The 72,089-nt window shown below is 37.2% G+C and overlaps 3 protein-coding genes and 1 non-coding gene across 4 annotated transcripts; 2 read left to right on the forward strand and 2 right to left on the reverse strand.

Moving 5' to 3' along the window:
• Positions 1–14,605: 14,605 nt before the first annotated feature.
• On the reverse strand, positions 14,606–14,711 carry LOC125494138 (small nucleolar RNA R71). Its single transcript, XR_007270534.2, has one exon. It is a non-coding gene; the product is annotated as a small nucleolar RNA R71 (small nucleolar RNA).
• Positions 14,712–37,788: 23,077 nt separating this feature from the next.
• Positions 37,789–38,339, forward strand: LOC109135734 (uncharacterized). Its single transcript, XM_019251277.2, has 2 exons — positions 37,789–37,959; positions 38,109–38,339. The coding sequence occupies exons 1-2, from the start codon at positions 37,789–37,791 to the stop codon at positions 38,337–38,339; spliced, it is 402 nt and encodes a 133-aa protein (XP_019106822.2).
• A 7,249-nt stretch (positions 38,340–45,588) lies between these two features.
• On the forward strand, positions 45,589–46,197 carry LOC104901126 (uncharacterized). Its single transcript, XM_010688673.2, has one exon. It carries the CDS (start codon positions 45,589–45,591, stop codon positions 46,195–46,197), a length of 609 nt encoding a protein of 202 aa, XP_010686975.2.
• Positions 46,198–56,140: 9,943 nt separating this feature from the next.
• LOC104901087 (hypothetical protein) lies at positions 56,141–56,913 on the reverse strand. The gene has a single exon (XM_010688633.3). The coding sequence runs from the start codon at positions 56,796–56,798 to the stop codon at positions 56,331–56,333; it is 468 nt and encodes a 155-aa protein (XP_010686935.2). The 5' UTR covers positions 56,799–56,913; the 3' UTR covers positions 56,141–56,330.
• Between the last annotated feature and the right edge of the window lie 15,176 nt (positions 56,914–72,089).

Raw genomic sequence — 72,089 nt, forward strand, 5'->3', positions numbered from 1 at the left:
TATGATGAGTCTTTTTGCGATTCCTTCGGGTTTACTTGATGAAATTAATGCTATATGCGCTCAATTTTGGTGGGGGGCTAGAGGTACGGAACGTAAGATGCATTGGTTTAGTTGGAAGAAAATGTGTCTCCCTAAATCACGTAGAGGATTGGGCTTTTGAGATCCTAAGGTATTCAACCAAGCGTTGCTAGCGAAGCAAGGATGGCGCATACTCTGCAATCAAGATTTACTTGTTCTTCAAGTAATGAGCGCAAAGTATTATGCGAGGTCGTCTTTTTTGGAGGCTAGAAGGGGTTTTGATCGTAGCTTTGTCCGGAGAAGTATATGGGGGGAAAAAGCTCTTTTACTTGAAGGACTTAAATGGAGAGTGAGTGACGGGACAAAGATTAGTGTGTGGGAGGATGCTTGGATCCCGGAGGACTCGTGACCGTGGTTCCAACGCCAAACTTAGAAAGCTCGGCCAATCTTCGAGTTTCGGACTTATTGATGGAGGAAGGGGGGTGAAACGAAAATGCTCTCATGACTCACCTTACCGAGGATGATGCATGATTGGTGCGCGGAATCCATACTAGCTCGAGGCGTCCATATGATATATTGTATTGGTGGCTCAGTTCTAATGGGGTGTTCACCACTAAGTCCGGGTATTGGTTGGGCTGTCTCGGCCATGTTAGAGGATGGGCTGCCCGATTCGGTGGCGATAGGGATGACTTGTGGAAGACGGTGTGGAACCTGAGGGGGCCTCCGAAGCTCAATCATTTTATATGGAGGGTGGCAACGAGTTCCCTTGCTACGAAAGACCGCCTTCGAGAGCGACACATTGTGGAAGACAGGGGTTGTGAATGATGCCATTAGATCCAAGAGATAATCCTTCATTCACTCTTTCATTGTACTTTAGTTCTACCTATCTGGGAACATTCTCCTTTCTTTCAATACATAGCTGATGGTCCTAATTCTTCCTTTATGGAGATGTTGGTGTGGCTCAAGTCGACACTGGATAGGCAAGGTTTATTGGCATGCTTGACTCCATCATGGGTGGCATGGTCTTTTCGTAACTCGGTCATGCATGGCGACCCGTGGAATAATATCGAGGTTGGAGCTGCGGGGTTTTTAAAACTTATCCATGACTATACGGGTTATATCGCAAAGGTCCACGGCAGGGAGGCCCGGTATTATCGAGATCGAGCAAGGTGTGTATGGTACCAGGGAGCTTCAAGGTAAATTCTGATGCAACTATGTTAGGGGAGAATATGGTGGGGGTGAGGGTGGGGGCTGTCATTCGTGATTCACAAGGGAAGATGGTGCTCGCGGCGGTGCGTCGTTACGAGGCTCGTTGGTCCTCGGCTTTAGCTGAAGCTATGGTAGCAAGATTTGGTGTGGGGTTGGCATTGCAACATGGATATACTTGTGTAGAGCTTGAATGTGATGATTATAATCTGACAAAGGCTCTCTCTCTGAAGAAGGTGGGGCGCTCCCCTCTTGATTTGGTGCTAGAAGATATTAGTAGTTTGGGGATTGGTTTTTTTTTGATATTAATGTCTCTCATGTTAAGCGGGGAGGGAACACGATAGCTCATTTATTTGCTAGACAATATCCCTCCAATGGGGTAGAACAAGTGTATGTGGATGGTGTTCCGCAAGGTATTCTGACCTTGGCGGAGTTTGACGTTGCTTAAGAATATTAATTGCTACTTTTCCCCTAAAAAAAAAGATAAGTCTAAGAATATAAGGTATCTAATACTAGCAGAATTGTATTTAGAAAACGAGATATAATTTGACATGTATTATATTGTCTAATATATATAGAATAAAATATTAGTTTGGGGAGCGATTTTATAATCCTTGTCTTAGGTTACTCCTATGGACTAGAAACATAGGTCATGAAAAAGGACTAAGTGATTAAGGGTGCATTTTTGCATTTGGTTTCCATTTTGTTGACCTAAAATAGAACAAGATTAAAGATTATTTTGCAAGAAGTTCAAAAGAGAATTCAGATTAAAATTTTTATTTCGATCCTTAATTAAAATAGATGGATGTATTTCTTTGAGAGGAAAATGGTAATTAATATCAGAGAATTTGGAAGAGTATAAAAAACTAGTACAAAATATTGTTTATCTAGCACTTTATATGGTAAAATAAATTTTACAAAAAAAGAAAAACTAATGTCAAGTTTTTAGTAAAACCTAGAAACTTAACCCTTGAATCTCATAGTCTTAGATAGTTTGATATAGTGTTTGATTACCAAACTCATTCCAAGACTCTGTATCTTTCGTTTCAACCTTGCTGCAACTCAAAGTCTCTACTTAAGACTCACCTTGAGATTATTGATATTTACACACTAAGATGCTAATGTTAGGATTAGCATGAGTTAGGACTTGAGTCAAGAGTAGGGGTGCTTATCGAGCGAGCCGAGCCCGAATAGTACTGGGCTCGGCTCGAGCTCATTTAACTTTTCATGGGCTCGGCTCGGCTCGTGGGCTCGCGAGCTTGGGTGAGCCGAGCTCAGCTCGAGCTCGTGATTAGAATTTGCAGCTCGTGCTCGGCTCGTGAGCTCGTTTAGGCTCGGCTCGTGAGCTCGTTTAGGCTCGACTCGTGAGCTCGTTTAGGCTCGACTAGTTAGCTCGTTTAGGCTCGACTAGTGAGCTCAGCTCGGCTCGAAGCCTAACCGTGTAGGCCCACATCAATACTAAAGCAATACTTAAGTGGTAGGCCCAAATGAAGAGACTCTTTTGTAATTAAGTAACATCCAAGTTCTAGGGTTAACATTATCTACATCACCATTCTTCTCTTTATTATATAAAAAAATTAATTAAATAAAAATAAATTTACAACTTAAAAAGTTCCTCTTGATTCATGACTGGGTCGATCCTAACACTTCATCAGCAGCAATAATAGTAGCCTTATCGCCATGGCCTATTATTGGCAGCACTTTTGCTCTCTTGTCTGAAAAAGGTACCATGCTTCCTTAATGCATGGCCACATGAGGGCAACAGTTTTCCGCGACTCGTCAATCGTCACCCTTAATGCAGATCTAGCAATGGCCAGTGGTTAGTCAGAGAAAGATTTATCACAAATTATATTACATCGGGGCATAAGTTACTCTTTTGTATCATAAAGTATCCGTTTGTATAATCATATTGAAAGAACAAACTAACTTCAAGTATTAAATGATGACATAACAACGAAAAAGCTACCTTTTATAAAATGAATTTAAATCTAAACCATAGTAATAACTCTAAGGGCTTGTTTGGTTGCAATGTGAATTAAATTCCTAAAGAAATTTACAATTTTGTGGAAAATTAATTCCCTTATGAAATTCCTAGAAATTTACTAAAATTGGTTGACATTAGGAAATTTGAAATTCCTAGTAATTTTGATTGACCCAGAAATTTTGAATGGCCAATGGGAGAGTGGGTCAATAAATTCCCACGTTTCGTTAGAATTACAAATTTCCAGGAATTGTCGATTCCCCCATTTTTCTTACTGCATGCTAACTAAACAACAATTGATCAGTTTAAAAGTTCATGGGAATTTCTATTGCATGTGTTTCTTCCCGCATACTAAACTATCACTAAGTATTAGGTCTATATGAGATGTTGTAAAGATCCTTATGCCAAATATAAATTAGAACACATAAATACAAAGGTTGATGTGCTATAGTAGTGACATCAATGTTCATCTCATATCCTTGAGCTCAAAGGATCTAACATTTTGGTACTCATTTAAGAAATTCCCTTTATGCCCTTTCATCTTACATTAAAAAATTGCTAAATACACTTTCGATATCGTCTTTTTGTTTCTAGCTTATAAAAAAATTTAAAACTAAAATATGATTATTTTATTATAAAATTTTGTCGGTAATAACCTTATTTATTTTGTTTTTGATGTAAGTAGAAAATTTTGTCATTAAAAACCTTATTTGTTATAATTCTTTGCGAAAAAGCACATAATTGTGACACTTTTTTTTTATGAAGATACAAATCTTGTTATTGGATTTTGCCAAAAAGTCAACAGTCAAAAAGTTGAGTCACTAATCCTTCCTATATTTCGTCCTCTTTGTGCGTTGGATAACAACCACAAGACTTAGGTATATGTTCGTGACTTTCACACATAGAGGGAGGAAAAGAGAGGGTCAATGTGTAAGAACATAGATGCACTTAGCAACATTGCAAGAACCATATTTTTAGCAATTAGCATTTAACCAGGAGCAACATGCATATTGTGGGCGTGTTTTTGTTTTGCCTAGGCGGGATGAGCATGTATTTGACTATCTCATTGTAAAGGTTTTATTGAAAATTCTTTTGAATTTAATGAAGTCATCAACAAGTATTTAAAGGAAGACTAATAAACCTAAATAGATATTGGAAAATGATAGGGAGAAGTTCAGGACTTATCCAAAGTAAATTTCCCTGTCTTGACTCCATAAACAGTCAATGAACCATAGATTGAGTTTGGGGGTGATAGTATGAATAAGACTAGGAATCAAATTTTTCCATTGCTAGCCTTTACTAAATATCGATTCATGTCAAGTTATGTGTAAAAGAATAACCAGAAAATAATTCAAGCACCCTAAATATAGATTAGTCTAGATTGGTTCATGAAACACATAAAAGACTACTTTTTTAGTGATATGTTGGGGGTGACAGTATGAATAAGACCAGAAATCAAATTCGTCCATTGCTAGCCCTTACTAAATATTGATTCATGTCAAGTTATGTGTAAAATAATAACAGAAAATAATTCAAGCACCCTAAAAAATAGATTAGTCTAGATTGGTTCATGAAACACATAAAAAACTACTTTTTTAGTGATATGTTATTAAACAATCAAATAACCGGAACCTAACAGGTTGTTCAAATTATCTGATTAATATTAGAACAGTTCTTTAGGTCTTTGATTTGCAGAAGTAACATGTGTGGTGACGAAAACACGAACATGAAAATCATGAAACATACTTATGTATGAATATATAAAAGAAAAGAACGAAGGATTATAATGTACAAAACAACAATTTTTATATTAAAGATATGCATAATGAAATAAATAGTTAGTGACTATAAAAATAATAGATTTATTTAAGGACCCTCAAGACTGTACAGTAGCTTGGGTATGAGATGTTGACAACCTTAAGGACGAGCAATCGTGAAGCCTGAATATCGAAATATGAATAATGTGTGTGTGGTGTGGTGTGTGTGTGTGGTGTGTGTGTGTGTGTGTGTTGTGTGTGTGTGTGTGTGTGTGTGTGTGTGTGTGTGTGTGTGTGTGTGTGGTGTGTGTGTGTGTGTGTGTGTGTGTGTGTTGTGTGTGTGTGTTTGCGTGAATGTGTGTGTGTGTGTGTTTGTAAGAAAACTGCAACGTATTTATAGGAAAATACTAAAGATAGAAAAGTAGACCGCGCGTCACGCAGAGGAGTGTGCTAGCGCACGTCTCTGTTCGACACACGAAGCCATGTATCAGGCGTAAATTGGTGCACCTAACACGGCTCACCTTATGTGTTGGGTGCACGTGGTGCGCCAGACTCTTCGCGTTGTGCCTGACACACTTTGACAACATTTTTATAAAACACATTTTGAACGATTTTTTTTATTCTTTCAACTCGGAAATATGATTATACGGGATAAAATTCGATTTTAATTATCAAATATCTTTGAAAATATTTATTTATTAAAATAAATAATTAATTGTCATTGAATAAATAATTGGGGATTTTCAAAGTATTGCAATCAAAATATTGGGCTCAAAATGTAATTAATTATCAGGAATAATTAAGTTGGCTTTAAAATAGGATTTTGAATAACTAAAATAAACTTTCACTTTAAAATAGTTTTGAATTGGCTTTTCAGACTGCTCTCCCCTTGGACAAGAAAAATTATGACCGGTATATTTCATCATTAGGTCCTTGAATGGGGAAAGACGATTATGTAGTCTATAGAAGCCCCTACTTTTTTTTTGCTAATCAAGTAATTATATATTGGTTGTGGGTTGTTGGTTGTTGGTTGTAGAAGACCCTACTTAGACCGAGGTTCAGGAAACAAAAAGTTAAAGTATATATACGGTGTCGGGATGAATCGGATAATGATTCTAAACGCTCCGCAGGTTAGAACTGATCTATATATCACCAGTCTGTGCAAAACAAAGTTAGTATGCATGACAATAACTATAAGCAATCTGGTTACTTCAAAAGAAGATGTTAGCAGATAGGTGCAAACAACTCAGATAAGGCACATAATGATGCTAAGGATGCATGAGATGCTATGCAATGATTAAGGTTATGCAAAGCTAATGTAAGATGAAACGTCATACAAGGTCAGGGTTATACAAGACTAGGAAGATGGAATGTAATGCAAGGTCAGGGTTATGCAAGATTAAGGGGTATGAAATACAATGCAAGGTCAGGGTTTTGCGAGGCTAGGGATCTGGATAGGTAGAGAGATAGAATGATCATTAATAGATAAAATAATTTTTGAAAACTATTTTAGTAAGATTCGAAGATGACAAATTTTCGGGAGTTTGATTTTGAGGAAACACAACATATATAGGAAACCCTCACTTTGGGTTATTAAACTTGTCTTGAATTAGGTATTATGAGCCTTGATTGGAATGTACTTGATCTGTCTTGAGCATTCAGAGTTCTTCACTAGGGATTCTTCTTTGGGAGTTGATATAGGCAAAGTCAAATATTGCCAAAAAGCATGGAATTGTCAGAGAGCCCTTCAGAGAAAATGACATTTTGGGATTGAAAGATAAAAAGGTTTAGATTTTGTGACTTAAATGAATGTAGGTGAGGAAATGCTTTGACGCGGCTAGGTTCCGACTCGAATCTATGTCGGGATGTAGAAGAGTACGCTCTTGAATTCTATAAAGTCAGATCATTAGACCTTGATCAATTTATTTTACTAAAGTTGTTGGACCTCGAGATGAGGATTCTTACGTATCCTTGCGGAATCAGACTATTCGTAATTCTGAATCTGATTTTTTTTTTTGTGCCCTAACTTTTACCTAGGCCTCCCTTTCGGGTTTTCAACCTAACCGACTTGGACATACCTTCAAAAAAGATTTAGGGTTGATGAAAGGTTGCAAGGTTTAAGGCTTGAGCTTAAGGTAAAGATTATGTATTTGGATTTTGATGGATTGAAGGATTTGGGGTAGAACTTGTGAGCAAGCCCCCTAACTTGACTTTTATATTTCTTTTTCGCCTTTGGCTTTTACTGTTTTTTGCTTTATTTTTTATTTTTATCCAAATTATGTCCATTTTATTTTTTTGTATTTTTATTTATTAAGCGTTCTTTCTTTATTAATCAAAGACATTTATGTTATTTAAATTTCATCATCGAATTAGAAGCATAAATAAAATGACGGAAGACCAATGAAAATGAAAATACACCTTTATTAATTAGAAATAAAATTGAACAAGGCTTATTACAAACAAAGTCCTAAATGACATAGACTCGACAACAAAGAAAATAAAGAGACAGGGAGGGACTATTCGGCTCAACCTAGAAAACTGTTGCTAAATGACTAAACCCCCTGCACTGTTGAGACGATGTCCAAGGGGTTGCTATTGTTGTTGACATTTGTTGTACCGCCTATTTATCACCTTGACCTTTCATAAGTGGAGATAGAATAAAGCGCCCTTAATAAAAGACATTTACTATCTGTTCTTGATTCAACACACTTCCACTAAAGTGTCCAAGTAGATACTCTTATTTTCTCCCGAATCATAGTAATTTTTTTACAAAATTGATCATATCTTTGAATCATTTATTTCTCTTGAAACAGAATTGGAAGTGTACTATTATCAACCATATCATGTACAACATTCTTTAAGGCCTAACAATCAAATGTTGGATATCAATTCCCTTGGTGATATTTACAGTAAGAATTAGGATTCCACTTCTTCGGCCTATTCGCAAGTGCAGAATCTGGAGTGGAACCAATAGGCTGGATTGCTCCTTTTTTATGAAACCCATTGAAAGCTTCTTCTAAAGTCATGCCCAAGGGAGTGAAGGTTCTTTGAGGCTTTTGATAACCTCCTTTTTCAGGAGCTAGGGCATTAACAACATTATCTTTAGAGCTCGAATGGTTGTTGTTACTTTTTTCTGAAAGACTTGTTGTTATTGTAGCCCTTACTCTTTGAGGCTTGTACCTCTTCTTTGATCAGCAAACCCACCTTATAGAGTTTCATGAAAGACTCTAGGGGTTGTAATTTTATGTGATCTCCATACTTAAAATACAAGTTACGGATCAACAATTGGACTTGATGCTCTTCAGTTGGCCTGTTAATCATTTTTGCGGCCTTTTCCCTCCATCTGTTAGGGAAGGTGACAAAGTTTTTGTTGGAGTTGTGTTTGGTCAACTCCAACTCATAATGACTAATGGGAAGCCGATTATTATATATGTATTGCTTGCACAACTCCTATTTGATGTAGTATGAGTCATTCAACTTGGTCTTGTTTAGTGATCTGAACCACTTAGATGGATGTGCATCCAAGGTTAAGGGAAAGACATGACCAAACAAGTCCTTGCTCATGCCTTTGAGAGCCACATAAATGGAGAAAGCTCTCAAATGATTATTTGGGTCTTTGACCTCCTTGAATTTTAGGAGGTCACCTAATGCTACCTTTGTATGAAGCTTTTCCCTTTGACTGGGATCGATGATTTCATGGCCATGAGCCTGACTCTCGAGTGCAGGAATTTACTAGATTAATCGGTCGAGTTTTTCGAACCTCAAATTTGTCTTGGCTTAGATTGGAGGTCGCAGTGGTGCGCGGTGGTGAAGTGTCTTCCTTTTCTCCTTCCTCTATTGTTAGCTTTTCTCGCAACGTCTTGATCTCTTTGTCTTGTTCCTCACGACGAGAATTTATCAGTTGAAGCTGAGCCATGATGGCACTGAGTTGTTCATTAGTGTCTCCCATTTCAAATGACGACTAAGAAGTTCTAGAAGATTCGTCTGAAAAAGTAAGGATTCATTTTAACGAGTATGGAAGTAGGTTGACCTTGTTGCCTCTTTGTTCGACGTTCGCAAGTTATAATCTCACGGTTTTTCCTAAACAGAAGTTGAATGTAACTTGTAAATTTTCAGAAATGATTTTTCGAAATGAGAAACTGAGATGAAAGATGAAAATGGAATCAAGATGAGAAATGAAATTGGAATTGGGAAATGATTAGAAATGAGAATGATTATAAACGAGTATGGTTTTGGACTAGAATGGGGTTGACCATGATGGAAACATGGACCTAACTATATGCAAATGAAGATATGGATTGGACTTAATTGGACTATGCAAGTAGACTGGATTGAATGATTGGACTTTGCCGAGTACCAAACTTTTAACTTACATGTAGAATAAGCAAACTAGACTCAAAGCAGGCTAGACAATAAAGAAGGCCAGACTTCAAACTTATATTTGGAATAAGTAGGCTAGACTTAAGGGTATGAATTAAGCTTTTATATTCCGAAGACTTGACTAGGGTTTTTATGCAAACTAGACTTATGGTTGAACTTTTTTATTCCGAATATTTGACTAGGATTACATAGTGACGTAAACTAGACCTAGGGAATAAATTGATATTTTATAGTCCGAAGAATTAACTAGGGTTTACATAGAGATGGAAAAAAGACCTAGGGTTGAAATTTTATAGTACGGAGACTTGACTAGGGTAAACATAGAGATGCAAACTAGACTTAGGTTTGAACTTTTATAGTTCGAAGACTTGACTAGAATTTACATTGAGATGCAAACTAGACTTAGAGAATAATGAACTTTTATAGCCCGAAGACTTTACTGGGGTTTACAATAGACATGCAAACTAGACTGGTAGGCGTGTCGCGCACCTATCAAAAGTAATTACCTAACCAACTACCCAACTATGTAGCAGAGCAAGTCAGGGTCGAATCCACAGGGACAAACGTATCAAACACTAGCTATCTTGACTCAATTTAACTAAACGAGTGACAAACAATGATGAAAAGGGTGTTGACTAAGACTAACACTAAACTACATAATTACTAAGAACACACAAGATATAATCAATTAACTAAAACATCTAGAATTAAGCATCACCACTAGCATGACCAATACATGAATAATTCCATCCCAAATAACATAATCAAGAATCCAAGAGGAGTAATGCACCCTATAATTACCAAAGATCTCTCCCGAGTACCAATGGCTACTCTAAACAAGCAATCAAACCTATTCCCATAGAATCATGCAAGAAAGAGGCATTAAGCATAGCATCACAATTAAATTCCTAGCAATCCCATCTAACTATTCCCATAGAAGATATTCATACCATTGATTGGATCAACAAAACCATCTAGATTCAATTCCCATTGAAAATAAGATATACGGAGTCAAATCAAAATCACCTATCCCTAGTATGATAATGAGCATAAGAACAATCCAATCAAACAAGAACAATTGATCATATAAATTGGGATTAATGGAAGAATTCACATATTAAATCATTGCTAGGGTTTTACTTAACCCTAGATTAATGGACTACTCACACATAATTGAAATAGCAAAACAAATAATAACAAATTAAAAGACATATAATAATGAAAGGAAAGAAGAGATTAAGAAAACTTAGTCTTTACTTGAAGGAATCAAAGCGTAGTAATCAATGTTTAACAATGGAGTAAACTCAAAAGCTCTCTAAAAAGTAAAAAAATGTATTCTCTAGTAAAAAGGCGTAGTTTTTAACTCTAATAAAATAGTATTTATATGTCTTGCAAATCCGGCGCAACACGCGCTCAAAACAGCCAAAAGATCGTCCGCCCGACCGGTCGGCGGATTTCGCCCGGTCGGGCGGTGTCAGGTTATCTTTCCTTCGTCGCGCCTGGCCGGGCGCTTTCAACATTATAACTTCCTCGCCCGACCGCCCGGGCGGATTTCGCCCGGTCGGGCCCGCATGTAAATTGCCTGGCAGCTTTAATTCTCTAAAATTGGCTAAACATTCGCCCGACCCCGGGCGGATTTCGCCCGGTCGGGCGCGGGAGCAAATTTCCTTGAACTTCAGCGTTCGTTTCTGACTAAGTAAGACTCGCCCGACCACCGGGGCAGATTCGCCCTGGGCGGGTCATCAGGTTTTTGGCTCAATGTGAGATTTTGCACGTCCCGACTTCTTGTCTCATGTAGCGATTCAAGGATTAGGAAATGCACCAAAATATGCTTTCCTACTAAATAATCTGAAAACACAACACACTACAAGACACACATTAGTACTAAAAAGGGCTCCGAAGAGCGCAATTAATACCAATAATCCATGGGAAATGGGGGTAAAATTCTATATAAAATAGACATATCAAACTCCCCCAAGCTAGACTTTTGCTTGCCCCTAAGCAAAACCTGTCTGAAAATCAACAGTTCAAAGCATCAATAGTAGTTTCACCCCATCATAAAATTCTTGAAATGACAATAGATCGAATCCAAACACACCACAAGTCATAATCATAAGGTTCGACAAAAACAAATACCAATCAGGGATAAGAATCAATGAGAGGCCACTAAATATGCGCTGCAAATCAATGAGAAGGATCTCACAAGGGACTCACCACTCATTTGTAAAGCACTCTCCAAGCAGTTAAAATGACTGCTTCTTTCCATCCCCAGTACCCGTCCCTACTCTCACACTCGTGTGTTTGAAGGGTGATATATGGCGCTCAATTGCTCCACTTCACCAAGTTAGTCCATAGGCTTGTATCATCTCTCCACATCAGGTAGTTATACATGCAAACAAATCATATGACTCAATTAAGGTTGTAATGGGGCTTAAGGTGGTAGGTGTGGCAAATATTTGGGAATGTGGTGCTTAAGGTAGTGAAGTATTACTACAACTTTTGAACGAACATCCCACACATCAAATAAATTGCAACACAACTATGACCCATTTTTCTTTCATCTCACCTCCTTTTTCTTCATATAACCCAAGTAATGACTTCCAATATGACATAATTCAAATGAGATCTCCTCTTAGAATTTTTTTTTTTTTTTTTTTCAATTTGATTTTCATAATTGCTCTTGGAAATCTTACTTGTCATGTTTTTAGGAGTTCTCTACTTTAGCTACTAGCTAATGAGGATAGAGAAGAATTTCTTTTGCACATGTAATCAATCATATTTGTTCTCTTTCTTGCAATCTTTTCATTCATACCAACAACCAATTTCATAATCCACAAGTTAATCAACCAAAAATTCCTAAATACTTCACTACCAATGGTAAAGAGACGTATTTTTGGAAAAATGAGGAGCTCATAATGTAGTTGTCAAAAGAAACAGGCTCAGCTCAGAGTGGTTAACTAGGGGAAATGAATGCAGGGAAGGTATTTGGTCTTTTGGTGCAAATTCCTACGTGAGTCATAATCATTTTTGTTTAGACATTGTATAACTAATGCATCAATGGAGAGAAAACACAAGTTCTAGCATCCCTCATGAAGTGGGCATACACACAAGAAAAGCATGACGTTAAGGCACAGAAGCTCACAGTTAAGCCTAAACATGCTTGCAGGACATATAGAGTGCCACAATCTTGATTCTTATCATAGATCTAAGTACAGTTATGCCATGCCTTGGTGATCAATCATTGTTTCGTGTCCATCAACAATCCAAAGTCAAAACAGCATTATGATAGCATGGGGCACAGGGAAACAACTATTCAACCTTGACTTTGATTTTCTCTCTTTTTTTTTTTTTTTTTTTTTTTCAGCAGGCTTCACACATCATACATGGTGAAGACAAAACAAACCAAAAGAAAAAGAAAGAAAAGAAAGAAAAGAAAAAACACACAAAACACACCAAACACACAAAGAAAACTATGCTAAACTGAACTACAAAAGCTGTAAACTACCTAAGAAGTGATAGAAGATACCATATGTGCAGTGAAGATCCTCCCCCAAGCTGAACTTGGCAATGTCCGCATTGCAACAAGGAGAAGGCAAGGAACACGGCCCTCAGTCGGCCATAGAATCGGAATCAGAATCATCAGCAGCAGGATCCTGAGTACCGGTGCCTGTGCCCACTCCCTCCAGCTCCACCATAGGCGGGGTTCCAGGTGTACCAACTGGGTGGGGACCCGCCTGTGCGATCGTACCAAGCCTGCAATATCATCATACATAGGGAACATAGCAAGGCGCTGGTCATCGTAGATGGTGTCTACGCGGCGCTCTAGGCGCTCTAGGCTTGTGTTTGCAGTCATATTCAGTTCCATACGCTGCAACACACTCATCATCCCCTCAAAGTCAGCAGTAGGGGGAGGGGGTTGGGAAGAGGAGGAGGGCATGAAGGAAGAGGAGGGCATGAAGGAGGCGGCCTCTCGCCTACGGTAGACGTGTGGAGGCTCAGGTACGGGCCGGTCTCAGGTGGGTGGGCCGCATCTCCAACAGGAAGGAGATAGGTAGGTAGAGCGGCATTCCCTGTGTGGTCATCCTCTATAAGCGGCTGGGCTAAGGTGGGGTCTGGAAGAAGTATAGACTGGTTAGCGGCAATCATCCACCTATAGTTCCGACCACTAGGGACAATGTACCGGGCACATAAGAAGTGGTCAAGGTCAAGGTAAGAAGGCCCCGGAACAGCATTGCCCCGAATCTCAACATGGCCGAAATGACAGGCAATGTGGGTGACTAGTCCCCAATGACAATAGGTACGGAGGAACGGACACTGCCGTCCTCCTCAAAAGTGGGGTAAGTCGTAGAGATCTTATGCAGATGATGCATAAATGCATACGCAAGATCAAACTGCATAGGCATGGTGACGGGCCACAGATAAGTGCCAAGAGCACTTAGTTCCTCCGTCCTAGATGTGTTAGGTTCCCACCGCCCAAAGATAGTACTCCCCAAGAATTTTAACAGGAATCGAATGCTAGGATGATGGACCGACTTAATCTGTAAATGCTGACAGTTGGGTGGTCTAACACCAGTAAGGGCTTCCCAGAGTTGGCCTAGCAGAAATGTCTCTGGTTTCTTCCTTTCCCCCCTAACGGTCATACCAAATTTTGGCGCCGTTGCCGGGGACTAACGGTATTAGATTAGTTTATCTTTGATTTTATTTAGCTAAACTGTCTTTGTTCGATCATTGTCACTCTATTTGCTGTTTGATCTCTTTTCTTTCAGTCTTTTTGTTGCATGCGTACTCGTAGCAAGGGTCCACAAGATCTGATTACTCTTGATCGCGAGATCGAAGCTACAGCAAGGACTTAGGAGTAAGAAGACAACAACAACAAGAACCAACAATGGGAGACGAAGCACCACCAAAGTCTCTACGGGAATATGCTATGCCCGATGAGACCACCACCACCATAAACAGACCGACAACCGCTGCCAATCATTTTGAGCTCAAGCCACAATTCATCCAGTTTATCTCACAGGATTCCTATGCGGGAACACCTAAAGAGAGCCCTACTGATCATTTGGCTAATTTTTTAGAAAAATGCAATACTTTGAAATTAACTAATGTTTCTGACGATTTAATTCGGTATTGTGCTTTTCCTTTTTCTCTCAGGGATGAAGCGAAGGAATGGTTTAAGGAAGAAGAAGTGAGGAAGATTGCCACATGGCCAGAACTGAAGAAGGCCTTCCTTTACAAATTCTTCCCTCCTATGAGAACTTCCAAGTTCAGAAACGAGATATCTGGCTTTCAACAACATGAATTGGAGTTCTCTACGAAGCATGGCAGAGATACAAGGCTTTGCAAAGGCAGTGTCCACACCACGGCATTCCTGAGTGGTTGCTGATTCAGACATTCTACAATGGTCTGAAGCATGAAGTTCGAAGTTCTATTGATGCCGCATCTGGCGGTACTTTCATGGCAAAAACTCCAGAACGCCGAAGACATTGTTGGATGATATGGCTGCCAACAATTACCTGAATGACTGGAGTATATCTCGTGGAGCCCCTAAAAAGGGAGGTAAGTATGAGGTTGATGCTATTGCTACTTTAACTAACACTGTGCAAGTTTTGGCAGCTAAAGTTGATCAGTTGAGTAGCGGACCAGCAGCGCCTATTTGTGAGATTTGTGAAGTGCAAGGTCACTCCTTCACTGAGTGTCAATATAATAATCTGGGAGCGGAACTGAGCATGTCAATGCCCTCCTTAACACAAATACAAGGCCACAAAATAACCCATACTCAAACACATTTAACCCAGGTTGGAAGCATCACCCTAATTTCTCCTACAAAAATAACCAACCTCAACCTCCACACACCAACTACTCTCCGCCACCTGGTTTCCAGCAAAGACCACCATTCAACCCTTCATCATCATCCTCTCGACCCAACCTTGAGACTATCATGGAAAATTTAGCTTCCTCTCAGGCTAAGCAAGTTGAATACCAAGCCAAGCAGAATGATTTTTCAACAACTCTCTCCAACAAATCACTGCTCATAATAAATTGATGGAGAGTCAGATGACCCAACTAGCCCAACAAATAAGCCACCTCTCTAAACCTTCAGGCCAACTTCCTGGGCAAACTGAACCAAATCCAAGGGGCATATCAATGCCATTTCATTGAGGAGCGGTAAAGAATTGCAAGAGCCTACAAGGAGGGTAACTGAGCACACACACTGCAAAAGAGGTTATAGAGTTGAGTGAGGAAGTTCAAGAGAAGACGGTTTGGAAGATGAAGCTAAGAAGCCTGAGAAGAGGAACCCACTGTCATTCCTATTAAACCATACAAGCCACCTGTTCCGTTCCCTCAAAGATTGGCACAGGCAAAACTTGAAAAGAAATATGGGAAGTTCCTTGACATCCTGAAGAAGCTACACATCAACATACCCTTCTTGGATGCCATATCTGAGATGCCTTCTTACGCTAAGTTTTTGAAAGACATGCTCTCTAACAAACGAAAAATTGAAGAAAATGTCACTGTTTCACTAACTGCTGAGTGTAGTGCTATTTTGCAGAATAAGCTTCCAGAAAAGCTAGGAGATCCGGGCAGCTATTCCATTCCTGTCAAGCTTGGAGACATTGCTATCAAGAATGCTTTGTTGATCTTGGGGCTAGTGTTAGTCTCATGCCGTTATCTATCTGCAAGCAACTCAACATGGGCGAACTAAAACCCACACGCATCTCCTACAACTAGCTGACAGGACAGTGAAGTTTCCACTTGGTATACTTGAAGATGTTCCTCTTCGAGTGGGTAAATTCTTTATTCCTGTGATTTTGTCGTCATGGAGATGAAGGAAGATGCACAAGTTCCCATAATTCTTGGAAGACCCTTTTTGGCCACTGCTGGAGCCATTATTGACATGAAGAAGGGTAAAATCACTTTTGAAGTAGGTGATGAAAAGATGGAGTACACACTCACAAACTCCATGACTTCTCCTTCTATGGGAGAAACTGTTTATAGAGTGGATGCTCTGATGAGGTGATAGAAGCAGAGGCTTTCAATCTGCAACTGGATGATTCGCTACAAACGGTCTTGAGGGTAGTGCTGATGAGGAAGATTGGGAGACTAAGGAATACAAGAGACTTCTAGAGGAGACACGAGCCACTGAAGAAGCTGAAGAGCCTCTCCAGGAATTGCGCATTTCTGAGGAACTAAGGAGAGTACTACGCCTCCTAAGGTAGAACTAAAACCTCTCCCCTCTACTTTGAAATATGTGTTCATGGGTCCCAATGATACATACCCTTTATTGTTAATGCTGAGCTTGATGACATTCAAATTGAAAAATTGCTCGTTATTTTAAGGAAATATAAGAATGTCATTGGGTACACCATTGATGATATCAAGGGTATTAATCCCTCATTTTGCATGCACAAAATCATTCTTGAGGACGAACATGCTTCCTCTATAGAATCTCAACGAAGACTTAATCCAAATATGATGGAAGTAGTCAAGAAAGAGGTTCTTAAATTGCTTGATGCAGGTATAATCTACCCTATCTCAGATAGTAAGTGGGTTAGCCCTGTTCAAGTAGTCCCTAAGAAAGGAGGTATGACCGTTGTCAAGAATGATAAGGGTGAGCAAGTTCCCACTAGAACTGTGACAGGGTGGCGCATGTGTATTGATTATAGACGATTGAATAAGGCCACCCGCAAGGATCATTTTCCCCTCCCCTTCATTGATCTAGAAAGACTAGCAAAACATTCCTTTTTCTGTTGGTTGGATGGATACTCTGGTTTTTTCCAAATTCCTATTCATCCAAGTGACCAGGAAAAGACTACTTCACATGTCCTTATGGCACCTTTGCATATCGAAGGATGCCATTTGGACTGTGTTAATGCTCCTGCCACTTTTCAGCGTTGCATGATGGCAATTTTTTCCAGTCTTATTGAGAACTCTATGGAAGTATTTATGGATGACTTCTCCGTCTATGGAACATCTTTTGACGTTTGCTTGCTAATTTACAAAAGGTGCTCCAATATCAAGAAGTTAATTTGATTCTCAACTGGGAAAAATGTCATTTTATGGTGCAACAAGGAGTCGTTCTGGTCATATTGTTTCTCATCGGGGCATTGAAGTCGACAAAGCAAAAATAGAGGTCATTGAGCGTTTACCACCTCCTAACTCTGTCAAAGGAGTAAGGAGTTTTCTTGGTCATGCGGGATTCTACCGCCGCTTCATAAAAGATTTTTCCAAAATTGCTCGACCTCTAACTGAGCTTTTAGGCAAAGATGTCCCTTTGTGTTTACTGATGCTTGTACTGAGGCTTTTCACAGGTTAAAAGCGGCTCTTATTTCTGCTCCTATAATTCAATCGCCTGACTGGAATCTCCCTTTCGAGATTATGTGCGATGCTAGTGACTACGCAGTGGGAGCAGTATTGGGTCAGAGGGAGGATGGTAAACTGCATGCCATCTACTATACAAGCAAGACTCTTACTCCGGCCCAGATGAACTATGCCACAACTGAGAAGGAACTGTTAGCATGGTGTATGCGATGGAGAAATTTCGGTCCTATCTGGTGGGTCGAAGGTGATAATTCACACTGATCATGCGGCTCTTAAATATTTGATGAGCAAGAAGGATGCTAAGCCCCGTTTGATTCGGTGGATTTTGTTGTTACAAGAGTTTGACTTGGAGATTCGAGACAAGAAGGGTTGAGAAGTTGTTGCGATCACCTTTCTCGAATTGTTATGGATGCGTGAGTGATGAGGCTCTACCAATTGATGATACTTTTCCTGATGAGCAGCTTCTAGCTTTAGCCACTGCAGAGATCCCATGGTATGCTGATATAGCCAACTATTTGGCTAGTGACACTATTCCTCATGGATATTCATCTCAACAAAAGAAGAAATTCTTTAAGGATGTGCGGAGGTATTTTGGGATGAGCCCTTCCTTTACAAGTCTTGCGCAGATGGGGTGATTAGAAGGTGTATTCCTGGAAATGAGGTATCCTCTATTATATCTCATTGTCATGATTACCTTGTGGAGGCCATGCTAGTACTAAATAAAACTGCCGCGAAAATTCTTCAATGTGGTTTTTATTGGCCTACTTTGTTCAAGGATGTTCATCATTATGTGCATTCTTGTGATCGCTGTCAAAGAACGGGAAATCTTTCCCGTCGGAATGAGATGCCTCTTAACGCTATTCTTGAAGTGGAGATATTTGATGTGTGGGGTGTAGACTTCATGGGTCCGTTCCCTTCTTCTTATGGGAACAAGTATATTCTGGTTGCTGTGGACTATGTCTCCAAATGGGTGAGGCTCTTGCTTCTCCAACTAATGATGCTCGGTGGTTAGTAGATTTTTCAAGAAAACTATTTTTCCTCGCTTTGGCATTCCACGGGTTTTGATTAGTGAGGAGGTAAGCATTTTCTGGAGAATAAATTTGAAGCTATGCTTAAGAAGTATGGGGTGCATCATAGAGTGGGACTTTCATATCATCCCCAAACTAGTGGACAAGTGGAGGTTTCCAACCGTGAGATCAAAACTATCCTAGAGAAGACGGTTGCACGAACACGAAAAGATTGGGCTGCTAAACTTGATGATGCATTATGGGCTTACAGGACAGCATTCAAGACCCCATAGGTACCACACATATCGTCTTGTTTATGGGAAAGCATGTCATCTCCCTGTTGAGTTAGAGCATCGTGCATTTTGGGCTATTAAGAGCCTCAATTTCGACTCTCACACGGTGGGCGAGAAGAGACTCCTTCAACTTGCTGAGCTTGATGAGCTTCGTCTGGATGCTTATGAGAGTTCTAGATTGTACAAGGAGAAGACTAAGAGATGGCATGACAAGGGAATTGTGCGCCGCGAGTTCAAGGAAGGGGATTGGTTCTTCTTTTTAATTCTCGTCTGAAGCTATTTCCTGGTAAACTTCGTTCGCGGTGGTCCGGTCCATTCAAGGTCTACAGGTTTTTCCTTAGGTTCAGTGGAGCTTTGGAACCGGCAAGGAGACACTTTCAAAGTCAATGGCCACCGATTGAAGCATTACGAGCTGGAGATCCCATTGCTGAGCAAGTTGACATCATACTCTCCATCCCTTCACCTGAGTGATACTAGAGGAGGTCGAGCTAATGACCTTAAAAACTAGCGCTTATTGGGAGGCAACCCAATTTCCTACTTTTTCAATTCTTTTCTTTTGATTTGATTTTATTTTATTTTTCTCTTAATTTATTTTTTTTGGAGTGAAAAATTTGCATAAGTGTGGAACTCTACTGCAGGAACATGAGAAAAAAACGGACTAAAAGGAAAAAAATATGTGCACTGGGCACCGCCCGGGTGGTCGGGCGAAATCTGCCCGGGCGGGCGGTAGGCGTGTCGCGCACCCATCAAAAGTAATTACCTAACCAACTACCCAACTATGTAGCAGAGCAAGTCAGGGTCGAATCCACAGGGACAAACGTATCAAACACTAGCTATCTTGACTCAATTTAACTAAACGAGTGACAAACAATGATGAAAAGGTGTTGACTAAGACTAACACTAAACTACGATAATTACTAAGAACACACAAGATATAATCAATTAATAAAACATCTAGAATTAAGCATCACCACTAGCATGACCAATACATGAATAATTCCATCCCAAATAACATAATCAAGAATCCAAGAGGAGTAATGCACCCTATAATTACCAAAGATCTCTCCCGAGTACCAATGGCTACTCTAAACAAGCAATCAAACCTATTCCCATAGAATCATGCAAGAAAGAGGCATTAAGCATAGCATCACAATTAAATTCCTAGCAATCCCATCTAACTATTCCCATAGAAGATATTCTACCATTGATTGGATCAACAAAACCATCTAGATTCAATTCCCATTGAATAAAGATATACGGAGTCAAATCAAAATCACCTATCCCTAGTATGATAATGAGCATAAGAACAATCCAATCAAACAAGAACAATTGATCATATAAATTGGGATTAATGGAGGAATTCAATATTAAATCATTGCTAGGGTTTTACTTAACCCTAGATTAATGGACTACTCACACATAATTGAAATAGCAAAACAAATAATAACAAATTAAAGACATAATAATAATGAAAAGAAAGAAGAGATTAAGAAAACTTAGTCTTTACTTGAAGGAATCAAAGCGTAGTAATCAATGTTTAACAATGGAGTAAACTCAAAAGCTCTCTAAAAAGTAAAAAAAATGTATTCTCTAGTAAAAAGGCGTAGTTTTTAACTCTAATAAAATAGTATTTATATGTCTTGCAAATCCGGCGCAACACGCGCTCAAAACAGCCAAAAGATCGTCCCGCCCGACCGGTCGGGCGGATTTCGCCCGGTCGGGCGGTTGTCAGGTATCATTTTCCTTCGTCGCGCCTGGCCGGGCGCTTTTCAGCATTATAAGCCTTCGTCTCGCCCGACCGCCCGGGCGGATGTCGCCCGGTCGGGCCCGCATGTAGAATTCGCCTGGCAACTTTAATCTTCTAAAATTGGCTAAGTAACATTCGCCCGACCACCCGGGCGGATTTCGCCCGGTCGGGCGCGGGAGCAAATTTCCTTGCAACTTCAGCGTTTGATTTTTGACTAAGTAAGACTCGCCCGACAACCGGGGCAGATATCGCCCGGTCGGGCGGTCATCAGGTTTTTGGGCTCAATGTGAGATTTTTGCACGTCCCGACTTCTTGTCTCATGTAGCGATGTCAAGGATTAGGAAATGCACCAAAATATGCTATTTCCTACTAAAGTTAATCTGAAAACACAACCACACTACAAGACACACATTAGTACTAAAAAGGGCTCCGAAGAGCGCAATTAATACCAATAATCCATGGGAAATGGGGGTAAAATTCTATATAAAATAGACATATCATAGACCTAGAAAATAAACTTTTATAGTTGTAAGCCTTAACTTTTATAATCCGAAGACTCTGCTAGGGTTTACATATAGATGCAAACTAGACCTAGGGAATGGCTATTATAGTCATAAGCCTTAACTTTTATAGTCTGATGACTTGATAGGGTTTACATAGAGATGCAAACTGGACCTAAGTAAGAAATGAACTTTTATAGTCCTAAGACTTAACTTATATAGTCCGAAAACTTGACTAGGTGACAGGCTAAAGTCGTATCACCTAATCAAAATAAACTAAGGTCCACTAACTAGTTTCAGGGAAATCAGGATCGAATCCACAAGGAGATAGTTATACTCTTGTATCTGAAATCTAATATTATATTAACCAAATCAGATTAAAAGGGCCGGTTTACTGAACTAAGCAAATAATCAAATCACAAATATCAAAAAAGGGAAACACTAGGAAGTGATTAACCATATATGCAATTCAGGATATCAAGAATGATTGAAGAACTCAATGAAATAATCTAATTAGGGCTCATGTAATTTCTCTCGAACATTATATTACCTCCCTCGAAACTCACTAAGTCGCTCTCGCATAGTGAAAGATCGCTAAGCCTACTATTGAGAGCCTGTACAAAGTCCTACCTCTCGGTCTATAACTTTGTATTGCAATAATAATCAACACAGTTGGCCAAACTTGTAGATTAACATAAATAAATCAATAGCAAGGATCAAATAACTCAATGAATTAAACAATCATTCAATCAATTCCTCATATGCATACATAAATCTCCAATCCCTTGAAAATAAACTACTCACACATAATTGGAGAAAACATAATCACAAGTAAATAAGATAGCAACATGATGGGAATAACAAAGACAAATTGAAAATGGAATTGTAAGGGATGAGAAATAATACCAATTGAAGAATGAACCTTGAAAACAATTACTCTATTGAATCTTAAATGAATTTGTCAATTAGAATAAACTAGAATTCTTGAGTGCTTAGAAAAACTAATGACTGAAAATAATAATCACTAGTAGAATAAATGCTTAGAACTGCGATCATTAAGTGGCCTATTGCGGCGGTTTTGGCCGCGCAACAATTAAGGGTGCAAAAATAGGTAATTAACATACTGCTATGATTTTTGACCGCAGCAATAGGCCAAGGTAATTAACTTGACCTATTGCTGTGGTTGTTGCCCAAAACCGCAACAATAGGTTCTGGTACAAGTAACAGGACAAAATCGCAATCATAAGCAAATGTCATGTAACATGGATTCAAAAGTTTCAACCTTAAGTCTATTTCTATGTTTGAAACTATGGTCAGGTTTCGATTAAGTTTGTAAAGGGTCCATGACTAAGAGATTGATCTCATGTTTCGTACCCTTGCTTAAAAAGGTGGCCACATGTAAGACGCACTCCAGTTCTCATGTCATGAACAAGAGAACAATATCATGGTTGAATATGTTTGCTTATGAATAAGATCCAATACTATTGCTGAGGAATTTTTCGGAGGGACAAAGTGCAAAATCCCCCCGGGGGTTGCATCACGCGTAGTACATGCACTAACGAGCAAGGAAGATTGTCCTTATGGTGGCTTAAACAATAGCCATGCATATGCAAAACTGTATGTCATTCAAATGCATAAAAAGAGTATGAATCATAATTTTTGAGTTTCACCCACTCATTTAGAAACATTAATTTTTTTAAATCCTCTCTAGTGAAGTCGTCAAAATGTAGGCGTGTTTTTGATTCACCTACCCGAGATGAGCGTGTATTTGACTACCTCATTGTAAAGGTTTTATTGAAAATAGTTTTGAATTGAATATGTCGTCAATAAGTTTTTAAAGAAAGACTCATAAAACTAATTGATTATTAGAAAATCATAGGGACAAATTAGGGAGCTATCCAACGTAAAATTTTCCGTCTTGACTCTATAGATGGTCAGTGAACCATAGATTGAGTTCAGGGGTGAAGGTGCGAATAAGATTAGGAATCAATTTTACCCATTGCTAGCTTTTACTAAATACAGATTCATGTCAAATTTTATGCAAAATAATAACCAAAATAATTTCAAGGACCCTAAAAAAAGATTAGTCTAGATTGGTTCATGAAACACGTAAAAGACTACTTTTTTTAGTGATATTTTATTAAGCAATCAAATTATTGGGAAGCTCATAGGTTCTTCAAATTACCTGATTAATATTAGAACAGTCCTTTAGGTTCTTGATTAGCAAAAAAAACATGTGTGGTGATGAAAGCATGAACAGGACAAACGTGAAACATGCATATGTATGAATAGATAAAAGAAAAGAAAGAAAATCAGAGTGCACAAAAATCGATTTTTATATTAAAGATCTACGTTATGAAAGAAAAAGTTAGTAACTTCAATATAAAATTAATGGATTTATCCAAGGACCCTCAAGAGTATATTGTGACTTTGGTTTGAGAAATTGACAACCTTGAGGATGAACAATTGTACGTATTTGTAATTTTGTATGTATGTATTTGTTTGTCAATATGTTTGTGTGATTGTACATATGAAATTATGAGAGAGGTTTCGTAAGTATTCGAAGTGTAAAGTCGAAGTGTTGAACTGTTTTTTGATTCGAAAACCAGCGAGTTTATAGGAATATACTAAAAAGATAGAAAAGTAGATTATGCGTCATGCAGAGGAGTACCATAGGAGCAGGTTTCTGTGTGACGAGAGCCACGTGTCAGGCGCAGATTGGTGTGCCTGATGCCGGGTCAACCTGTGCACTGGGTGCACATTGTGTGCTAGACTCTCCGCGTTTTGCCTACCACGCTTTGACAACCTTTTTATAAAACACAGTTTGAACGATTATTTTTATCCTTTAAATTCGAAACTTTGATTTTATGGGATAAAATCCCATTTTAATTGTAAAAATATCTTTAAAAATATTTTTCTATTAAAATAAGATTATTAATTACAATTGAATAATTAATAAGGTTTTGTCAAAGGATTGGCCTCAAAATATTACCTATGAGCTTAAAATGCAATTAATTATCAGGAACAATTAATTGGGCTCTAAAATAGGATTTCGGATCATTAAAATAAACTTTAAAGCTTTAAAATATTTTTGGATTGGCTCTTCGTTTGATTCTCCCCTTGGATTGGACCAATCAAGACCGCAATATATTTTTTCAGTGGATCATTAAATTGGGTGACACGATTATATGACTACAGATATACTAATACAAATAGTAATAAGAATGAGAATTATACCTTTAATGCGTGATTCCTCTTGTAAATTTCTCCTTGCTTATGTGGAGAACATAGAATATCAAATGTGGTTCCTCTAATGTTGGTCCACAAGCACCAAATTAAAGGTTCACCAACGTATGCTCATAGAAAAGGACGAAGAATTTTCTCTCTTACCTTGTGTTGGTAAAACAAGTTATGGGAATCCATATAATAACAAATCAATCTAGCAATAATTATAAATGGTTACAAGTCATAAGAAATTTGTTCCTAACTTGAGTTGGCAACAAATTGAGAACAAAAAGTTATTGCTAAAAGCTTTTTCATTATATGATTATAGCTACTAAATTCAAAATAATTACGTTGTGATATTATATCTATTCAAATATTGTTTTCTTGTTACTTGGTGTGCTTGGCGCATTTGTTGCCAACTCTAGCAGCAAGTCATATATGATAGTTGCTACAAATGACAATAAATTATTAATATTTTGTTGCTAAAAATCAACTGCAATTTATTAACATTGGTTGCTAAAACTACAAATACGCATTTAATCTATTACATACATAAACTTTTACTAATACACTATTCTATACTCCCTCTATTCCTTTCTATTTTACTCACATTACTTTAGGTGAGAAACAAGAAGGAAGTCCAAATGTGTAAGAGAGATATTAAAAAGGTGGAGAGAGAAATTGACAAGTAATAAAGAGAAACTAAAAAGTGGGTTAATTAATACTACCTCCATTTCTTAATAAGTGCAACATTTTCCTTATTCGGAATACTCACAATAAGTGCAACCAAGCTCAAAATGGTAAAAAAAAGTTCAATATTATTACAAATATGCCACCAAAAAGCAAGAAGGGACCACAATTTTTTTGTTTCATCACTTGAATTAAACTTTCTCTCTCTACATTCATTGGTATTCCCCCACTTTCTCTATGTTGCACTTATTAAGAAACAGAGAAAGTATATTATAAAGTGGATGACATTAGTGAAAAAGGAGTATAAAGCAGATGTGACATGTTATCACGAATAGAAAAAAAACAATGTGTAGATTAAAGAGAAACAAACTAAAAAGGGAAGTGTGAGATTAATAAGAAATCGAGTGAGTATAACATATGTTAACCTTATGTTTTTGTAAACTTATTTGATAATATGAGAAATGTGTGTGGTAAAGCAATAAAGATGAGGAGACTTGATCCACTTACAAGTCCGAAAGATATTCCATACTAATAGCAGTTGATAATAGTATGACAAACTTCTTTAACTTATGAAGTGGTACTTTCACTCATTTTTCTCTAATATGAGACACATTTCAAAAATAAATCTAATGCTATTTCAACAACAAACAATAAAATATTTAGTCTTAAAAGGCAACAAATCATATACCTTTTTAATTTCCATTATTGGTTTCCAAATAGCAACAAATTGAAATCATGATGTCATCTATCAACAAATAGTAAAATTTATTGTTTCTAATGTCAACAAAAGAAATAATGACTGTCATATTTTGTTGCTAAATGACAAAAAATCGAAATGTGATGCCATCTAGCAACAAATAGTAAAATTAGTTGTTTCGTATGTTAATAAATTATATATTTGTTTTCATAGTTTGTTCCTAAATGACAACAAATTGCAAATATGATGTCATCTAACAGGAAATGGTAAAGTTACTTGTTTCTAATATAAACAAATCAAATATTTGTTGTCGTAGTTTGTTGATAAATGACAACAAATTGAGAATATCACATCATCTATAAACAAACAGTAAAACACCTAGTTTCCAATAGCAACATACAAAAATATGTTGCTTTCGTTTGTTGGAATATTAGAGTAAAAAACTTTAACCTTATAAATGGCAACAGAAAAATAATCTATGTTGCTAGTTATCAACAGCTAACAAATTTGTTTCTATAATACTCTCGTTTTTATAACCTCCCTTCAGTCGACCAACCTTTTCTCTTCTAGAGCAATTGGTGTACTTTAAACCTAAACCTAACCTCATAGGACCCGAACAATATTAGTAGTAGTTGAATCTTATTAGCCTACGTAACTGCTTATGAAAAAACATTACCTTCAGCTATAAAATAACCGAATATAATTATCACTGTAGATTGTCCTATATATATTTAGATGATTATTAGGACAAAACCTTCACAATGATCCACATATTGACCTTTTAGTTGAAACCCAACCAAATGGTGGATGTTTTGATAGAAGGCATTATAGAAATTATTTTTCATAAATTCGATACATTTTAATAAACAAAGCAATTTTTTAACAAAATGTCCAAAAAAATGTAACTAATTTTGAGTATATCATTCATCCCATATCATATGACCTTTAAAATCATATAAGAACAAAGTATGGAAGTTTAAATTATATAATCATGTCTCCCAATTTTAGTACCCAATGATGATACATACCATCGTCCTAATTAGTTCGATGGGAAGGAGAGCGATCGGAAGAGCTGAGCCAAAATCGTATTAAAAACACCTAGTCTATTTATTTATTTTAAGCCCAATTTCAAAAGTCTAGTAAATTATTCTTGATAATTAATTATTTCTTTGAAAACCTGATTAGTTGTTCTCGATAATTAATTATATTGTAAACATTTTTAGTAAATATTTTCTGGAATAAAAGATATTTCGACAATTAGATTTTATCGTCTTACGTAATTGATATTCGAATTTTAATCGATACTGACTCGAGATAAAAAACAATATCTACAAATTGGATATAAATTAATACCCGGCTAGATCAGCTTGTTGGGAGCACGTATTTGCGAGACAAAAATCAAAATCCAGAAACGTGCACAACAGGATCTGTCACCACACAACCACACGCGACACATCGTTGTTATGTGCTGCGCAAAGCTGCTACGTTCAACACATCAGGTTTACGTGCCGCACAACGTTGTATCGTAATTATCTAATTTTTCTATGTTCCCTATAAATAGGCAACGTTCCACACTATTTTTTCTATTTCTCCTATAAATAGGACGCACATCCCTTTAACAATCCGAAAGTCGTTCGCATTTGTTGGAATTCGTTTCGATGATTGTTGTAATTACGACAACTTACTTTACATTGCATATATAGGCTCACTTGATCTAAATTAAAAACTAAAAGTTGCTCTTAGTTTTATTATTATTGTTGTTTGAAAATTAGAATATACTATTCTACAAAACTGAAACATATATATATGATGGTGGACGACGAAGAATTGGCGATGAGGAGAGTAAATGTGGTGGCATGAGAGACAACGACGATGAGAAAAAATCTTCATTCGTTGACTGGCATTTGAGGATAGGAGAGATGAGAGATTGATTTAGCTGGTGGTGTTGTTTGAGCAGCAAAATGAAGCGGCGGAGGATAAAGTGATTTTGCTGACAGGTGTTCGTTGAAGGGGAGAGAAGAGAGATATGAGAGGAGATGAGAGAAGAGAAAATGATGAGAAGATGAGATGAACGACGAAACGGAGAGAGGAGATAAGAGGGGGGCTAGGGTTCAACAGATAAAACTAGAATTTTTTGCACGCGATGCGTGCTTGACTTTTTTTTTTCGAAACATAAACTCTATTTTTTTCGGCATAAAAGTCAAAATTTGAACATTAGACATACACAATATAATTGTTTTTAGTTGCAAAATTTGATTGGTTTAATTTCTGTCACTTAATTCTCTCGCCATTCTTTTTGTTTTTATTTTTTACTTTTCAAAGTTAAATTCTATTAATAAAATAGAAATTTTATTGAATTTATTTATGATTTCTAATATTATAATTTTTTAGTTGATTTTTGAATTAAGTACAGTACTTCATAAATTGTAAAGAAAGTGGACTCTTTGATTTCAAGTTAATTTTTTCGTAGGTTGTAGTTTGTGAGTGATTGTTATAATTATATTTTTGGTATTTTTGTTTGAAGCCCCATTTGATTTGTAGGTAAATCTGTAATTTAGAATGGGAAGGGGGTAACATAGTCTCTTCATTCGGGGACACCATATCTCCCCCCTTCCCTTATATAATAGAGATATGTTGTAGTTTAATTATTGAATGATATTTTACATAAACCTTTTTACCTTGATAATTAATCGCTATTATATAATAGAAAAAGATACGTCCAAATATATGTAAAAGTTTTATCATATATAGGATACACTATAAAAAAGTAATAGTTTTTTTCTTTGTCTAGCTAACTTCTAAATTCTGTTTTCACTACAAATACACCTCTATTTTTTATCATGGCCCACCATCAATTGTAAATGGTTCTTGAGAATAGTGATTTGTAAGTAAATTTTTGTAAATGTTTTTGTATGTATTCACGTTCTAGGTTATTAGTTTTAGTTTGTATGTTAATTTTAAGGTTTAATAAAGTTTCCTGATTATGTGAGTGATTTGCGTGATTTTTATAACGCGATTTTCTCAATTGTATGAGTGATTTGTAAAGTTTCTTCTTTTAAGTTATTTGTGAGTGAGTGTTGTAAATTATTTTTGGTAGTTTTCTTTGAGTGTCGATTTTGATTTTGACATTCCTTTTGTAATTTAGAAAGGGAAGGATGGTAAAATAGGCATTTCAAAAGAGGACACCATTGCTCTCCCCTTCCCTTATATAATAGAGACATGTTGTACTTTAATTATTGAATGATATTTTACATAAACCTTTTTACCTTGATAATTAATCGCTATTATATAATAGAAAAAGATACGTCCAAATATATGTAAAAGTTTTATCATATATAGGATTCACTATAAAAAAGTAATAGTTTTTTTCTTTGTCTAGCTAACTTCTAAATTCTGTTTTCACTACAAATACACCTCTATTTTTTATCATTGCCCACCATTAATTGTAAATGGCTCTTGAGAATAGTGATTTGTAAGTAAATTTTTGTAAATGTTTATGTATGTATTCACGTTCTAGGTTATTAGTTTTAGTTTGTATGTTAATTTTAAGGTTTAATAAAGTTTCCTGATTATGTGAGTGATTTGCGTGATTTTTATAACGCGATTTTCTCAATTGTATGAGTGATTTGTAAAGTTTCTTCTTTTAAGTGATTTGTGAGTGAAAGTTGTAAATTAATTTTCGGTAGTTTTCTTTGAGTGTCGATTTTGATTTTTACATTCCTTTTGTAATTTGGAAAGGGAAGGAGGGTAAAATAGGCATTTCAAAAGAGGACACCATTGCTCCCCCCTTCCCTTATATAATAAAGATGAGAAAAGAGAGGCGAGGGATATTAAATGGGCCAGCCCAACCAATCCGGACCAATAGCCCACTAGATCAGTTGAGGAATAATAGGGGATGCACATTAAACGGGCAAACCTAATTCGTAAAAACTGACCTAGTCAACGAATCTAGCCGAATCAATTTAGTTGTGTCTTTTGATGTTTTTTCCACTAGTGGACGGAATCCCAGTAGAACAATCATCAAAATAAGAAAAGGAGAAGATTTCAATACTCATATATCATTGAATAGCACTCTGGGAACAATGGGGGGAATCAAACATTCCGCATATTATACCCTCAGATGAACAAAGCCTAAACATTGCTGACGGATCAACTCCCTATCGTCTATAGCCTAGATCAGTGCCTCCACATCCATGATAGTAACATGTGGGTCCATACGAATTAGAGGAGGCGATCGAACGAACTAGCATACCACATTGTAATACCCCATAATTTTGCTCCTAGTTTTTCGCAAAAGTTTTCCGTAAAAATACTATTTTCTTCAAATTCATGATTTCGATTTATATAAATTATTAGGAGCAGAAATATTTTTCTTATTTGATGTGCTTATTATGTGAAATATATTTATATATATAATATAATTTGTTAATATTTTTTTTTTATTAATTATTTTAAAGTTTAGGCACAATTTAGTAATTTATTGATTTTATCGCGTAACAAAACTTTTGTCACTTGGGTTGTTGATGAAACAAGGGACCAAATTTTTGTTCTGGGCTTGGGCTTATGGAAGCCGAAAATTTGGAGTGCAGTGGGAGAGTTTATCTTTCTTTGTTTTGTTGTCTTTTCACATTTCTTTAACGGCCCATAGCCTCCATCACAAATCATCATTTAAACCCCTTTAATTATCCTTTTGATATTCTGATTAAACTTAGAATAATATTGATTCCATTTTTAGTTCACTTCATTCTGCCATCATCATTTTCTCTCTTAAATTTTCTACTTCTTTTTCATTCTCATTATATTGTTCTGAATATTTTCTATTTACCTATTTATCGTTCGTGGTTCATGGGGTTTGAAGAGGATGTGTATTGCACACATAGCATGGGAATATCTCAGTAGAATCATCTCTTATCCGACATTCCAGGTAACTAGTAGTTATCTTAAAGCGTTAGAGATTATAGTATATTTCGATAGTAGATTAATTCGTTAGGAAAGTTGTTTTAATTATATTTGTTACACAAAATTATTAAAGAAAAATTATGAGAATTTTTATTGTATGTACCATGTGATTTTGCTTCACTTTTCATATTTTAATAATTAAATAAGTTATTTGTGTGTTTATGGATTAATTCTAAAATAATTAGTGTAAGAGTTTGATAATTTATTTTTATCGATGCATGTTATGTTTCTAGTATGTTTGTCATATCTTATACTAATTTTTGCTTTCTGTTTTTGTATTTGCTTAATTAAATTCTATAACTTTCTATTTCTGTGGTTATGTATAAATAATTTGTTAGTATTATAAATTAAGGCCAAAATATATCTCTTTTCATAATCAGTTTAACCATGAGTTTTTATATGTCATCTGAATATTTGGTAATTTTTGTGCGTTTATTTTTAAATTTTAGTATTTTATTTGCTTTATTGAGTAATGTGGAAATTACTGTTAAAAATTACTTTTCAAGTCCAAAAATGAAAAATCAAATTATTATTGTTACAATAAGGCTATGAAGGTATTATGTTAATTTTTGTAAGAATTTAGGGTTTGATTTTAATTATTAAATAATTTTTATCCTGGTTTTGCTCAACGAGTAATTTTGTTCACTAGTAGAAAAAGGACGATTTGCGTCGCCTCATTTGCGTTGCATGAAAGGCAATACGACGCAATAACGTAATTTGCGTCGCATGCAAAGAGGAGTGCAACGCACAACATGGGTACATAATCACCAGATACGAACTATATACGTCGCACGTGCCTTAGGTACGTTGTAAAAGCCCAATTTGCGTCGGACCCCCTTGCGTATCCGACACAAATCGTCTCATCTTTGAAAAGACTTTCACATTATCTGCGTCGCACCTCTCTTAGGGGCGTTGCAAAAGGCTGATTTGCGTCGGACCCCTAGGCCTATCCGACGCAAATCACTTGGCATATTTACTTTTTCGAGCCCGAACAAACAGAAATAGTACACCATATAAAAAGCCCATTTACAGTCTTTGCCTCTTAGTCTCAGCCATTTCTCTCTTCATCTTCTCTATCTCCATCTCTAACCTAGATCTTTCTCAATCTCTCTCACCATACTCTCTCTCTCTCTCTCCCCCCCCCCTCTCCTTCTCTCTCAATCTCAAATAGAGATTTTGGCAAAAACTGAACAACAACACCGGCACGATCTGAAGAACAACGAAGACCTCTCTCACTCTCTCTCTTCTAGCCGCTTTTGAAGACCCCCGTCGAGTTTTGAAGCACAACATCAGCACGATCAAGCACTATCTCCTTCTCTCGGTACTCTTTCACTTCATCAATTGAATGTTGATTAATTTCTGTTTGTGATAATTGTTATTGATTTTGAGTAAATTTTTGAAAATTTGCAGTGAAACATTCGTCGGAGATTGATCGAAAACGAAAGAGTGAGTTCACTTCTTTGATGTTGCCACTGATCTTCTAGCTTAGCGTTATTTGGACTTGATTTTGGTGGTGAAGATTTGATGATGATTTCGCCGGACCGATATCATTCTCCTCTTTGTCGATTTTTTTTTTCATTTTCTATATCTGATTTGCTTGGTATTCCATTTTCATTTTCTGTTTTAATTTTCTTATTTGAAAGTTAGTTTTTTCATTTTTGGAAAACTGAAAAATAATATCATTTCGTTTTTCTTAAATATGATTTTTTTGCTTTTTTTGATTGTATTTATCCTAGTCTAGGGTTTATTTTTCAGATTTAGGATTTTCTTTTAAATTTTCTCTTCTGAAATTCCTTTATTTTGTTTTCAGATCTCGAAGCCTTGTTCTCGAAGCCATGTTCTCGTAGCCTTGTTCCTCTTCAAGCTCATCGGAAACATCGACATACATCGTCTGCCGAGTTTATTTCTTATGATTCTAGATTCAGTTTTGGTTTTACATCTTTTTTTACTACAAAATGTAATTTATTTGTATTTATATTACATATATTTTCTCTCTCATTCGATTAGTTTGTAATACATTTTTGATAGTAACAGTAATAAATTATGTGCGGAATCAAACATAAGTGTTATTTACATTGATAAACTAATAAATGCTATATAAATTTGTAACTTCATATTTTTTTAATAAAATAATGGTGATTTGAGTCGGATGTTGTAAATAGTCCGACGCAACATATCATGGGATGTACAGCGTATGCGTCGCACACGGGTTATTGTCTAACGCATATAGTGCTTGATGCTGGTGGGCTCAAGGTGTCATGTGCGTCGCACATAACTTATAGTTCGACGCAAATTGTTTGAATCTGCATCATTCCCTTATCCGATGCAGATCTTGTCTCCACTATCTGCGTCGAGACCTATGGCGTCGGACCGAAGTCCGACGCAAATGGCGGTCCCAGGTCTGATGCAAATAATTGATTCTGTACTAGTGATTCATTTACTTATTTTGAGAATAGTAACCAGGTTAAATGAGACTCTTTGCATTCTTTTGAAGGCCGAGGTTATGTTTTTATTTTCATGATTATTTCTAATTATTTTTACGTTTCATTATTTTAATAAATGATTAATTATTAACGTTTATTTGAGTTAATGATTATTCGGTTAATTTAATGTTGTTCATTCAGTAGCATCACCTGCATGTAGATGCATTAGAAGTAGTAATTTGATGCATTAGAAACATGGTAGTGGCATGGAGTGCAAGCTCCTGCACTGAGGGCGTGATATTCTGGATGGTGTTTTAAGTGATTATTGTAAATCTTGTGAGTTTATTCCTTTGCAAAAGTGTGGACAATTTTTGAAGAGATTATGTTATCTATTGATGATTTGTGGGTATAAGGTTGGGTGACATCTTTTTTGATGAATATTATTCAAATGAATGATATTTTATGTTTTTTATTTAAGAAATTAAAGAACATGTGGTGGGATAGACGTAGTTATGCCAACCACCTAGGTTGCTATCTAGGGGTATACTTGGGTTAATTGTTGTTGTCTGAGAGGACATGGAGTGCTGCGTTGACTATTCTGCATTGGGAATTTGGCCATTCTTAGACACAGGCAGCGGAGAACGTAAGCCCATAGGATGACCTGGAGCTTGCGATTTAACAAACCTTAGGAAGTCGGTTGCGATCCACTAGCGTTTGGTTTCTAGCTCAATAACTTAGTTTATCTATACTTCTATTTTCATTTAAATATTTTGAGATGATTTATTGATTTATTCAATTCACTTGCCATTAGATAGTTAATGTGTTATTTGTAAGTTTATAACGATTATTGTTGTATGATGAGTGTGATAGTTGACTTGATCTCATTCTTTCATTCTTATTAATCTACGTCTAAAGTAGGCTTTAATAATATCTTTGCAGATGGAAATGACTTCTAAACTTTTTATTGCTTGGGCTAATAGAGTGTGGGTCGGAGATGAGAGGAAGCTTATCGTAGTTTTCCTTCTTGATGAGTTTTATGAAGATAATAGGGAGTCTTATGTGATGTTATGACTCAAGAATATTTAGACTTGTTTGGGTTTTGGAGACTTGCATGTCTCTTAGTTTTCGATAATGTGGCTTGACTTCGATTTTGATATTTTCCTTATTTGTTAGAACCTATTACACTTTGAGTTGTTTTTGAAAGTTATTAAAAACTTAAGTTTGAGATTTACCATTATTTATTGATTTAGAGTAGCATATCCGTCCTGACGTTACAGCTAATTTAAAATAATTATTGGTAAGTATCTTTGTTGTAGACGGAATGGGTGTTACAGTTGGTATCGAAGCTAAACAACCCCGAGATCCTTGCATAGTCACTCAGAAACTCCCGAGAATGTGTAGTTGAAGTAACAAGGATCATTTGAATCTTAAGCTTCTAGAAAAGTAATAGTGAAAGGGTGACTTGGGTAGAAAACCACGAGTAGGTATTTTCTTATATCTATGTGTTATGTTGTTATTTACAAGTATTGATGTGTTCAAAAATGAATGTTTAACTTTTGTGTGTAGAATGTCGCCACGAGGGTTAACTAGTGCTAGAAAAGAGGTTTCCCAAAAAAGACGACATACACTTGAAAATGTTATTAGCCAATTATATATAACCATGGCTAATCGGTCTACTGCTCCATCCAATGGGCAATCTGTCTTCGATCTATTCAACTGCCACCATCTGCCTACTTTTGATGGGACTTCTGATCCAGTTGTGCTAGAAGGGTGGATTAGGGAGATGGAGAAATTGTTTGCTGCTACCGGTTGCCCTGCCACTTACATGGTGCCTATTGATACCTACTATCTAAAGCTGGAAGCAAATAAATGGTGGAATATTGTTTGTGCAAGCTATATGGCTACACCAGTTTTTGGATGGGATCAGTTAAACTCAAAGAACGGTTTTATCATGACGAGCTCTGTTGGCAGAAACATGAGGAGTTCCTAGCTCTGTCACATATTAACTCTGAGTGTTCAGGAGTACACTAAGAAGTTCACCGAGTTGTCCACATTTGTTACTACTGTTATGCATACTGAAGCTGAGCATGTAAAAAGGTACATCAAGAAAATAGATCCTAGAGTGAGGACATATGTCCTGAGTTCGGGTGTGTAGACTTTTTAGGGAGCCTATGAGATAGACCTAAGTATTCATACCTCTTTAAAGGAGGAAGATTCTGCAAAGGTGGTTGATACAAAGCAGCCTACGACTACTTATGTTCAGATCCCGGCTAAGAAGCCGAGGTATGAGTCGTTTGGTCGGGGAGGTTATCAACAAGGTTCCTGGTATCGGCATTGTTTGAGCTTTGATCGGAGCAAGTGCCAAAATTGTGGTAAGGCAACTCATTTCGGGAAGAATTGTGATGGATCGACTGTAAGGAAGTGGGGCACAAATCCTTTTAGTGTTCTAAGAAGGCTAGTGCTTCGTCTTCTTCTGTTAGTCCTGCTAACTAGCTGATTCCTTTGCTCCTCCGAAAAATAGGATCTACGTGTTGATGCAAGCTAAAGCCGATGTTCATCCATATGTTATCACGGGTACTTTTCTTGTAAATAATACTCCTACTTATGTTCTGATCGATATTGGTGCTATGATAGCCTTTGTTGCTAGTTCCCTTGTCCGAAAGGCTAATTTCTTCTCTAGATCTGCTGTTCAGACCCTAATATCTCTTCTGTCTAGTGAGAATTATCCTTGTCATTCTGAGTTTAAGGGCGTGCCTGTCAGCATTATGTGTTATGAGTTGTTAGGCAATCTTGAGGAATTTGCATGTCGGAATTTGACGTTATCCTCGGAATAGATTGGTTATAGAAGTATCATGCCTGCATTTAATGCCGTGATCAGAAGTTGGTGCTCCGAGATTCTAAGGGTAAAAGAATTTCCTATTCAGGCGTTGTGGTAACGAAGTGTGTTAAGTGGGTGTCTGCTTTGAGAATGCGGAAGATGCGCCAGAAGGGTGATATGGTATACCTTTGCATAGTGAAGAATTTGCCACGTGAAGTGCAGCTCGAAAGTATTTTGTTGGTTCGGGATTATCCTGATGTATTTTCGAAAGAGTTGTCAGGTATCCCTCTAGAAAGAGATGTGGAAATCTGCATTGATTTAGTGCAAGGTATTGCTGTTGTATCTAAGGCTCCGTGTAGAATGGTGTCATCTGAGTTGCAAGAGTTGAAAACTCAGTTGCAAGAGTTGATTGATAAGGGCTTTATAAGGCCAAGTGTGTCTCCTTGGGGTGCTCATGTTCTTTTTGTGAAGAAGAAAGAAGAGAGTATGCGTCTTTGCATTGAAATTAGTGAGTTAAACAAAGTGATGATGAAAAACAAATATCTATTGCCTCACCTTAAAGATATGTTTGATCAATTTAAAGGTGTTGGGGTATTTTCCAAGATCAATTTGAGATCCAATTATCATCAAGTTCCAGTTAAGAAGGAGGATATTCCGAAGACTGCATTTCGTACTAGATATAAACACTATGAATTTGATGCTATGCCTTTTGGTCTCACGAATGCTCCCGCTATTTTCATGGATCAAATGAATTGCTCTTTTCACGAGTACTTGGATACTTGTGTAGCCGTGTTATTCATCAACGACATCCTCGTCTACTTCAGAACAAGGAGCACGAGAAGCATTTGAGGGTGGTGTTGGATGTTCTCTGAAAGCAAAAGTGGTTCGTGAAGTTGACTAAGTGTGAATTGTGGCTGAAGGAAGTTAGATTTTTGGGGTATGTAATTAGCAAGGAAGGAGTGAAGGTGGATCCTGTTAACATCAAGGTTGTAGTTAAGTGCGAGACTCCTAAAAAGGTGACCGAGATTCGATGTTTTCTAGGTGTCGCTGGTTATTATAGGAGGTTTGTTAAAGATTTCTCCAAGATTGCACAACCTCTGACTCACTTGATGCGTAAAGATTGCAAGTTTTTTTGGTCTAAGGATTGTGAAGGGAAATTTAAGAAGCTGAAAAAGAGTTTAACCTCTACTCTTATTCTTACTCTACCATCTAAATGTGTTGGGTATAAAGTGTTCAGTGATGCATCAAAGAATGGCCTGGGTTGTGTTTTGATGCAACAAAAGAAGGTAATAGCCTATGCTTCGATGTAGCTGAAGGTGCATGAAAGAAATTATCCGACCCATGATCTGAAGTTAGTGGTTGTGGTGTTTGCACTTAAGATATGGTGACACTATCTATATGGTGTTCAGTGTAAGGTGTATACTGGCCATAAGAGCCTGAAGACATCTTCACTCAGCGTGATCTTAATATAAGGTAGAGAAGGTGGCTTGAATTATTCAAGGATTATGATTTGAACCTTGATCGCCAAGAGGGTAAGATAAACAAGGTAGCAGATGCTATGAGTTGCAAGAATAAACATTCTTTAAACGTTGCTATGGTGGTGCCTCGCAAATTGTGCGAAGAATTTCGCAAGCTTGATATCGAGGTTGTTCCCTAGGGTTAGGTGTCTATAATGTTGGGTTCTATGAGTACCGAAATCGAGTTGTTCCAGGAATTTGAGAAGCAAGCAAAAGGGTGATCCCTAGAGAAGATTCGTGAACCAAAGATGCAAGGTCGTGCAGAGAATTTTGAGATTTGTGCTAATGGTAGCTTGAGGTTTATGGAGAGTTGGCGTGTTCCCAATGATGGTGAGCTTAAGAGAAAGATTCTCGAGGAGGCTCATAGTATTCCTTATTCTGTTCATATTGGTGTTGGCAAGCTTTATAAAGATCCAAAGGTTAACTTTTGGTAGCCTTGTATGAAGAAGGAGATTATCGAGTTTATACCTAGGTGTCTGGTCCGTCAGTAAGTGAAAATTAAGCATCAAAGGCCTGGTGGTTTGTTACAACCTTTTCTATTCCTACTTGGAAATTTAACTCTATCTAGATGGCTTTTGTGATGGGTTTGCTAAGGAATGCTGGTAGGAACAATGCTGTTTGGATGATTGTGGATCGTTTGACTAATGTGGCCCGTTTTATTGCAAAGAAGAACGCTTGGTCTATAAAAGAGTTGGCTGAAGCTTATGTTAATGAGATTATTTGTCTTCATGGGATTCCTAAAGATATCGTCTCTTATCATAATCCGAGGTTCCTATCTCATATCTGGATAGCTTTGTAGGAGGATTTCGATTTGAAGTTGAAGCTTTAGTACCACATTTCATGCTGCGACCGATGTTAGCCCGAGAGAACTATTCAGACCTTGGAAGATATGATTCGTCCTTGTACCTTGGAATTTCAACAGACTTGAGTCAAGTCACTTAGTTTGGTGGAGTTCTCTTATAACAATAGCTATTAAGCTAGCAATTTAACCAAATGGCTCTGTATGAGGCTCTTTATAGGAGAAAGTGTCAAAATCCTACTTGTTGGAGCGACATTAGCGATTCATTAATTTTAGGGCTGAAGTTAATTCAGGATACTGTTGAACAGATGAAAGTAATTCAAGCTAAGATGAAGGCTGCTCAAGATAGGCAGAAGTTGAATGCAGATTTGTGACGAAAACCTATTTCCTTTGAATTGGGAGACAAGGTGCTTCTGAAGGTTTCTCCTATGAAGGGAGCGATGCAATTTGGTCAAAGGGGTAAGTTGTGTCCGAAGTATGTGGGTGCCTATGAGATTCTTGGAAGAATTGGGGAGTCCGCATAACGTTTGGCTTTGCCGGCAGAGCTATCAAAGGTTCATGATGTATTTCATGTGTTGCAGTTGTGCATGTATCGTAGTGATCCTACACATGTGATTTCTATCGAGCCGGTCTTAGTCGAGCCGAACTTGACATTTAAGGAGCGACCAGTTCGTTTGTTGGACAGCAGACTCGTGCTCTAAGAAGGAAGGTGATTCCCTTGGTCAAAGTATCTTGGAGGAGTCAAAAGTACGAAGAAGCTACATGGGTAACTGAAGAGCCGATGCACCTTAGATACTTGGAATTATTCATTTCAGGTATTCATTGTGTGTTGTTTTTTTTTTTTTGGTGTTTTCGAAGTTTCGAGGACGAAACTTTATTGAGTGGAGATTGTAACATCCCATAATTTTACTCCTAGTTTTTCTCAAAAGTTTTCCCTAAAACAATTATTTTCTTTAAATTATTGATTTTGATTTTAACAAATTAATGGGATTCGATTTTTTAATTTGATATGCTTATTATGTGAATTAAATATATATTAAAAATATTATTTTTAATTATTAATTTATTAATTTTTTTTAAATGCTGACACGATTTAGTACCTTTAGTCACTAGAGTTGTTGATAAAAGAAGGGGCCGGCGAAATTTTTGTGCCGGGCTTCGGCTCATGGCAGCTAGAGATGGCCAACAATGCGGGCCAATCTAGCCCATCCAGCCCAGTCTACCTCGTGGGTCGTGTGGGCCGGACAAGAAAAAAGTCCGGTCCAGCCCAGCTCGAACCGTGAAATTGGTGGGTGGGCAATGGGCTAGATTTCTTGAGCCCAGCCCACTACTAAAACCGCCCAGCCCGGACCATGAAACCGGTCCAACCCGACCCATGAACCAAATCAGCCCAATTCAAGATAATATTGAACAAAATTGTGTATATTTTAATCAAATTGTATATATTTTAATCAAATTGCATATATTATAATTCAATCAAATTTAAAATTAATGAAATTATTTATTAATATTAATATCTGTATATATTTTTAATTCATTTTAAAGATTTTATGTAAGAATAATGAATAATTTCAGTGATTAAATAATTTTGAAAAAAAAAATTCTCATGCCAGCCCGTCAGCGCGGTCCAGCCCATCAGGCCCACGAACCGTGAAAACCGGTAACATACCGGTGTGGGCCAAGATTTTTCAGCCTGCGGACCAGCCCGCCCAACCCATGAATTTCACGGTCTGGTCCTGGGTCGTCAAATCTTAGCCCAGCCCACTACGGCCCACGGTTCGGCCCGCCCAGCCCGCACCAATGGCCATCACTAATGGCAGCTGGCCATTTGGATTAAAGTGGGAGAGTTTATCTTCCTTTGATTCTGTCTTTTCACATTTCTTTAACCCCCCATAACCTCCATCATAAATCATTATATTAATTCCATTAATTATCCTTTTGAACCACTAAAAATTCTTATTAAACTCAGAATAATATTTCAACCATTTCTCCTTCATTTCATTCGGCCATCATCATTTTCTCTCTAAATTTTTTTACTTCTTCTCATTCTCGTCAAATTGTTCTTAATATTTTCTACTTGTCTATTTATCGTTCGTGGTGCCTTAGGATTTGAAGAGGACGTGGATTGCATGCATAGCACGCGAATGTTTCATCAAAATCAGCTTTCCTCCGACGTTCCAAGTATCTAGTAGTTATCTGAGAACGTTAGAGATTAAAGTATATGTAGTTAGTTGATTAACTCATTAGGATAATTTTTTTCATTATATTTTTACGTTTTATTGAAAAAATATGAGAACGTTCATTGTATGTACTGTGTGTATATTATGTTCAGATATATACTTTTTGCTTAACTTTTTCCGAATTAAATCAGTTATTTGTGTGTCTATGGATTAATTATCAAATAATTAGTTTACAAGTTGCATAATTACCGAAATTATTTTTATTGAGACATTTTACGTGTGTAGTATGTTTGTCATGTCTTAGAATGCTTTTTGCTTACTGTTTTCGTATTTAATTAATTAAATTATTTATTTTTGTATTTTTGTGGTTATGAGTAAATAATTTGTGAATATTATAAATTAAGGGCCGAAAATCTCTTTCATTGCATAATCAGCCGAACCGTGAGTTTTTATATGTTTTGTGAATATTGGTAATTTTGTACGTTTATTTTTAATTTTAAGTATTTTATTTGCTTTATTGAGTAATCTAGAAATTACAGTTAAAAATTACTTTTGAGGTCCGTAAACTAAAAATAAAATTATTACTGCTATGTTAAGGGTATGAAGGTGTTATGTTAATTTTTATAATAATTTAGGGTTTGGTTTTAATTGTTAAATAATTTTTATTGTGGTTCTTGCTAAAAGATTAAGTTTATTCATTTAATAATTTTTAGAATAATATCTGGTTAAATGAGACCTTATGCATTCTTTTGAAGGTTGATGGTTATGTTGTTATTGTCATTATTTTTAGGTTTGGTTATTGTAACAAGTGATTAATTATTTACGTATATTTGAGTGAATGAATAATCGGTTAATTTAATGTTGTTCATTTAGTAGCGTCAGACGCACCTAGATGCGTCAGACCCATGTATCTGATGCATTAGACGCATAGTAGTGGCACGAAGCACAAGGTAGCTCTTGCGCTGAGCGCATGATATTCTGGACTGTTGTTTGTAGTGCATATTATGTTCTGGTATTTTTCCATTGATGTATAATGTTTATGTTTGTTGGTGATTATTATTGATTGGGAATTTATTTTGCTTTATGCTACTTAGTGCTGTATGACTCTTCATATGTGATTACTTGTGCTTAAAATGTGCTCAAATGTATTGTTGTTTTAAGTGATTATTGTAAAGCTTGTGAGTTTATTCCTCTGCAAAAGTGTGGACAATTTTTGAAGAGATTTTACTATCTATTAATGAATTGTGGGTATAAGGTCGGGTGACATCTTTTTGATGAATATTATTGAGATGAATTATATTTTTTTTGTTATTTATGATTTAGTTATGAAAGAATATTAGGTGGGATAGACGTAGTCCACAGTGAAGAAATACCAACCACCTAGGTTGCGATCTAAGGGTAAACCTGGGTGTTTACTTTTTGTCGTCCAAGCGGATAGGGAGTACTACCCTGCATTGGGAGTTTGGCTATTCCTAGACACAGGCAGCGGGAAACGTGAGCCCATAGGCTGACTTGGAGGTGCAATGTGACAAACTTTAGGAAGTGGATTGCTATCCATTGGAGTTTGATAAGTCATTTTTATATATAGTTTTTAGGTGCATTTAGGTTGCATTTTTAGGTGCATTTAGGTTGCATTTTAGGTTGCATTGAAGTGGATGCCTTTCGGAAGATTGCACTGTTTCTGCTGGAATCTGCCAAGCGTACGCGCGGATCACTAATCCGCCTATTAATGATTTAATTAAGACTTTCCTTATCTTGTAAATTACTTTCCAAGTCATATGATGTTATTGAATATTTATTTGGATAGGTTTTCATTCTTTCTTTTTCCTCCCCCCTTTCACGCAATTTCTAGGTTTTAGGTTTTAGTTTTTCTCTCTAGTTTTTAGTATAAACCCTAGTTTTTATTCTTCTTCATTAATTCATGAATTATATTAGTTTCTTTCCTTGATTTCTTTTTTTATGTTTTTCTTTGTAGATTTAGATTTCATTATTTATTCAATGATAGAGTAGTTTCTTTTATCTATGGTTAAGTGAACCCTAGTATGATTTAATTCATGATTGTTTCTTTAAATTCTCATATTAATTGTTAATTGTTCTTGCTTAATTGATTGTGCGTATTCCAATACTAGATTAGGGATAACTAGTATTGTTTTAAATCCATTGTCTTGATCACAACGGGAGTTGGATTTTGACGGATTTGAGTATTTCAATTAAGGACATGAAGTTCTCCACGGGAGTAGGTAGAATGGATTTTTAGGAAGTTAAAGTGCCGTGTTTAATGTCTTTAATTTGCATGATTCAACGGGAGTAGGCTTGAATGCATATTAGAGAAGCCATAGATACTCGGGAGAGGTTTATGGTACTTTATAGGGTGGACTTTTCCTTGTGAACATTTAATTGATTAGTTTGGGGTAGGAATTATTTTGTATTACTTCGTGCTAGTGGGGATACTTAACTGTAGAGTCTTTTATTTATATATTGATTAGTATAGTTTTCGACGATCATTGATATTAATATCCTTTAGTCTTACCATTATTTAAGAGCTAATCATAGAAAAACTTTCTCTCTGTGGGATCGACTCTGACTTACCCTACTACATACTTAGGAGGATTAGTTAGGTTATTTATTTTTGTTAGATGCGCGACACGCCTATCAAATTTAGGCGTTGTTGCGGGGAAGACGATTTTGATGATGGGGATAATTATTTTGCTAGGCAACATAGTAATAATTTTTGGAATTCTCATGTTTACAGTTTTGATGCATCATATCAAAATCTTTCCAATTTTTGCATGAGTTCTCCTGAATTACCTCATATGTTCTTTGAACCCCATATATATGTTAGTAATTCTAGAGCAATTTTTTCTTTTACTCAGTATGGGAATGAAATGTTTTGGAAGTATTATCATAGACTTGGTGATTTTATTGGTCCTAATCATGGAATTGAACTGTGGGATATGTGTCTAGTGATTTATGAGGGGTTAAATGAAGAAACTAGGATGGTGGTAGAATCTATGTGTAATGGAGGATTTCTATTCCAATCGCCTGATTATTGTTGGGATTTAATGGAGTGGTTGGCTAGGGATACTTATGAGTGGGTGATGTCTTTATCTGCTTTTTTACCCCAAACTTACATGACACCACCATTAGTAGATGGGTTTGACCTCTCAGCTTCCCAATTTGAATGTCAATCTGCTCAGAATTCTAGCCCCAATTCGTTTATTTATGATGATAATGAGGGGTGGATAATAAATGAGAGCTATTGGGATGATGAAAAGATTGAAAGAACGACTAATGTGATGGATGTTTTGCAGGAGGAAGAAGTCATGGTTGAAATTTCCTCTTTGGAGGAAAGTCAAGTTGAGCGTGAGGTGATTTATGAGTCTTTGTCGGTACCACCTATTGTTTTTGAGTCTCATGTTCCATTCTCTGAGAAATTTGATATTATATCTTCTTCCCCTATATTATATCCTCCAGCGTTCCTTCATTCTCCCCTTTTGAATGACTTTCATGATAATTTAAATAATGTACAATTAGTTTCTTTTCCTTCTTTTGAGTCATGTAAAAAGACTAACAATTTTTCTTCTTTTTGTAGTTTCAGTATTTTTTTAGTACTAATATTTTTCATTTTTCCTTTTCACGGTTATATAATATGCTATGAGATGTTTGCAGGAACATATGATAAGCTTCTTTGAGCATTAAACTATTATGAGTGATCTACTAGTCTTCAACGGTCATGCAAGACCTTAAATTTGCGCTTCTCGGGAGGCAACCCGAGCATTGACTTATTTTCTCTCTCTTTTCATTACTTTTTATTATGATTTTTGTCTTTGTTTCTTCCTTTTTGAGTGAGTTTACTCACTTTTTTTTTTGTGTTTTTATTGTAGGTGGACAGAGATTAAGAAAAAAAAAACGATCAACCTTCGTAGGCGTCCTTCATCAACCTCACCTCACGCCTTCCTTCTCCGGCAGATAGCCGGCACCAGCACCGTCACCTTTACCGGCACCACCCGCACCGGAATTATTTCCGGCGCCTGTACACGCACCACCCTCCCCTTCTTCTCTTTTTCTCTAGCCTTCGCACCATACCATACCATACCCCCCTTCCCTTGTTTCACGCCTTCGTCCTCACTGTTTCACTCTCTCACCATCAACCACCGCCGTTCATCATCATCGCACAATCCGCGCCCTACCATCGGAATTATCTCCGGCGTCCACACCGCTCACTCAACCTCAACCTCTCGTCGGAATCCCGCGCCACAACCAGCATCCCTGCTCTGCAGCTTGCTTCACCATCGCACCCTACCACATCGCCGGATTACGTTCGTCCACTGCGCTGCACCACCATCAAATCCGACGCACCACATCCGCACCTTTCCCTTTCTTTTCTTTCGTTCCTCGTTCTTCTTTCTCCTTTTTCTTTTATTTTCTTCTTCTTTTTTAGGTTGTATTAATATGATTTTCCTTTCTCTTTAAAATTTTTTTTTGTTATTACTTTTTTTTCCAATGGACTTCTAGTTTTTTTTTTATGGTTCTTATAGGATTCTCTCAAATAGACATCAATTGGTCGAAGTTTGCGTTCGTGATGCATTATGACATGATTTTTTAAGCATATTTGAATCGTCTTCCCCATTAATTGGGTAGGAAGCATCTTTCTCACTTATAATTGTTGTTAATGTTCATCTCAAATTTTTGCTTGGATTTTTGTTTTGATGCCATCTTGTTGAGATTCTTGTACATTGATTGAATTATTAGTTCTTTGGATTATCGGGGATTTGTGTGTGGTTTTTGTGGTGTTGTGGTGTTGTGTCTTTTGGTGGGCAACTTTGGTGATTTGATGATCCTGGGATTGGTTTTCGTTCCTTTTCTGAACTGGTTTATGCAGTGAGGACACTGCAAATTCTAGATTGGGGGGGAATATTCTATCTTTTACTGCTTTCTAGTGTAGATTTTATTGTTTTCGTAGGATGTTGCACGGTTTGTACTCCTTATTAGGAGTGGGAATTTACGTGTAACCAAAAAAATTGTACTGACCTTCATCAGGGGCTAGTTAGTACTGGAAGACGATATGTATGGTGAAGGATCAACTGACGCAGATCTATACACAAAATGAGCTTAGCTGTATGGCAACATACTCCATTAAGGCTGTATATCACAAACTCATGGGGGAGCAATCTGCAGTTACTTGGGATAAAATTGTATGGAATAGGTTAAGTATTCCTAAGCACAGGTTTATACTTTGGTTGGCTATGCAATCAAAGCTCCAAACCACTGCCAAGCTAGCCCAATATGGTATTAGCCAATCAGATATGTGTCTAATTTGTGCAGATGCTAAGGAGGATCATAAGCATCTCTTCTTTGCCTGTTCATATAGCAAAGAATGTTTAAAGCAGTTTAAAGAATGGACTAGCATCACATCAGCTTCTACAGATCTGCAGCAGCTCATCAGGAACATACAGAATGGAAGAAGGTCCAAGTTTCAGAAGCAAATTTTACTAGTTGGACTAGCAGCTTTAGTATATCTTGTTTGGAATAGCAGGAATTCTAGCTACTGGCAGCAAAGTATTCCTAGTGTTAACTATGTTGTTAAGCACTTGAAAGCACACACAAAAGCTAGAATATGGGCTGTCTTACCCAAGAAGTTGTCTACGAAGGATTATCAGTGGTTCAATGAATTGTAATTAGAGGCCTCAGTTGGGCTTGATGTACCAGCCTTAAGGGAGGGGGTCCAACCTAGTTGGTTCGTCTCCTTTTAGGTGTGGTTTGGTTGTAAATTGTGGTTCTATTAATCTACTCTCTTAATTAGCAAAAAAAAAAAAAAAATTGTACTGCTTTCTTAGTTGCATCTGCATATATATTATCTCATTTAGATTTCATCTCATTTTAGTTGCATCTATGGGACTACTGCTAAGACTTTTTGAGAACTTTGTTGATATTTTACTATATTTGTTAAGTGTCAGTCATCTTGTTCATGATACTTCATAGCACGATTGTTTCGCAATTGATTACTTTTGGTAAGATTGATTGATCTCTTTCTGACTCGAGTTAACATTACTATGCAGACACCCTAACCTAAATGAGCTTCTGTGCCTATAAACTGACGTATCCGTGTCAGTTATATTCTTTCATGTGTGATTAGTTCCTCGTTGTTGCATTGATCTTGACTTTGACTTGGTACTCCTTGATATTTAATAGTGCATAAATTTTAATATGATTGAGGCGTTTCATTTGATGATCTTAGCTCCAGAGTTATTCTTGTTTTCATATTATCCTTCCTTTTACCCCCGCCGAGCCTTTTCTGAATTTGTTCGATTGTTACCTACATTACAAGCCTTGACCTCATTTGATTCTTGTCCCAAACCTAGCTTGGGGAGCGGAGTATTAGTTTTGGTTTAGTTTGTATTGAATTAAAGTGCTCTATTTGTGGTTTAGAATGATGCAAAAGTATGTTTAGTGAGCTTGAAAATTGAAATGAAGGTTTGAAAAAAAAAACACAATAAAAAGGTGAAAAATGAAATGAAAAAGAAGTGAATAAAGTGAAATAAAAAGGTTTATGATCGAGTTTCTCAAGTGAAAAAAGTTGTTGATTAGATTTGGAGATTGTTGGTTGTTGCATGGAGTTGTTATGACGTTTTATGGTCATGTTTTCAGCTATATGATGCTCTCCTTCTTGGTTTTTCCACCACAAATCCCAAATTATTTTCCATACCTTTAACCTCAGCCCCATTACAACCCTTAAAATCCCCCTAGATCATTATGTATTGTATTGTTGAGTATTAAGTGAGTCAAAAAGTCAAAGTTAAAGAGTATTTGCTTCATCTGAGTCGACTGATTTAGGTTGCAAGTCATTATTTAACCCTTAAACACATGAGAGATCTGAGTGCACATAACTATAGTGAGGTCTGTCATGTTTTGTTAAATCCAGCTTGGGAGAGATGGTTTGTGGTATGATTGGAGAGTCGATTGCGATACATGATATGCTATGCGGCTTTGTTCGAGATTATTTTGATGCTTGTTTGTGTAGTGATTATATCTCTTGTGTTTTCAATTGAGTTTTTAGCTCTATTGTAGTCCTATATTGTAGGTTGTCTAACTTTTCCGATGTCTATGTCTTATTGCTTGAGGACAAGCAATGGTTTAGCTTGGGGGAGTTTGATAAGTCATTTTTATATATAGTTTTTAGGTGCATTAAGGTTGCATTTTAGAGCATATAGTTTCATATTTAGGTTCATTGATGTATTATATTCTTAAGTTATATTTTTCTACTCCTATTCGGTATGTAGGGATGGGCAAGGGTAGGGTCTGGGTCGGGTCTAGCTGGACCCTAGACCCGGTCCCTATATATTTTTGCAGCCCAGACCCGGACCCTAAGGGTCTGAAAAAATTGGACCCTGACCCGGACCCTTAGGGTTTGGAGGGTCTGGAGGGTCCAGGCCTAAACTTTTTTATTTTACTAAATTTTTAGCATTATTAATATCAATAATCATCTAAAATTCGCATGAAACAAACAAAAAAAATCGCATAAAACAAACACAAACATATAAATTGAAAAAAACGAAACAAACACAAACTTATAAACTGAAAAAAAAAAACGAAACAAACACAATTCACAAACATATAAACTGAAAAAAAAACGAAACAAAAGCACAAACATACAAACTGAAAAAAAAACGAAATAAACACAACTTACATATGAGTTTAGAATGGGTGTTTTGGTGTTTTAGTTTAGGTTTTAGTCTTTTAGAAAATCAGTTTGTTTTTTTCAAAAAAAAGTTAAAATGTATATATTAGATAAGTTTAGGGTGTAAGGGTCGGGTCTGGGTCCAAAACTTTAAGACCCGGACCCGGACCCTAAAAAATTTACTTGGACCAAGACCCAGACCCGGACCCTTAGGGTCTGAAAGAGTTGGACCCAGACCCTTAAATTAGGGTTGGGTCCAACAGGGTCCGGGTAGGGTGCTGGACCCATGCTCATCCCTATCGGTATGTTTTCTTGTTTTTGATGAATTTCAGGCATTGAAGACTTATTTGGAGTATGATTAGCTAAGCTTGAGGATTAGGAGCACTTGGAAAGAAGCTACAATGCATAAGGATCGTATGGATATGTCATAGTACGAGTTTGAGCAAAAACGAAGCGGAAAATCATTAGAAGAAATGTGAAAAAGAGTCACGTCTACTCTTCTGATCATAACTTGTGATGTACTTATTTAAATCGAGTAATTCCAGCATATTTGGAAACTAGACTTGAAGAGCTTTCCAACGATAGGTGGCACGCCCCGAGGAGACTTCTAGTCAAGGAGTTATGTCTTTCGGAAGATTGCACTGTTTCTGCTGGAATCTGTCACGCGTACGCGCGGATCACTAATCCGCCTATTAATGATTTAATTAGGACTTTCCTTATCTTGTAAATTACTTTCCAAGTCATATTAGGTTATTGAATATTTATTTGGATAGGTTTTCATTCTTTCTCTTTCCTCCCCCTTTCACGTAATTTTTAGGTTTTAGGTTTTAGGTTTTAGTTTTTCTCTCCTCTCTTTCTCTCTAGTTTTTAGTGTAAACCTTAGTTTTTATTCTTCTTCATTAATTCATGAATTATATTAGTTTCTTTCCTTGATTTCTTATATTATGTTTTTCTTTGTAGATTTAGATTTCATTATTTATTTCATGATAGAGTAGTTTCTTTTATCTATGGTTAAGTGAACTCTAGTATGATTTAATTCATGATTGTTTCTTTAAATTCTCATATTAATTGTTCTTGCTTAATTGATTGTGCATATTCCAATACTAGATTAGGGATATAAGTATTGTTTTAATTCCATTGTCTTGATCACAACGGGAGTTGGATTTTGACAGATTTGAGTATTTCAATTAAGGACATGAAGTTCTCAACGGGAGTAGGTAGAATGGATTGTTAGGAAGTTAAAGTGCCGTGTTTAATGTCTTTAATTTGCATGATTCCACGGGAGTAGGCTTGAATGCATATTAGAGAAGCCATAGATACTCGGGAGAGGTTTATGGTACTTTATATGGTGGACTTTTCCCTGTGAACATTTAATTGATTAGTTTGGGGTAGGAATTATTTTGTATTACTTCGTGCTAGTGGGGATACTTAACTGTAGAGTCTTTTATTTATATATTGATTAGTATAGTTTTCGACGATCATTGATATTAATATCCTTTAGTCTTACCATTATTTAAGAGCTAATCATAGAACAACTTTCTCTCTGTGGGATCGACTCTGACTTACCCTACTACATAGTTAGGAGGATTAGTTAGGTAATTTATTTTTGTTAGGTGCGCGACACGCCTATCAAATTTTGGAATATTCTATCTTTTACTACTTTCTAGTGTAGATTTTATTGTTTTCGTAGGATGTTGCATGGTTTGTACTGCTTATTAGGAGTGGGAGTTTACGTGTAACCAAAAAAATTGTACTGCTTTCTTAGTTGCATCTGCATATATATTATCTCATTTAGATTTCATCTCATTTTAGTTGCATCTATTGGACTACTGCTATGACTTTTAGAGAACATTGTTGATATTTTACTATATTTGTTAAGTGTCACTCATCTTGTTCATGATACTTCATAGCACGATTGTTTCGCAATTGATTGTTTGTGGTAGGATTGATTGATCTCTCTCTGACTCGAGTTAACATTACTATGCAGACACCCTAACCTAAGTGAGCTTCTGTGCCTATACACTGACTTATCTGTGTCAGTTATGTTCTTTCATGTGAGATTAGTTCCTCAGTGTTGCATTGATCTTAACTTTGACTTGGTACTCCTTGATATTTGATAGTGCATGTATTTTGATATGATTGAGACGTTTTCAATTTGATGATCTTAACTCCAGAGTTATTCTTGTTTTCATATTATCCTTCCTTTTACCCCCGCTGAGCCTTTTCTAACTTTGTTCGATTGTTACCTACATTACAAGCCTTGACCTCATTTGATTCTTGTCCCAACCTAGCTTGGGGGACGAGTATTAGTTTTGGTTTAGTTTGTATTGAATTAAAGTGCTCTATTTGTGGTTTAGAATGATGGAAAAGTATGTTTAGTGAGCTTGGAAATTGAAATGAAAGTTTGAAAAAAAAAACAAAAAAAAAGGTGAAAAATGAAAATGAAAAGAAGTAATAAAGTGAAATAAAAGGGTTATGATTGAGTTTCTTAAGTGAAAAAGGTTGTTGATTAGATTTGGAGATTGTTGGTTGTTGCATGGAGTTTTATGACTTTTATGGTCTGTTTTCAGTATATGATGCTCCCCCTTCTTGGTTTTTCCACCACAATTCCCAAATTATTTTCCATACCTTTAACTCAGCCCCATTACAACCCTTAAAAGTCCTCTTGATCATTATGTATTATTGTTGAGTATTAAGTGAGTCAAAAAGTCAAAGTTAAAGAGTATTTGCTTCATCTGAGTTGACTGATTTAGGTTGAGAGTCATTATTTAACCCTTAAACACATGAGAGATTTGAGTGCACATAATTATAGTGAGGTCTGTCATGTTTTGTTAAATCCAGCTTGGGAGAGATGGTTTGTGGTATGATTGGAGAGTCGATTGCGATACATGATATGCTATGCGGCTTTGTTCGAGATTGTTTTGATGCTTGTTTGTGTAGTGATTATATCTCTTGTGTTTTCAATTGAGTGTTTAGCCCTGTTGTAGTCCTATATTGTAGGTTGTCTAACTTTTCCGATGTCTATGTCTTATTGCTTGAGGACAAGCAATGGTTTAGCTTGGGGGAGTTTGATAAGTCATTTTTATATAGTTTTTGGTGCATTTAGGTTGCATTTTAGAGCATTAGTTTCATATTTAGGTTCATTGATGATCATATTCTTAAGTTATATTTTTCTACTCTTATTCGGTATGTTTTCTTGTTTTTGATGAATTTCAGGCATTGAAGACTTATTTGGAGTATGATTAGCTAAGCTTGAGGATTAGGAGCACTTGGAAGAAGCTACAATGCATAAGGATCGTATGGATATGTCATAGTACGAGTTAGAGAAAAAACGAAGCGGAAAATCATTAGAAGAAATGTGAAAAAGAGTCACGTCTACTCTTCTGATCATAACTTTTGATATGCTTATTTAAATCGAGTAATTCCAGCATATTTGGAAACTAGACTTGAAGAGCTTTCCAACTATAGGTGGCACGCCCCGAGTAGACTTCTAGTCATGGAGCTATGCCTTTCGGAAGATTGCACTGTTTTTGCTGGAATCTGCCTTGCGTACGCGCGGATCACTAATCCGCCTATTAATGATTTAATTAAGATTTTTCTTATCTTGTAAATTACTTTCCAAGTCATAATAGGTTATTGAATATTTATTTGGATAGGTTTTCATTCTTTCTCTTTCCTCCCCCCTTTCACGTAATTTTTAGGTTTTAGGTTTTAGGTTTAGTTTTTCTCTCCTCTCTTTCTCTCTAGTTTTTAGTGTAAACCCTAGTTTTTATTCTTCTTCATTAATTCATGAATTATATTAGTTTCTTTCCTTGATTTCTTTTATTATGTTTTTCTTTGTAGATTTAGATTTCATTATTTATTTCATGATAGAGTAGTTTCTTTTATCTATGGTTAAGTGAACCCTAGTATGATTTAATTCATGATTGTTTCTTTAAATTCTCATTTTATTTGTTAATTGTTCTTGCTTAATTGATTGTGCATATTCCAATACTAGATTAGGGATAACTAGTATTGTTTTAATTCCATTGTCTTGATCACAACGGGAGTTGGATTTTGACAGATTTGAGTATTTCAATTAAGGACATGAAGTTCTCCATGGGAGTAGGTAGAATGGATTGTTAGGAAGTTAAAGTGCCGTGTTTAATGTCTTTAATTTGCATGATTCGACGGGATTATGCTTGAATGCATATTAGAGAAACCATAGATACTCGGGAGAGGTTTATGGTACTTTATATTTTGTATTACTTCGTGCTAGTGGGGATACTTAACTGTAGAGTCTTTTATTTATATATTAATTAGTATAGTTTTCGACGATTAGTGATATTAATATCCTTTAGTCTTACCATTATTTAAGAGCTAATCATAGAACAACTTTCTCTCTGTGCGATCGACTCTGACTTACCATACTACATAGTTAGGAGGATTAGTTAGGTTATTGATTTTTGTTAGGTGCGCAACACGCCTATCAACACCCTTTGCCGGCAAGCCACAAACTGAAAATGAGGCGATCTCATCTCAACCCAGTCATACACGGCCGCCTGAGCCATATCAGACAAGGCCTCTAGGCATCTCGTTGTGACACGGGTAACCCTATCGTTTTACCCTACTACATAGACAAGGCCTCTAGGCATCCCATGGCAAACTCATGCGCAACATCCACATGCTTTGTAGTCGTCTGTTACAAGGGCAATATGTTACCAACAAGAGCCAATAGGTCCCCCACTTAATGGTGCTTGTAGACTAACCCATCGTCCAAAGGCACACGCCTACATGTGAAGCGCAACCCTTCAAACGTGGGCAAAATCCCTCGATCGATACTCACTATGAATTTTGGTATGAAATGATAATAAAAAAAATGATTTGATCTCTTAATGTTGAATCTCTAACCTCTCCCTTTAGAAGTCTATAGATTAATTAATGTCTTAATTAAAGAATTCTAGTCCATATATGAATAAAATGAACTACGACAATGTTTGGTACGAGTTTTTCACATGTTAGAAACGGTTTTAATAAAGCATTACCATTACAAAGTAGTGATGGCCTCTGGTGCGGGCTGGGCGGGCCGGACCGTGGGCCATAGTGGGTTGGCTGAGATTTTAGGCCTAGGCCTAGGACCGGTCCGTGAAATTCATGGGTTGGGCGGGCTGGTCCGCGGGCTGAAAAATCTTGACCCACACCGGTTTGTTACTGGTTTTCACGGTTCGTTGGTCTGGTGGGCTGGATCGGGCTGACGGGCCAGCATGAGAATATTATTTTTTCAAAATTATTTAATCATTGAAATTATTCATTATTGTTACATAAAATCTTTAAAATGAATTAAAAATATACACAGATATTAATATTAATGAATGATTTCAATATTTTTAAATTTGTTTGAATTATAATATATGCAATTTGATTAGAATATATACAATTTGATTAAAATATACACAATTTGGTTCAATATTTACTTGGATTGGGCTGGTCTGGTTCATGGGTCGGGTTGGACCAGTTGAATGGTCCGGGCTGGCCGATTTTAGTAGTGGGCTGGGCTCAAGAAATCTGGCACATAACCACCCACCAATTTCACGGTCCGAGCTAGGCTGGACCGGGCTTGTTGCTGGCCCGGCCCACACAGCCCACGAGGTGGGTTGGTCTGAATGTGCTGGATTGACCCTCACTGTTTGCCATCTCTATTACAAAGTGTTTGATGTACCTAATCTATAACTGATTCCGTTACTTAAAGGAAATAAATACTACCCATTTGTTATTGTTCAAAATACAACAGAAAAAATTCCATCACCCTCCTCTCTTCTAACTCCTCCTTGTATATGTGGATAATAATAATGCTTATTGTTTCCTTTTCTTCTCTATTAATTATTACCATTCCGTTCCTTTTGCTATAATTATACCAAACATGTCCTAAATGTATTTATTTTTTTGATCCATATGAGCCACGAAGGCAGTACAAAGTACAAAGAATGGGAGGGGGGATTCGAACCTGTGACCTATCGTTCACAGCACCTCAATCTTAACCACTAGGCCAAGATATCCTTGGTAATCCTAAATGTATTTATAATAGCGAAGAAACATAAACCAAGCAATAGTAGTCGGAAAATGTTTAGAAGTCTTGATTCACAAAAACATTAATTTGTAAATAGTACTCTTGTCTTCTAAATTAAAGAAATTCTTGGGTCACAAAACATTAATTGGCTAGGTTTTTTTTCAATATGACTTCGAAATCTTTTGTATGTGGGTAATTTAGAAGTTCTCTTAACTCCCACTTGGGAAATTGGAATTTGAAGTTAGCATTAAGTAGGTCTACTAGAGTTAGTGGTATCGACATCCCAGTTCTAATTGTATTAGTAGGATTTAGTTACTTATATAAGGGTAACTTCTTGCTTTAAACTTTATTTGGCTCCGTTTACGATTATATATATTACTGTACAACAAGAGCAACCTAGCCTTTGCCTTAAATGAATCACTTATATAAAAGTGAATCCTGTAAGGTAAAAAATTGCATGTAAGATAGGGGGTAACTATCAGGGCCTGTTCTCCCCAGCTTATTTTCAGTTCAGTTCAGTTCAGTTCAGTTCAGATCAGTTCAGTTCAGATCAGTTCAGTTCAGTTCAGTTCAGTTCAGCTCCATTCTTTATAACCATTTTGTTAAATATTATTATTATGTTGGTATAATTTATTTTACTAATTATTCTTATTATTATTTAAATATATATCATTACTATTAAGTATTATTATTATTATTGTTGTTGTTTCTATATATTATTTTGTTTATTATAGCTTTACTCATTATTATTACTATTATTATTAGGAGGAACATGGTTTAGGTCAAAGCACAAATAAACCCACTTTTTTTAGCCCATAAATCAATCAAATCGCGTCAAGACAGTTTATGATATAATTTTTGCGGTCCAACCCAATCATTATTTTTATTACTAAATATTTTTATATTATTAAATTTAATTATTAAAATAGTAATATTAATTTACTTATTAGATATTATTGTTATTATATATCATCATCAAGTATTAATATATTAATACAAATAATATAAAATAATTATTATTAATTATCATTATTCATTATTACTATTATTCATTATTATTATTCATTATTATTACTTATCATTATAATTATTATTATTCATTATTATTACTTATCATTATAATTATTATTATTCATTATTATTACTTATCATTATAATTATTATTTAATATTCATATTATTATTGTTTAAAATATTATTTATATATTTATTACATTCAGTTTATTTCAATTTAATTTAATTTAATTCAATTCAATTCAGTTCAGTTCAGTTCAGTTCAGATCAGTTCGGTTCAGTTCAGTTCAGTTCAGCTGTTTTATGCCGAAGAGAACAGGCCCTCAGTCATAAATGGATCACTTTTACAACTTGTTTGGTAGAAAGAATTTGGAAGGAAATTTGTTTTTTCCAATGTTTGGTTCATTTAAAAAAAAAAATAAGTGAAAGGAAATGGGAGGAATTGGAAGGAAAAACTCTTTAATAAAATTTCACTTTCCTTTTTTCTCAAAAGTGGGAAAATTTGGATGGAAAGAGAAAAATTATACCAAACATGAGAAGTTAATGTTTTTTTCCTTTATCTTCCATTCTTTTCTTTTCTCTTCGCTTCCTTTCTCTTCTCTTCCTTTCCTTTACTAAAAATGAACCAAACACACTGTTAATTTTATAGAAGTGATCCATTTAAGATTAAATAATCATCCTTTGTTTTAAACAGACCATCTTGACTTGAGAAGTCACAATGTATTTTGACCTTAAAGGTACCATTTTGGCTTAAAATGAGCTGGTTTGACAATACATCTATTGTGATCCGGTACACGCAATGCTAATTGTATTCAAAGATACTAATAATGTACCTAGTAATTAGCATGACGAAATGCTTATGTAAGGTGATTTGAGTAGACCAGTTGGATAAGTAGTTGTACATAGTAATAAAACCTTTGCACCTAAGGTGTGGAAGATGAGGAGTGTTATTGCCACTCTTCAAATTACTCTTATGTTACAAAAAAAATAAGGTTATAAACATATAAGTATATATTAAGAAGCGTTACATGCAATCTATCTGATTAATTAATTTAACAACTCTTTGTCAAAAAATTAACAACTCTGAAGCATGAAGTTGGAATTCATCCTAATAATATCACTTCTTCTAAAGCCTGCTGACCGTCTACGCCCGTTCCATCTTTCCGCCAAAATCCTCTCAATCTCACTTGGCCTACAAGGTATGGTAAGTGCACCACCATGATCAAATCCATACTCTTCAGCTGCTTTCTCTAACAATGCAACAAACGTGGGATGTGTTAAGTACCTAATTGGCACTACAAACCGCTTCTCCGCCCCTCCATCAACCGCCACTACAGCAAAATGCCCTTCCTTCACATCCTCCGGTACCGAGCCGGAGTCTGCATAACACGGCTCCTCATGATCATCATGTTGATCTTGGAGCTCATCGATGTCGGACATCGATAGTCTCTTGCCTAGTGAGAAGCTCCTTTGTAGCTTCTCCATGACCAATTTGAGCTTGATCATTTTGTTCTTGGTAGCAAAGAGCTTAGAGTTTGCCATTTTTCTTGTTCTTGTGGAAGAAATTAGAAGAAAATAAAAGTACAAACTTGTCGCCTACTCGCCTTTATTACTTCCAATGGTTTTTTGTCAAATATTTAGGCTATTGTGTTCACTTTATACTAGAGAGTATGTTTTTGGTGTGTATTTATAGTAGTGATTCAGTAAACTATTAATGATAAGATGGCGTAGGAAGAAATTGGCTTTGGCAAGAGAGACACGGAGGAAGAAACGACAAAGGAAATGGTATTAAAGAGGCAGACCGATGCATGTGCATGGAAACCCTCAGCTTTCACCCCTGCTTATGTAAGGTCAGTGTCGTACTCGTTGTCCTACTACCCCCTTAACAGTATTACCCTTCGACACTCTTTCAGAAGTTGCTTAATTCTTCAAGTTGTAAGTTCTTTAAGTTGGGATATCTTGACTTATTGCTCCGGGATCTTATATTAGAAGAATAAAAAAAAAGGATCGATTGGACTTCTAATCAGGATAATTATTGATCACGGCTGATTAGGTAAAAGATAATGTGAAATTAGATGACCGTCACGATGCAATTAGATCTACGAATTGGTAATAAGTGTAGTGGCCCACTAGTCTTATACGTTAGTCATTCTATTTCTCATTTGAACTCGCCTAGGTAGTAGGTACATGTGTATTTTCTCTTAATATGTGTATAAAGTTATATAGAACCGAGAACGTGATCTAGTCGAGATAATCAAATCTCAGTTTTGAATCGGGTGGACACGAAAAAAATTTACAGTTTTGTGAATAGTTTGAAATCGACTCAATCAAGGCTTAGTTTGAGCTTGCTTCGTTTGTTAATGAGCCAATTAAGTTCGAGCACAAGTTTATAGTTTAGATACATCACAAGCCAAAACGCAAACTCACTTGGGTTCGCTTCATCATGTGCTCGATAATTTTAAGAAAAATGATAAATATATTTCAAACTTTTGTGAGAAAACTATAATGCCTTGGCCACGGATTAAATCTTTAATTTCCAATTTATTTACAAAAATGAAGGTAATTATATTCCCAAGTTAAGTACTCGCATGCAGTCAAGTATTGATATAGTAGAAGTATTATTTTAGTGTGCTTATAGTTGGGAACATGGTCTATCCCCAAGTTCAAGTTCAGCTCGAACGAACTTGATCTTCGTATATTGAAGTCTATCAGAGCCAAGTCATGTTAGAGTTCTATTCATCTCGCTTTGAGATTATCCCTTGTCTTTGGAACCATTTTCCCTTAACTAGCTTATAATAATCAGAGAGTTTTTAAATGTGCCGTGGTATATATGTCCGAGTTTTGTACTGCGAATAGTCTGTGATCATCAAGATACAAGGTAGGTCACATCACTGCTTTACTTGAAGAAAGAAAGGCCTAAATGGAATGATAATGTAGAGGCTTATGAGGACAATTAGTGACACTATATTGAATGATGCTTTTGATTGCCCTATTTAGTTGACCAGGAAGCCAAGTACTCCATAGATCTCCATGTGTAGCTCGAATTTGGAGTTTGGAGTCCAATACTGTGTTATTGTGTGCTCTCTGATCATGTTGTCATCTTTACATGGTCCTACGATATAATACTAACAAACTAGTATGTTGGCCTGATGCTCCGGATCAGTTGCAATTATCAAATATATTATTATTTATAAATTTTTCATAATTAATTTTATTAGATTTTCGAAAATTTTCATCTAGTGCAGAATTGGATGATAGATGTTATGGCATGATAAGTGGCTTTTTATAATAATAATAAAAAAAAAACTTCTAATGAATTGGGATAAAAATAACAATTTGAATAGAATTATAAGACTTTATTATGTTTTATTTTTAAACATTAAACATTGAAATTGTAGTGGATTGATGGTTAAACTCTCATATATCAGTTCATAAGTCATGGGTTCGATTCTTAGTAGCTACACATTGTTAGTATTTTTAATGAGATCATAAACATGTGGCACATATATTGGACAGTGCCACATGTCACCGTTCCTTTGTTAGGAACGCCTTTTAATATATTTGTATAAATAAGGAGTAATATGTTCGGGTAAGATCTTCTCACCAAAAGTTGCGTTAAAAGAAAACACAATATCACACTTTTAATCATCAATCCAATGAGGTAAATGCTAATATAGGTTCGAATCCCTAAAAATTAGGCAATCACAAGCCCAATATTAAATTAAGCTAACTAAGGGGTCGCCTACTTTTAAATTAAAAAAACGCAATGGTAAGCCCAATATTAATGAGAGAATTGGCCCAATAGTAACTAGGTTAATTTCTTTCGGTGACTAGTTTAATCTATTTAAAAAAATATACTCCCTCATTCCCAAAAAAAACTATTTGCAGTCTTGGCATTATTCATAAGTAGAGAAAATCTTCTATAACTTTTTTCATATATATATATATATATATATATCTATTATATAAGCCAAGGGAGGATGTGTAGTGTCCTCTTTTGAAGTGACTAAAATACCCTTAATGATCTAATTAATGGAATGAAAAAAATTACAAAAGCAAATCATTTAAAAATTCTCATTCCAACTTGCCATTTAAAACAAGTTTAAAATAGTATATGCATCAAATACTCCAATCAAAAATTAAAGTAGGAATGGAGTATCTAATAGAATAACAAATTTTGAAATTAACGCACGCATTGCGTGCATATGAAGGCTAGTATATATATAAGGGAAGGGGGGAGCAATGGTGTCCTCTTTTGAAATGCCTATTTTACCCCCCTTTCCTTTCTAAATTTACAACTTCACCTACAAAGCTACAACCTATGAAAAAATTGACTTGAAATCAAAGTGTCCACTTTCTTTACAATTTATGAAGTATTGTACTTAATTCAAAAATCAACTAAAAAATTATAATATTAGAAATCATAAATAAATTCAATAAAATTTCTATTTTGTTCATAGAATTTAACTTTGAAAAGTAAAAAAAAAAACAAAAAGAATGGTGAGAGACTTAAGTGACAAAAACTAAACCTATCAAATTTTGCAACTAAAAACAATTATACTTCATATGCCTAATGTTCAAATTTTGACTCTTATGCCGAAGAAAATCGAGTTTCTGTTTAAAAAATTCAAGCACGCATCGCGTGCAAAAAAATTCTAGTATATATATATATATATATATATATATATATATATATATATATATATTATATATATTATATATATATATATATATATATATATATATATATATATGGGGTGAGCTACGGTGTCTTCTTGTAAGATTACTTTTCTACCCTTCACTTATCAAAAAATTCCTAATTATAAAATATTAAATTCCTTCTTGACCTATATTTATGTATAATAACTAATAAGGAAAGTTAAGATTGCATAACTTATAATAAGATGTAATGTACACATAACATATTTCAAATATGCTTAAAAAGAGATAATTTTGACTGAAAATTAAACTAATCTAACTAAAGCAACTCCAAATAATTAAAAATTAAGAACTTATAAAGTTTCTTTCTAACTAATCTTTCAATTGCAATCACAATTTCAAAGAACATACATTAACATAAACATACCAAAAAAAGGGGACAATCTCATATTTTTATTTTTTGCCCTTTATAATTGTCGTATGTGTCGATTAAGATAATTTATCATTTTATTTATTTAATGGCTGATATTGGTCGTTTGTGTTAATTGGGATAATCCATCTCATCGTTATTTAAAAATATGTTCGTAATTCAAATATATCAAAGAAATAGACTTATACCATCCAATTTCTCAATGTAATGTTACGCAATGAATTATACATATATTAAAGAGATTAGCGTATATTATCCAATAATATCAACTTAGTTGGGAATGATCAAATTAAACTACAATAAAATAGTATTAGTTAATATGTCAATAAAATAGTGCATTTAGTGCTTTTAATGTCAATATTAATGTTAATATGTCTTCCCACGCATCGTGTGCATATGAGACTATTATATATATAAGCCAAGGGAAGAGTTATGGTCTCCCAATGAAATGTCTTTATTATCTTTAGCTAAATATATATACTTGATTGGATATTCATATTTTGTACCAATATATCCTTTCCTACTTTAAAGATGGGTCAAAAAATTCCAATAAAAATAAACTAAACGGTTTTTTCACCAAATACCCCGGACAAATTACAAAATTCACAATATACCCTCAATGTTTCATAAATGCACCGTATATATACCCCTGACTATTCGAAAACGTGCACCAGATACCCTTTTTGTAACTACCGTTAACTCCCCGTTAGCATTATTTACGATTTTGCCACAATTAAACCCTAATCCTAAAATCTAACCCTAATCTTTGATCCCTAACCATAATGCACCTCCTACCCTCCACCCCAGCCACCACCCCTCCCCTCTAATCCAGCGCAGACCCCACTCCCTGCCACCGCCGCCGCCACCCCCCATCCCCATCCCCTCTAACCGAGCGCAGCCCCGACCTCCTTCCCCTGCCACCGCAACCCCACCACACCCCCTCCCTTCCCTTTCGATTTTCGCCGTTAATCCTCTCCCCTCTCTCGTCCTCATCTTTATTTCGAATTCGAAGGGGGACTCGAATTTTCGGCAGCGGTTGGAGGGGGAGGGGGACTCGAATTTCCAACAGCTGTAGAGGGGGAGGGATCGGAAACTGGTGGAGCGGTTTTCAAATTCGAAGGGGGACTCGAATATCCGGCAGTAGCTGGAGGGGGAGAGGGGACTCGAATTTCCGGCAGCAATAAAGGGGGACGGGGAGCGGTGGAGCGGTTTTCAAATTCGAAGGGGAACTCGAATTTCCGGCAGCAGTTGGAAGGGGAGGGAAAATTCGAATTTCCGGCAGAAGTTGGAGGGGGAGAGGGGAGAGGGACCAGTGGAGGGGAGGGGTTGGGGTGCTGCACTAGTGAACGAAGAGGGAGAGGGAGAGCAGTGTTGCGGCGGTGGGGGAGGGGGTGGGGCTGCCAAGGGGTTAGGGTTAGGGGTAAGGTTAGCTAAAAATTAGGGTTAGGGTTAGGGTTGGATTAGAATTAGGGTTAGAGTTTAATGATGGCAAAATTGTAAATAATGCTAACGGTGAGACAACGACAGTTACGAAAAGAGTATTTGGTGAACGTTTTCGAAAATTTGGTGCATTTTTGAAACATTGAGGGTATATTGTGAATTTGTTGATTTGTCGGGGGTATTTGGTGAAATAACCGTAAACTAAATAAGCATTAACAAAGTAACTTGACATAATGAGAACAATGGTTACTCAATTAAAAAAAATACAAATTTAATTTGATTACAAAACTTTACATCTAAATGTTTATCTCAATTTCTAAAAACTTTATAAATTACAGAAGTTTGTATAACAATAATTATAAATCACACTTCTATAATTATATTTTGATGAAATTTACTAAGAATAGACTCAAACAACCGACGCACGCATCGCATGCATAGAAAACTAGTATGTATAGTATGTATGTATATATATATATATATATATATATATATATATATATATATATATATATATATATATATGAGAAGAGATAGTCATAAGAGGTCTTGTTTAATTCGTCCATGTAAACATTATTAAAAAAATCAAAAACAACCTGTTCCTCCTGAATACCTTGATTCAGGGCCAAAGAATTACTCAAAGCTAACATATAGTATTTCTCCCTACTTGGTTATAAATAAAGCATATGTACCGTTTTTGCTCTCTCAGAAATCTAATAATAAGGACTTTCGAGAGAACCACAAGGACCAATAATAGAATATGTATATTTACAAACGTGAAAAGAAAGAAATGATATCGCCTCATAAAAAACGATGAGAATATGTTCTGAGAAAAATAAAGTCCCTCTCCCAAGCTGCTACGTAGAGTTGTCCTCATTCAATCCACTCTAGCTACCAAAGAAAATCATCAAATGTAGAGTTTCTCGCCCCCATAATATGTAATCACTAGATGTGCACCCAGGGGCGGATTTACTATGGGTTCACTGGGTTCTAGTGAACCCAGCGATTTTTGAAAAAAAATTGCCCAGTTTTTTTTTTAAAATTAAAAATATTTTAGATATTAGATATATATTATATGCGTGCAAAATAAAACATAAAGAGAGCTTGTGTCCCAGTGGTTTTGTATCTTCACTGGTGCGCGCGGACGATGTTGAAGGTTTGAGGTTCGAATCCCGCGAACACCCTTTTTTTGACCTTCTCTTTTCTAGTTTTCTTTTATCAAAATTTCAAACATTAACTAAGCCTTCCCAATTCTAATTTCTCCCTCAAAACACATGCACTGAACACATCAACACAACCGACATTTTGCCCGCAAAGGCCAAAACCCTAACTCCCTAGCAACAAGCCAACAAAGAACTGACCAGCGACGGCGCACCGCGCACGGCCACCGTCTACTTCCGTCTTCCCCACTGCACAACAACCAGCGAGGCAGCGACATTTCCAGCGACCGCATCAGCGCATCTATCCAACTATTTGAAAGGTAAAGCCCAATTCTTCAATTTAAAATATGAATTTCAGTATTTCGCTATTTCAGATTTTAGTCTTTTAGACATTAGATGATTAGAATATGTAATTGTAGTTATGTAATTTTGTTAATCATTTAAATATTGAATACTTGAATGTGGAATTGTGGATTGTGGAGTTGTTACTTGTTAGTTGTTAGTATTACTTAGACTCACTGACTCACTACTCAATTACTCATAGAATGAATTTGTTGTTTTATGAATTTCATATTTAAATGTTGAATGAATGAATGTGAATTGTGGACTTTGGATTGTGAATTTTGAATAAACGTTGAATGAATGTGGATTGTGGACTGTGGATTATGAATGAATGAATGATTAAATGTTATTGAACTTTTTAGTGTCTAGATTCATGGAGTTGAAATTCTCTTGCTTGTGTTATTGTGTAGATTGTATTGTGAATATGAAGGGTTTAGAATTTTTTTAGAATCGTGCGGGAAATAAGTTACAAAAACCACCCGCTTGTTCTTCTCCTAGTTGAAGAGAACCTCTAAACCCAATACAAGAAGGTGAAATTCGTGAATTAATGTATTGAACTTTGAGTGAATAAATGTATTTTTTTTTACCGGCTCCGAACCCATAGGGTTAGAATCCTGGATACGCCACTGTGTGCACCCCAAAAAAAATCCCTAGGTCGAACATATGAATTTCTTTTTAAATAAAGACCCATTTGATAATTCACCTGATCTAATAGGTATATTGGGATAAAATCTGTAAACCAAGTGCTACGAAGAAGTTAAGTTTATGTAAAGCCTTCGACAAATAATATAACTAGTAACCACGTAAAACCGATTTAAATTTGAAATCAACCCCAAATCCTTTGGGTTAACTACTTGTGTAGTTGTGTTTAGAAAGTACCTATAGCAAAAAGAAACTGTTGTCTTGTCTTCCACTTCATAGCAATGGAAGAATATGATGAAAGTAGGTTTCAATTTAGATCGATATAAAGTTTAAGGTGGCAAGGGATACATGGCTCTAAAATCCTATTTTGCATGAAAATTGGGCCTTCGCCTCCCCACTTTCATCTTTAGTCCCATCTCTAGCCAAATATCTCTAGTGATATAGTGACTGAGGTGATTAAGATAAGCCTCCAAGTAAATGTACATGTTTTTTTTCTTCAAATAAACTTATCAGAAGTGAATTTATAAAACTTAATTGAACCTGATTTTAGATTATATTTACACTTGATTATGCTTGATGAGCCCTATTAGATCCAATTAATTCCGAAGCTTTTTTCTTTAAGATGAAAAATACGTGCTCTAAATACTATATAGGAGTTCACCTGTCCAATAATTAATAGTAGCATCAACAAGAAACTAAATGGCTTGACTGAACTATAATGCCCCCACTTTGTTTCAGCTAGTGCAACTATTGTGCAAGTGTCAAAGTGCGCAACATCTATCATCATTCATCAGTTTTTCTGTGGCATCCTAATCTGTTGCTTCTAGGGGGTCCTACTGAAAACCAATGGCGCCTTTCTTTTTTGGAGTGCTAGGGAAACCAACTGTTATATGATTATATATATATTGAACAACGACTAGATACCAATTTTGGTTTTCTGTCGGCTGGCGACTCTAGTTTTTTTCTCATCATAATGAACCTGTGAGCCATCCTTTATAATATTTTAATGGCAAAAATACTGAAGGTGTTATGTTAAATTCTTAGATAATGTGAAAAGAGGGCTGGACTAACTGATAGGAGGAGAAGGAGAGTTCAGTTCACTTATAAATACAAAGGATATTTAATGCTACTCTCTCTGTATCAATTATAACGGTCATTTCTCATTTTGCACGGGAATTAAGGAAAACTATCATTTGCTGCAAATATATGTAGTACTTGCATTAGAAAATACAAAAATTAAATGTTGCTACCACTTTTGATGTAAAAGTGAGAATATTACATGTGTCATGTGACTACAACTTTCCATATAAAAATAATGGCAAAAGAAGAATAATACCGGTTTGATGAGGGAATTTTAAGAAATACAATACCATTTTTTTAAAAAAGATACATGAAAAACAAGAAGAATATTTTGGGACGCTCAAAATAAAATAGAGAACTATAAATTGGGATGAAAAGATTAAAACACGAAGGTTTTCCATACTGTAAGTCTGTAACGAATTAGTAATAGTGGTTAGGCTCTAAGAATCCACCATCTCTTTTCACTAAGATAATTACACTACAACTTTCCATGTAAAAATAACGGCAAAAGAGGAATAAAAACTGTTTGATGAGAGAATTTTAAGAAATACAATACCATTTTTTTAAAAAAGAAACATAAAAAACAAGAAGAAAATTTTTGGCACACTCAAAATAAAATAGAGAACTATATATTGAAATGGAAGGATTAAAGCACGAAGGTTTTTCATACTATAACGAATTAGTATAATTAGTGGCTAGGCTCTAAGAATACACCATCTCTTTTCACTAAAATAATTACACTACAACTTTTCAAGTTTTCTTATGTAAAAATGTTCATATCCTTGATTGTTACTTTGCAAAAATTTACGAATTCGATCTTTTGAAAACATATATTGAAACGAATATAACAAGATCACGTGTGATAATTTTTTCATGTATTAAACTATTAACGATGGTCAAATTGAAGTATGTAAATAATCCAAAATACAAAATATAGGTATTGTTTCGGGTAAAAACTTATATTATGTGGGATGGATCGAGATTAAGGTTAATGATGGCCGGTTGCTCGAAGATTACCGAGAGACCTGCACAAGATGAGAGTTAGCCTACCATGGGGGTGAATCCGGGATCGCCCCTCCGACGATCAAGTCAGTTGATGTTTGTTAATTGGAATATGTGAAGTAGTTTGTCTAGAATTCATTACCTCAATAAATGGGGATCTGCTACATATTTATAGGTGTTGAAATGTGTGAAAATATTCCTGCCAGACTGGCACAGGATCCAAGACGGGTAGGACTCACTAAGGGCTTATCATGCTGGCAAAGGGCTTTGGAATATATGGTGGCCCACTAAGGGCTTAATGGGCCCAAACATTAGCCCCACGCGAAATATGTGGAAGAGACCACTTTTGATGCCACGTGTTTCACGGAAGTTTCTAAAATGCCCTCAACGACCAGCTAGTTGTTTTACCTTGAGGGATGTCGGAACTCGAGAGGGCGACACCTCGATCAAGTGCAAGTCATATTCTAGGGGGTCTGTTGATGATTAAGGATGCTCAAGTCCCTGGCAGCACGAAAGACTTATGAACCTCGCTCGAGGTTGCCCAGGGGCCAATAAGCCTCAGGCAACTCGAGGGAGTGAAGGACTTGGCTCGAGGTTGTCCAGGGGCCAATGAGACTCAGGCAACTCGAGGGAGTGAGGGATCCTGCTCGAGGTTGCCCAGGGGCCAATGAGCCCCATGCAACTCGAGGGAGTGAAAGACCTGACTCGAGGTTGCCCAGCGGCCAATGAGCCCCAGGCAACTCAAGGGGATGATGGACCTCGCTCAAGGCTGGCCAGGGGCCAATGAGCCCTAGGCATTTCGAGGGAAACGATGCCGTAGCGCTTGACGGGCGTCGATCTCGGCGACGGCGATGACCGAGATATCCTTCACTCGATCTGGGTGAAGTGCCTAAGTGTAGGTCTTTGACTTCCGTCTGAGCTCATTTGACCCGGTGGTTGAACACGGGTGGCCTTGTTAACCGGAGGAGTTAGAGCTCTGACAAGGAGAGGGTTTCTGGGTGGCGCAGCCGCGCTTCACCCCTGGCTTAGCTGAATTTAGTCAAATCCGAGGAGTTTGTGGAGACTGGTCCCATAAGCTAGTTATTTTGGGCCTGTTGGGAGGCCCAATTCTTTATACTCTTGAGGGGTTCTTGAGCCCGTTGGATGCTAACTGCCCTTTTCAGGCAATCTAAATAACGAGAGGCAAGTACTTTAATTTATCTCATTGTGTGCTCTGAATCTCTTGAGACCTTGTTCTTCTATTCATACGATATCGAGAGCTCTGAGGTCGATTGCAACGCTTCGAGTCAAGGAAGAATCTCGAGGGCGCCCTAACCAAGGTACGATCTTATTCTTTCACTTCTTTGTTTGACTTTCTAATGAACCATTCTGGATAAAGCCCCCTGTTGAAGGACACTGGGTACCTCGTCTAACTTGGGGACCCCTCCTCCCTTGCTTGTAGCCTTGTTCGATGGGATATTAGTAGGTGGGATTCCAGTGGTGTCCGCGGCCTTCGAATGTCCTGATCCTACTCAGGTCTTCGACGCCCTACCGTACTCGAGCGATAGTGTTTCTATAGTTTCTGATACGGGGAGGAGTTAAATAACCCCCACACTCTGTCACCATTGCTCGACCTTGGGCCATTAGGAGTTACTTAGATGATCTTATCGATAGCCAGGTTGTTCAAGTGATGGAGGGAAGCAGTGAGGGAACTTCTCTTACCGCCGAGCACGAGCGGCAGAGATGAAGAGGTTGTGACTCTACCTCGAGGAATAGCTCACTTCCATCTTCGAGGGCCCTTTATGGACTTTCTGACGGAGAATCTTCGATTCCTCGAAAGCTCTTACTGGATTAAGCACCCTTACGCCCTTTACATACCGGAACCCACGGAGACAGTTTGTACCCCTCCTACGAGCTGCATTGCTCTCTATAAGGCATATCTCGAGTTGGGGCTGAGGTTTCTGCTGGACCCTTTCATTGTCGAGGTGCTTTCCTCGTATAGTCTGGCCCTATGCCAGCTTATGCCTAATAGCGTAGGCTCGATGGTGATTTTCCTGGCTATCTGCAACATGATGGGTGTAAAATGCTCCTTAAGCCTTTGGCGGGACATGGTGAAGCTCGTCATTATGTCTGCCACCTGGAATAGAGAGGGTTGGTGGAGCTTCCAGGTCCGTCACCCCCTACAAGATTGTTGGTGTCATGCTCTCTAATCAACAATTCTTTCTTACCGAGTTTATGTACGTATACCGGGACGAGCAGTGGGATATTCCGGTGGTTCCCCTACTCGAGCGCCCGAACTTGTGGTTGAATAGATTTGTACCTCAAATGACAGAGGACGAGGCTAGGGTAGCCATTTACTGCCAATGCGTCACCGTCATCGAGAGGTGTGATCGAAAGCAAGTTCCTCAGTACTGGAGTCCTGCTGCGGAATACCTGAGCAACGAGCACTTTTTGTCAGCGACGGGGTTGAGCCCCACCTATCCCCAGGGTAGGGACTTTGTAAGCTTTAGGCACTCAACCGCCATTCCTTCAAATATAATTTTAACTTTGCTTTGTGTTGTTTCGCAGTCATAGCCCGTCAAGAACTCAGCGACGAGATGCAGAAACGGCTGACCGCAAATCAGAGAGTCTAGGAGCAACTTCGACAGAAGGTGTCGAAGGGAGATACGCGGGTGCCTCGAGCCCCGAAGGTAACCTTTTCTTATTCTTACGTTGTTGCACTATGCCATGCTTTCCTTGCTAACTCTTTCTTTTATAGGTCCCTCGAAGAGGCCCAAGACTCGTCCTCCTACTGCTTCCGCCATCGTTACCCCTCGAGGGACGTACGAGAGAAGCGAAGTTGCTAAGGAAGACACTCCCGGAATAAGGAGGAAGTCTGCCGAGGTGCTAAAGTCATGGGAGATCTCTCCTACTCGAGGGGACGACTCTCCGGCTCCTAAAAAAAGAAGACTTTGGACCCGGAGTATGACACCCGGGCTTTCACCGAGAAGACCACTGTCGAGAAGGCTGCTCTTTTCGATTCGGCGGTGAGGCGCTTCATCTCGAGGTCTCACATAAAGGCCATTCACGCACTTTCCGAGGAGGAAGAAGTCGAACAGCTTCACTCTTCCTCGATTGACGTAAGTTAGCACCCTTAACTTGTTTGTTTTTTGTGCGATCCGGTGCTAACCTTTCTTATTCTTTCAGCACTCAATTCGGATGGCGGTGATGAGTCATTGTCATACTGAGGGCTTCCGCAAGCTTCGAGAGGGGTTGAAAGCTCAAACTGAGCTAGCTACTGAGCGAGGCCTGGAGATCGAGAACCTCAACAAGAATCTCGAGGCACTGAAAAAATAATGGGCTGAAGAAAAGGCTGCCATAGAACAGAAGATCCAGGACACAACGAGTCAGCGGGATAGCGTTGCGCGCACCTAGAAGCTCATCATCGAGGAGTGGAAGACCTCCAAGGCGGGCAGGATGTTTGCTGCCGACATGGGGTTGGAATCGGCTGAGATTGCTACTCGAGAGGCCGTGGCCAAGCTTCACGAGGCCTTGAAGAAGATACACCCCTCGGCTGACTGGGAGAGGGTCGAAGCGGAGTACAATGCGGCAGTTAACGCCGAGCTCCAGGTGGACGATAATGTTGACATAGGGGCTTCTATTGTCCGGCTCTAGCTCGTCCTCTGCCTCGAAGGTAGTAATAGGGGCTTCTATTGTGAAGCTCGAGGCTGATCCCTCCATGGAGGGGGGGGGGGGGGGGGAGGGAACTTCCCCCAAGCATCTTGGCTCCAAAGCCTGAGCTAAAGGAGGTTAAGGTCGAGGACCCGCCGGCGGTTAAGGTCGAGAACCCTCCGGCGGCTGCTGCCTCGAGTGTCGTTGTCACGAAGGTCTCGAAGAAGAGGTCGTGGCCCGAGGAGACCACCAGACTACCCTTCTCTACCCTCTCGAGGGCCGAAATGACGGCGAGGCTTGACATGGTCTCAAAGCACCTCATGACTGAGGTGGATGAGAAAGCGTGCCTGACCCCTGATGGGCAGGAGATCGAGGCTGCTAAGGCTCTTCCTTCTCTTCTCCCAGGCTCTTCTTTCTTTTCTTATGTCTCCTACTATGGTTAATGTTAAACCCTTAAGTTTTCTTGTTCAATCTAAGCTCTTTCTTGAACTTGTACTATAGTAGCTTCGATAGCTTGTACCATGATTAATGGAATAAACTCGATTATTTGTTATTTTCAAGTTTGTGTCTTCGAGCTTTTTGTGCCTTTGAGTTTTTACATTTTATTATTTTTGAATTCGAAACACATGTTGATTGAGAAAACTCGAGGGTCTTTTAACAACATAAGCAATTTTTACAAAGGCTAACTTAACCACGGTTATGAGAATCAATGCCCGAAAGAATAAGGTAAGTGACTCTTACAAAGTTACAAAAATTGATGCATTGAGGTCTAGTGCCTAACAAAATTAACAAACGGAGTATCTTATGTAGTATGCCCTCAAGCTTGAGGGACAAACTTTTCAGACATAAAATTTACGGAGATTGTCCGCATTCCATGGTCGAGAAAAGGGACGCCCTTCTTGGCTTTTAGGCGATAAGTGCCGGGACGGACCAACGAGGTGACTCGATATGGGCCCTCCTAGTTGGGCTGCAGTTTACCCAGCTTAGGCTCTCGTCCAGTTGCTTCGAATTTCCTCAGCACCCAATCGTCGACTTAGAAGGGTCGATGCTTGACTCAACGGTTGAACAACCGGGTAAGTTTAAGTTTGTAGGAGATGGCTTTTAAAAGAGTCGTGCCTCGAGTCTCTGGGAGGACGTCGAGGTTGATTTTCTTTCCTTCCTCATTGAGGTCGTGGTCATAAAATATGATCCGGGATGATGGGATTCCCACCTCGACAGGCAAGACAACCTCGCTACCATACACCAAGTTGAATGGCGAGTGACTCGTTGCTTCTCGAACAGTTGTTCTCGTTGACCATAGGATACCAGGAAGGTCATCGATCCACGAGCCCTTAGCTCCTTCGAGCATTGTTTTTAACCCTTTCAAGACCACTTTGTTGGCTGCTTCTGCCTGCCCATTAGTCTGTGGTCGACCAACGGCGGAGAATCTGGTTTTGATGCCAAACTTGGAGCAGTAGTCGCGAGTGGGGCCGCTATTTAATTGCCAACCATTGTCTGATATAAGGACTCGATGGACCTCGAATCCGGTGGTTAAATGCTACCAGATGAACTGCTGAACTTGTTTGTCAGTGATCGAGGCCAGAGGTGTTGCCTCGACCTATTTTGTAAAGTAGTCGACCGCCACCAGTAAAAACCTTCGTTGTCCTGAGGCTGGAGGGAAGGGACCAAGAAGGTCCATTCCTTATATATCGAATGGCAGAGGGGCCTGGATGGTGGTCTAGGAACTTGCAGCTTGGTGAAGAAGATTAGCATGCATCTGACAGTCTTTGCACTTTTCGACCATCTTTAAGGCATCTTCCCTCATGGTGGGTCAGTAATACCCTGCTCGAAGAGCTATAGCTGTGATAGTTCGAGCACCTTGGTGACTTCTACATGCCCCTTGATGTATTTCTCGGACGACATAGTCCCCTTCTTGGGGGGTGAGGCAACGAAGAAGTGGGTGAGTACATGACTTCTCATATAATTGTCTCTCGTGGTATGTGAACCATCGACCCTGCCTTCGGACTCTTTCTGCTTCGAGCTCGTCTTCGGGGAGATGCCATCTCGAGAGAAAGATATGATCTTGTCCATCTAAGTAGGACTTCTGTCAAGAGTGGTTACCCCTCTGTTGATGTTGGGCGCCTTTAAAACTTCCCACATGATGGGTCAAGGCGAGAGATCCTCTACTAAACTTGCTAGCCTCGACAGTGCATCTTCTTATTGATTCCCAAATCGAGGTATGTGAGTGATGGTGAAGAGTGTTAGGCCCAAAATTTCTTCCTTCACCTTCCTCAGATACATCTCCATGTTGTCTTCCTTGGCCTCGAACTCCCCTGTCACCTGTCCAAAGATGAGCTGGGAATCGGAGTGGGGATTTAAGCTTTCGAGCGCCAGCCATTTTGCATAGCTGGATACCGAGGAGGAGTGCTTTATATTCGACCTCATTATTCGAGGCAGTGAAGTCGAACT

This window comes from Beta vulgaris, chromosome 8 (genome assembly GCF_026745355.1).
Source record: "Beta vulgaris subsp. vulgaris cultivar EL10 chromosome 8, EL10.2, whole genome shotgun sequence".
Taxonomy (NCBI): Eukaryota; Viridiplantae; Streptophyta; class Magnoliopsida; order Caryophyllales; family Amaranthaceae; genus Beta; species Beta vulgaris.

Bases quoted from the DNA above. Each gene is read 5' to 3' on its own strand.
- LOC104901126 (XM_010688673.2), top strand. From the start codon at position 45,589: ATGGTGAAGGATCAACTGACGCAGATCTATACACAAAATGAGCTTAGC.
- LOC109135734 (XM_019251277.2), top strand. From the start codon at position 37,789: ATGCAAGGTCGTGCAGAGAATTTTGAGATTTGTGCTAATGGTAGCTTG. The intron at 37,960-38,108 runs GTTAACTTTTGG...AACTCTATCTAG, and splicing joins AGCTTTATAAAGATCCAAAG to ATGGCTTTTGTGATGGGTTT.
- LOC104901087 (XM_010688633.3), bottom strand. From the start codon at position 56,798: ATGGCAAACTCTAAGCTCTTTGCTACCAAGAACAAAATGATCAAGCTC.